The 71,199-nt window shown below is 44.4% G+C and overlaps 3 protein-coding genes across 3 annotated transcripts in view; 2 read left to right on the top strand and 1 right to left on the bottom strand.

Annotated features, from left to right (window-relative positions):
- Nucleotides 1-30,409: 30,409 nt before the first annotated feature.
- On the top strand, nucleotides 30,410-39,638 carry WFDC1 (WAP four-disulfide core domain 1; the record flags this gene model as incomplete). The annotated part of the gene is made up of 6 exons (XM_079541551.1): nucleotides 30,410-30,556; nucleotides 36,006-36,201; nucleotides 36,668-36,751; nucleotides 38,564-38,704; nucleotides 39,088-39,129; nucleotides 39,580-39,638. The coding sequence occupies 6 exons, from the start codon at nucleotides 30,410-30,412 to the stop codon at nucleotides 39,636-39,638; spliced, it is 669 nt and encodes a 222-aa protein (XP_079397677.1).
- A 7,537-nt stretch (nucleotides 39,639-47,175) lies between these two features.
- Nucleotides 47,176-68,469, top strand: ATP2C2 (ATPase secretory pathway Ca2+ transporting 2; the record flags this gene model as incomplete). Its single annotated transcript, XM_079541677.1, has 27 exons — nucleotides 47,176-47,274; nucleotides 50,544-50,651; nucleotides 51,139-51,255; nucleotides 52,887-52,976; nucleotides 53,052-53,087; nucleotides 53,169-53,230; nucleotides 53,766-53,874; nucleotides 53,953-54,102; nucleotides 54,205-54,273; nucleotides 54,700-54,775; nucleotides 55,001-55,067; nucleotides 56,299-56,423; nucleotides 58,573-58,670; nucleotides 59,293-59,394; nucleotides 60,225-60,314; nucleotides 61,273-61,374; nucleotides 61,957-62,113; nucleotides 63,477-63,647; nucleotides 64,179-64,276; nucleotides 64,361-64,411; nucleotides 64,748-64,914; nucleotides 65,587-65,655; nucleotides 65,728-65,844; nucleotides 66,397-66,544; nucleotides 67,135-67,230; nucleotides 67,536-67,677; nucleotides 68,357-68,469. 27 exons carry the CDS (start codon nucleotides 47,176-47,178, stop codon nucleotides 68,467-68,469), a joined length of 2,829 nt encoding a protein of 942 aa, XP_079397803.1.
- A 2,714-nt stretch (nucleotides 68,470-71,183) lies between these two features.
- Nucleotides 71,184-71,199, bottom strand: part of MEAK7 (MTOR associated protein, eak-7 homolog) — a gene marked incomplete at both ends in the record, with an annotated part of 7,781 nt that continues 7,765 nt past the window's right edge. Inside the window, one exon of the mRNA XM_079541466.1 lies at nucleotides 71,184-71,199. This exon is cut by the window's right edge and continues 110 nt beyond it. Within this exon, the coding sequence (XP_079397592.1) occupies nucleotides 71,184-71,199 (16 nt within the window).

Genomic DNA, 71,199 nt, shown 5'->3' with positions numbered 1-71,199 from the left:
CATAATAATGATAAATCTGAACTTCCAGCTAGGACAACAGATGGTACGAAAAATGTCTCAGTTATCTATGGAAGGGATGAAGCACTGGTCTCAAAGATCAGAGATGGAAGGTCAGTCTCCAGTTCTGCCAATAACCTCTGTTATTATCCTATAGTCTAGAGGAGTTTTTTACTACTCAGAGTCAAAATGAAAAAAAAAATAAAATTAGTTGGAACCAAATGAAATATGGAAGAGGTATTTGAATCACTTAATGAAGTATTGTTGTGAAGAGATGTTACATTTAGAGGATTTTCAGGTTTCCTAGGAAACATATATTTGCAATCACCCATCCTGCCCATGTCCCCCTGTGGGCTGACGGAGCCCCTGCCTGAGCTGCTCACATTGCACTGCAGCTCTGGCTGGGAAGGGCACACATCAAACATCTGCAGGCTGTGTTAGGGGCTGCCATCAGAAACATGCAGGTCACGACAGAAACACTCGGTAGGACAGAATGGGAGGGAAGGAAGGTGTGAGGGAAAGGTGCTGTGTTCAAGAAATCACACATTTTTGTTTTCTGTTACAAACATTCAACCCAGATCCGTGCATTTCAGGAACGTTTTCGCTTGCGAAATCCTCTGATTTCTGGACATTTGGCTGTCTAGTGAATGGGTGTTTGAAATAAATATTTCCTTTCATATAAGCAGTAAAGAAAAGCCCTCCTCCCCCCCTTTATTTTTTAAGATTGAGATTATAGGGGGAAAAAAAAAGAAAATCCAAAGTACGGTCAAAGTGGGGACAGTTTTTGTAAGTTTTCACAAATTAAAATACCATCACACTATTTTCCTTGATTAATCAATGAGGAAATATTTAATATTTGTAAGATTTCTGGGCAGAAACGTGTGTGTACTCCATCAAATGGGTAACATGGCCATCTGCCCCCACTGCTCACACATGGCCATGGCATGGGGTCCTCCCTGCTTTGTGCTTGAAGGGACTGTTTTAATTGGAGCACCATAAGACATTCAGGTAACTGAGCCCTACAGAATCATTAATTCTGAAAGGACTGGTAATCCTGACCAAGAAATCTAATTTCTCTTCCCTGCAGATTTCCCAAGGGTGGTTGGATTGTCCTGGCACACAACAGGAAACCTTTCCAAAATCTCACAGTTCTTCAGATAACAGGAAACATCTTCCCACCCACTTCTTGTCACAACGGAGGTATTTCATGTGGCACTTGAAAAACATTGACAGATTTCTTCCCCCAGTTGAAGGAAAGCAGTGTGAGTTCCTATAAATCAAAGAAAATTGATATTCTGGCAGGTGACATTAATCTCCATGTGTGTGTATCTTTCAAAATGCAGCTGTCATCGGATGCAATGCACTACACGTCGTAACCCTAAGAGTTACAGAGGGTGTAGGCTGGGATTATTTTTAGGGCTTTTCTTTTTTTCAAAGAAAAATTGATTCTAGTGATAAGTGAGACGTGTTACTATTTGAGATTTAATTGCAACAATTACTGAAGCACAGAAGGCTTTAAATGAGAAGCCTAGTTATCTGAGTCCAGCATGCTTGCTGTGTGCATAAATGGATAAACATCAGTGTACAGCTCTTCTGGCCTGAATTTAGAAAACACTCGATTGTGGTGATAAATCAGAAAGGTCCCCTTGGTTATGTAAGAGCAAGAGGGAAGCATCTCACTGAATAATCCTGACGGATTATACGGTCCCAGTGAAAGTCCAGTATTAGCCAGCAGCCAATAGCTTCACATCTGGAGTCAGGAGCTGAAAGTCAGACAGTGGGTGGTACTCATTAAAAAATAGATCTGCTGAACAGTTAAGACGATTATTGGTCCTGATTTGCAGGATTAGACACAGGGAGCAGTCTGTCAGGCTGTTTCTTCACTTGGCTGCACAAAAGGCTTCTCAGGGGCTCGGGCAGCAAACGATTCTCTGAGCAGATTGCTCCCTAAGGAGGCAAGGGGAGATGCCTTCCCTCTGCTCGTCTGCCTTTGTGCTGCCTTGTGCCGTTGGAAGCCAGCGCTGAGCACATAATCGCTCCTGCAGAGATTTACGGGGCTTAAACACTGTAGATGTAACTTATTAACGTGATCTCCCTGCCTGATGCTGTGAAATCTTCACAGCTGGGATTTCTAATGGGTTTATTGGAACTGCAGGTGTGACAGGAGATTTGCAGGTTTGATTCTTTGGCTGCGAGGGTAACCAAGTGAGAGAACAGTCTGTGCACGTGGCACGGCCGAGAGTAGTCAGCAGGAGAACCCAAAGTAGTGGCTAAAATGCCACAGTCTGGGTGAGGATCTCTTGTTTACATGTTCCTGTTCCTTCTTTCCACACCGTTGCACAAGTGCTCGATTTTACAAGAAGATGCTTGGCAAATGTTGTTAGGGGAAGAATCTGTTTCCACTCAGGAACAGAAAATTATGCAAATGATGCATTTTATGTGTCTAAATACACAGGTTGAATAACCACAGGTGTTTATCTCTTGACAGTCTATCTTCATTTGTTAGAGCAAATGATTTACCATAATAAGCACATTAGAAAAACTACAGCATACTCTCTCTACACCATCCATCAAAGAAGTTATTGCAGGTCGTTTGTCCAGATCTTCCTCACCTCGAGTAGGCAGAAGGAAATACCTGACTCCTGCTGTACGTGTTAATTGAAAGCAAACAAATTAATATGCCATTGATTCAACCTGAAGCCTTTACAGGCAGCAGCCCTTCCTAAGCCTAATGGCTGCATTTGGAGACCATCTCACTCTGTGCTTCCCTTGTAAATAAGAAGATACAATGGATCTGTGGGAATTAAGTTCTTAGGAGGCAGTGATGTCATCTTTGCAGATTCAGGGCACTATTCACTTGCTTTCTGGAAACATTTTATAGTTATGTAATATTCCTCAATCCACATTCTGGATCAGCTTTGTTCCATCAGGCTTTTCCCATTACTCTAATAACTTCTGTCTGCAGCTTCACAAGTTTATTTGAAATATGCACATGGATTTAAAAAAAAAAAACAAAAACAAAAAGCCAGGCAAGTGGAATCTTCTAAACCATGATCATTGCTCACATGGATATAAATAATAGGGTCCGTTTAACTGAGGGCAGCTTATTTCTTATCTGCAGAAATGTTAATGCCCTGCCTGTTATCTAATTCAACATAATGTAAAGGGATTTAGTGGCGATTAAGAGAGAAAGTGGAAGAAGGTTTTCTATTCTTCTGGGCCATGTTTGTGCTCCCAGGAGTTTTGCCATCAGGAGAGGGGAGAGGTCCCAAAATGTCCCATTGCTATCTAGAAATTCCAAGTATTTGTGGAAGCTTGTGTACCATAATGCCCATTTCTACTTAGAGCATGAAATTCTGGTACAGCAATTGCTCAGCTGCTCATCAGAACGCAAAGCCTCATCTTGTTTCCTGAAAGTTGCATATTTCCAGGAGCATTTTGGAGGAGTGAAGTGAGTCCCTTCATTGCAAAATTGATAGGTACTTCCGAGGCAGAGGAAGGGTTATGCAAGGGTAACAGCTCTTCTGTGGTTTTAATCAGATTTCAGGTGATGCCAATAACAGGCTCATGTAAATTGTATAGGAGCCTGATTGCATTAAATAGCCTACACAGCAATCGAAGTTCCTTCAGCATCGCTGACAGTATCTCACGTTGCATGGATAATGCAAGATCTATTTTTTTTCCAGTGGGTGTGACATTGGTAGTTATGCACAAGCTGTACCTTGACAAGGATGAAATTATGATACCTCCAGGGCAGAATGAGGGCCTACGCTTTGCACTGGGCTACTGACAACACCTGATCTTACAGTTACGCTGAGTATCGTCGCTCCTTTTGTTGTTAAGTGACCAAGAGCAGGTTAGAAACTCGACATTTCTTCTGAGCTGCATAATGAAACAATGCCACCTTTCCACACTCCCACAGAAGCAGCAAAGGCCATTCGAAGAGCAGTCTGTGCATATCCCTGTTCATTGCAGGTGAGTTGGACTAGATGACCTTTAATGGTCCTTTCCAACTCTAAGGATTCTATGATTCAAGTGTGGGTTGCATCCGAGGAAGGCCCTTCTGTGTCCTTTGGATGTGTGTCTGTCCTTCCCATGACTGCAGCACACTTCTGGCCATAGCCTCCTGTCTCTATGATTTGTGCCCTGGGACAGCAAACATTTGCTGCCGGGAAACAGGTTGTGGCTAAAGCCATGCAGATCACCAGATTTTACAGCCCACTTTTTAATTGCTTATTATTCTGAGTGAATGAAGTAATCCTCGGGGAAGGGAGATAAAAAATGGTTGTGGATAACTACCCTGTGCATTCGTTTGCATCCATAAATGGAAACTATTGTATTTTGTGAAAGTGAAGGTTGAAGCCATTCTCTGGTCAGCTTAATCCAGACAGTGATCCCATAATCCATGTTAAAGTTACTGGCTTCCCCTTCTAATCAGGTTGGAGTCGGCGTGATTTCTTCCAAAAGGTAATGAAAGCCACTGAGCCTTTACTCAGGAAAGCAAATGGAAATGAAATTCACATTTCCAGCCACTATTGCAGCTAGTGCCTGACTTTGGTTTATGTTGCAGAATTATGCTGAGCTCAGCTTCCAGTCTTTAGTTTCATTCTGACCTGGAATGTTGAAGGAATAAGAACAAGTAAATGCTTGCTTAGGAAATCAAACAAAAAGCTTCCTATGGAATGCCAAAATATAAAACCTCCTGTTTTGCTTTCAAGAAATATGAAATTACATTCCTGATTTCCTCCTCTGGTCAGCAGCCCGTTTTCCCTACTCTCTGAACAAGGGCAACTTTCTTCTTGTGCACCTTCCATCATCATCTTTGGTACCAGCAGTGTCACCCTGTTGTAGTGTATTCCTCCCCATGTGTGGACGTCACTGCATGGATTGCAAAGCCATTGGGTGGATTCTTCCCAGAACCCATTTTCTGGAACAAGCACTGCTGGTCGCTCCGATACAACATCCAGTTCTGGGTGTTTGTACCTTCTTACTGCTGCTCAGTGTCATGAAATAAATGAAATGCTCTCCTCTATTCAGTTCCTAATTCCTGGATGTTTTCAGGGAGAGATCTGTCAGACTCAGTCATTCGGATGGGAATTAAATGTTGTAGTAGTTGAATGTAGAGCTTAACCAGGCTCACTATTAGGCATGATCAGGACTAAGGCAGCAAGGCATCACGGTGGGGCATGGCATCACGGGGCTTGTGTCACCACGTGGGCTTCTGCAGATCCTGCAGCAGAACCAAAGCCCCTTCACTTCTGGCATGCTGAAGGGTGCTCATTTCCCAGGAGCACAGCCTTGAGCTGAGGACACTGGCAAGAAAAATGCCTGTGTTCATTAACCTGATGGAGGAAAAAGGGTGTTTACTCTTTTCCTCTAACTGCCTCTTCACTTTCTTTTCCATCTGAAGGCATCTTCTGGTATGACTTGTTAATATGTAATTTGTAAAGCACCATAAGCATAACCATAAGCACCATCATTCGCAGATGACACCAAATTGGCTGGAAGCGTGGATCTGCCTGGGGGTAGCAACGCCCTACAGAGGGATCTGGACAGGCTGGAGAGCTGGGCTGGAGCCAATGGGATGAGTTTCAACAAGGCCAAATGCCGGGTCCTGCACTTCGGCCACAACAACCCCAGGCGACGCTACAGGCTTGGGGCGGTGTGGCTGGAGGACTGCGTAGAGGAAATGGACCTGGGGGTATTGAGTGATGCTCGGCTGAACATGAGCCGACAGTGTGCCCAGGTGGCCAAGAAGGCCAATGGCATCCTGGCTTGCATCAGAAACAGTGTTGCAAGCAGGAGCAGAGAGGTGATTGTTCCCCTATATTCAGCACTCGTCAGGCCGCACCTCGAGTACTGTGTCCAGTTTTGGGCCCCTCACTGCAAGAAAGATATTGAGGCCCTGGAGCGTGTTCAAAGAAGGGCAACGAAGCTGGTGAGGGGTCTGGAGCACAGGCCATATGAGGAGAGGCTGAAGGAGCTGGGAATGTTCAGCCTGGAGAAGAGGAGGCTCAGGGGAGACCTTATTGCTCTCTATAACTTCCCGAAGGGAGGTTGTAGTGAGCTGGGGGTCGGCCTCTTCTCTCGTGTCATTAGTGATAGGACCAGGGGGAATGGTTTCAAGCTACGCCAGGGGAAATTCAGGCTGGACATGAGGAAGTATTACTTTTCAGAAAGGGTGGTCAGGCACTGGAATGGACTGCCCAGGGAGGTGGTGGAATCACCGACCCTGGGGGTGTTCAAGGAAAGACTGGATGTTGCGTTGAGGGACATGGTTTAGTAGGAGCTATTGGGAATAGGTGAACGGTTGGACTGGGTGATCTTTTAGGTCTTTTCCAACCTTAGTGATTCTATGATTCTATGATTCTATAAGTAAAGTAATCAGAATTTCATCAAAACTGAAAGGAGAACCCTCAGTCAGGCCTCCACCTCCGCAGTCTGCAGCAGGTTTCTGCAGCACCCCCATCCTTTGGTCATTCCTGACTGGATTATGCATGGAGACGCTGAGTTTAATTGTGTTATTCCTGGCAAAGAAGGGGAAAAAAAGCAGAGGAAAACTAGTTCTAACAATCCAATTTGTGAATTATAACTGTACACTCTAATCACGGTTCTCTTTCACCAGATGTGGAGGATTTTAAAAGTACCTCATTACTGACCTCTAATTAAATCTAATGTGAAAGAAATGTTGGATGAAAAGCTGCCAGCATTGAGCTTTCTGGCAAAACTCCCACTGACTTCAGTGGAACTCTGGTTTTGCCTTTGGGGTTTGGGACTCTTCGGGGTACAATCAATATAATTATTTATTATCTGATAGCTCTGGGGATCTGCGGTTATTTGTACGTGGTGCTGACACTGCGGGCTGAGCAGAAGGCCCCTTGGGATGAAACAGCCAGGTGAGGTGAAGAAGCAGGGAGTAGGAGCAGAGCTGGGGACTGACAGAGTCACAATAGGGAGTAGTTAATTAGAAAACACAACACAGTGCTTTCCTTTGCCTGTGGGCAGTTGGGCTGTTCCTGGGGAGAGCCTGCCCTCTTTGAAGACAGAGGTTTTTAGGAATATGTGCTTGTGTTTAGTGAGAAGAAGGGATGTGTTGCAACCTCTGTTGCTTAGGGGAGGGAAAAGCTGACGGGACAAAGTCCCTTCATAGGGAGATGGGGAGACCCAAGTTTTAGAGGATTTCTTTCTCAGGCCTCAATGCATGTTGTAAGGGCTTTACACCCTATGAGCTGGCTGCCTTGGACATGGCTTCCCAGGCCTTGCACTGGAGTTGTCTATGTAGGTATTATCTGTGTGTGCAGATGCTACACCAGGAGTGAGGGCTCACACAAGAGTGATCTGCAGTGACATCCTTAACATACAAGAAAGGAGTAAAGGATGTGGAGCCAGGCTTGGGGCCATGCCTGTATGAATTGATGCAGGCAATATATGCCAAAATCTATGATCAGTGATATTATAACGGTATCCTGACTTGACTGCAACTTTGCTAATCTCTTCCTATGACTCATTTAAATTCTTCACCTTATTGTTTTCCTCTTCCTGCAGCACTCCTTGATCTATGTAGTTCAATTAGAAGGCAGCATGAGGGCAGTATCTGCAAGAAGTTGTTTATTTCCACACTCCATTGCGGAGCTCTCCGAACACTCAGCATATGAAAAAACTCATCATTTTCTTCTTTTTATTTCTCTCTCCGCAAAGCTGCTAAAACTTCTCTTCCAAAGTGCACTGTGGATCAAAGATGTGTGCCTCAATAAATGCCTGCCTGCTACAAAAGGAGTTTTCCGCGAGTGACGTGTCAGGCTGACATGGCAGATACAGGTGTTGGATTTGGTTTGTTTCTTTTCCACTTTGCTCATTGTAGCTCTGCAGCAATGGAGATTTTTCTAGCTGTGTTTTGCCTTTTGCTCCATCAGCACTTCTGGACTAGACTTCTTGTTTTGTCTGTGAGGTTAATTGAAGATGAACAAAGGTTATAATCAGGTGCTTTTCGTAGCACCGCAGTGTGATTGGCATTTGTGTTTGTTTTGGTTTGGTTTGGTTTTTATGTGTTGCTTTTATTTTTTGTATAAAGGTTTGAATATATCCCTACCAGCTGTTCCCACGTTGTGTTTGGAGGGCAGGTCTCCTAGCTAGCTGTGTAGGGCAGTGAGGGAGCCTGAGGAAACCAAAGAGGAGGTGTCTGCAAAGCAGATTTGCTGGGCTAGGATGAACTTTAAGAATATTCTTGGGAAGCCCCCACCATTTCCAACAAGCTTGTAAGAGGGTATTTCCTTGGTGATGGTGGAGGTCTCACAGTAGTAGGTCTGCCTGAGACTCAGCAAATATTTTGTTCCATATGAGATCTGCTGAAATGCCTCCCCTGTGCTTAGTGTACTTTTTTTCTTTGAAGTCATGATTTTAATATAGCTGAGTGCTTTTTCACATCATCATGTAAAGGGATATGTGTGCCCTTATCCTGTAGAGCTTAGTATGGCTAATGACAAACATGTTCAGTAACTTCCTTCCATTTTTGCCTACTTTTTTCACCTAGGAAGAAAGATTGCCTTACATGACAGTGTCTGAAGTGCTCAACTATGGAACATCTCTGCATGAACATCAGAGGAACAGTTCCCTCATTTCAGCTGCAGTCTGACAGCTTTGAGGACAGGTAATGGCTGCTGTAGAAATTTATCCTAAGAACTTTTTCATGTTATTGTGTTAATGCAGTAGCAGCATCTGCTACAGCTGTACTGTTTCTAGCTGTCAATGAAACATGGATAGAGTTTCTTTTAAGGTAGGAGAGGCCATGCAAGTTTCTGGGAGAAAGTCCTTCATCTTAAGCAGTTCAGCCAATGTTAAGAGGCCTTTTAGTATCTGTGTAGTGTCTTCTATTCTCAGATGGATATTTAGTGGAGAAAAAAGGCAGTACATCAGTGTCAGGTTATCCATGTAGAAGAATAAATGTGGGATAAAGATTTTAAAATCCCACAGCCTTTATTCTATGCCATTTTCTTGTGTAGAACATGTGGTTTATGCCTCTGGAGACAAATCTGAATCAGAAATTGTCAATGGAATGTGAAAGTGAGTGGAAAGTCTTTAGCTGACATTAATCATCAATGCTGTAAAAGGTAGAAAAATAGGTGGTATCCCAGGCAACTCATAATACCTACACTAGCAAGCAGTATAGCAAACCAGGAACCAGCTAGACACCCAGATGCTGCTGAGGTCCCAGTCTCCATTTCGTGGGAGTTCTGTATCAATCATCACTTGCCCTCCTGAACCTCAGCCTGCATATGCAGATGTTTTCATGAGTCATTACATGGGCAGCAAAGTCTAGGCATCTTCTTCCTGCTGTTAAGAAAGCATTATATGCATGAACACTGCAGTGTCTTCATTTTAGAAAAAGAAAACAACTCTTTTTTTTTTTTTTTAATCTGAACAATTGGATTCTTAAGAAATTACTAAAACATTCTTAATTATGTAGCCCAAAGCATCTCCCAGTGATACTGTAACATGGCTCCAAATCCCCAGGCTAATCTCAGTTTGCTGCACCAAGCCACGCTTTTAAAAGCGTGGAGGATCCTTGTATTCTAGAGCAAGGCTGTTTCTATTGTGACATCTTCTGTGCAATAAAAACACTCATCCTTTCAAGTTAGATCAACAGTTGTAGCAAAATGGCTATAAGAATTGCAGTCAGATTCTCAATTGGCTTTTAAAGAAGAGAAAATGGTATGACATTTGAAGATGACAATAGCAGCATCACTAAAATAAATTAAATGAATCTTATCTATTTTTCTGAGTGGCTTTTAGAGTTTTTAGAATGTTTTTGGATTGTTACTGCTGAGTACTATTAACAAAGTATTTCTGTGTAACTCTTCTTTCACAATATTTGATATGACTGAAGTAATGGAAGAATCAATTGTATCTGGAAATGGAAGAAATGAAGCATCAGAAAAGGCAAGATGCTATCAAATAGGAAAGTAAACATCTTCCTGAAATTAGAAAATGTGTGTCTGCAGTTTTCAATATCAAACAAGCAGTAATGCTGTTTGGGTTTACAGCAGGTTTATCCATAGCTGCTAAGCTGCAAAGAGCTTATGCAAATAGATTTAATTTCCAAACACAATCAGACCTCACTCAGAAATAGTGCTTGTCTCTATATTCACCCCAAGTGGCAGATATCTCCAGAAAGTTTCAGCTCTGACTTCTCAATCGCCACTGCAGAAGTTTCCACACAACGTGCCATGCAGAGTTAAAGACCTGCAAGCCAGGGGCAGTGCAGAAACAGCTGGCTGTTCTGGGGCAGAGCCTGGCCCCACTGTGATGCTGCCATCCAACGCAGTGTGTCTCACCATGTAGTAAAGTGCGTGGATCTGTCACTTGGGAAGCCTGGAGCAGTAATCAGTAATGTAAGAGAAACATCTAAATATTTAAATCCTGATGTCTTCTAAGATTAAGATGCCATGGGCCTGGCTGGAGGCTTGGTTCAAATGGCTGCCACTAGAAGAAAAAGGCATGAAACTAAAACATTGTCCATTTGAAAGATATAGTAAGTTTGTATTCCTCCCCCCCTTCCTTATATCTTGCTAAGTAATTGCAAAACCTGTCAGCACAGATGATGTTTACAGAGCAGCTAGAAGCAGAGACTGTGGCCAGCTGTACATACTTGCACTAGCATAGGGGTGAATTAAGTGTCCCAGAAAAGCACATCTATGAGAACTGTCCTACAAACCTACATCACAGTGTTTGTGGCATGAGGTCACCTCCCTCCGTTTTCCCTGAATTAAGTCCTACTGAAGGACAAATTCCAGCCCTTACGGCCAAGGCACAAGAGCCCCAAAGAGAGCCTGTCTGTGGAATGGCTGCATTTCCCTGAGCTCAGTTTGATCTTTCCATGAGGAATTACAGGACCTTATTTGCTGCATCTGTCAAAATAATTACACCTCTCAGTGATTTTTATCTCTTTATTCCTTGTTCTAAGTACATTCATTAATTAAATGGCTATGTTTATTTCAACATGGCCCTGAACTGATATGAGCAGTACATCATACTTGTTATCCTCTGACCATATTGCTCTGAACTCACACAAATTAAAAGGCTTTCTGTGTGCTCATCCTCTATCCTTGTGCCTTTTTTACTTCTCTCCTTGTTATGGAGAAAATCTGTTGTCCGAAAGGTCAGATGTTGCCTGTTGAGCTGTAGGTGACAGGAAAACAGATGCACACCAGAGATCCAGGTTTTGCATGGCTTCAGTTTCCCTTTTTAATCCAAGGGGCTCTGATTCCTGATCCTTCTCTTCTTGGCTAGTACTGACCACAGGTGAGGCACCAAAAGCAGTGGTAGGATTGGTTAGTGGATGGGTCAGCAATGATTTGGGTGGCGTGCCAGTTTCCAGTTTTCCTTCCCAAACTGTGGTGGTGGAACCACGAAACCAGGAGCCCTGTTGATCTGCTCAGAGCTTTGCTTGCACTGTGTGCATGCACACCCTGCCTATGGGAGTAGGCAGATTAATAAAACTGAAATCATGTGCGAAGAAGCACTAATTGAAGGATATTTCAGTGCAGTGGTTTTAATGGTTTCCCATTTCCTGCTTGGGAAATGTGTAACTAATTAAGTCTGTTACGTTCATTTAACTCAAACAATAAAAAGTGCTTCATGTCATCAGAGCTATTTACTAAACACATGTTTTCCTGGTAGAGGGAGTGGAGAGTCTGTAAAGGAAACATCCACAATGTCTTAAATGAGGGTTCAAGACAAAATTACAGCAACAAAACCTCTGCAAATCTCAGCATAAGCCATCTCAACTGGTACTCTGAAAATTACAGCGGATTTGAGGATGAAATGGGGATTGTCCTATTAAACACTCAGAGCAGAAATGTCTTACACAGCTCTGTAAAGCAGCCTTGGCTGTGGGTGCACCACCCCTCCCTGAGATAAGCACTGCTTTGAAGCCTTTCTGCAGTCAGAACAGATCTCAGAATAAATCTTAGCTGTGCCAGGGAGCATCCAAGTCTTAGATCTCATTTTGTTTTGGACAAACAAATGCTTCTGTGCCCCTTGTTGCCTTTTAGTACCACAGATAATGCCAGTATCTCACTGCCATGAGGAAACTGTTGTGACTTCGCAGAAAGAGGCAGCTGTTTTCCTTGTTTTCCTTTCAGCGGAAAGCCAGCATTTGCCCTTAAGACAGCCCCTGCCTTTGTACTACACTGAGGAATTTGCCTGTTGTCTCCTCGCATTGCACAGCAAGTGTGCCGAGGGCTTGACACCTGCATTGCTCTGCTGGCCCACATCACATACCTCCCAGCAAATCTTGTCATGGCTAGTCATGCAAAGCAGGGCGACCCGAGCAAGGGCTGTGCTCAGCCTGCCCATTCAGCTTCGGTGCTGATTTCTGTCTGGTTTCCCAGCACAATCTGTTGTGTCTAATTGGAGATTATTCCAAGTGTCACAACAGAGACCAAATCTGACAGTTCAGCTGAGCACCGAAGTAATGAGTTAAATAATGCACCTTGGAAAAGTTAATCCTTAGCAGTAGATTAGACATCTCTTGTTTTCCAGGTCAAAGCAGAACTACATGTAAACTTTTAGAGGTTTTCAAGAATTTGGGGGGTGGGGACAGGCAGCAGACAGAGCAGTTATTTGTTGAAGTGATGCAACCTCGTGGCGTATGATAGATTTGCTCCTACTGTGGAAGATGCAACAAAAATTGGATTTTATTTCCCTTCTCCCAGGTCTTGTCCCAGTAGATGACAGCCAGACAGAGAAATAAAACAAAGTACCGTATTGAGGGGATATTAAATCCTGCTGCCAACAGTTCACTTCATTTTTCTCGTTATTGATTGCTGTCAGGGACCTGTCTGGGGAAGAATACAGATTCCTGGTTTATGACAGCTCACAAAAATACCAAATCCTCAGATTCTTGCTCTGAACACATTTCTGTCCTGCCACTTACATTCTCCCGCAGACGCTATTACTTTATTTCCCAGACCCAGCAATCCAGGCAGGCACAAGGCTATCTCCTGTCTCCTCTGGGACAAGAGGGCAGGCTGATGGAAGGGTCTGGCTGATTGGGCTGTGCTGTCCCAGTTTACACTACTGAGAGGACACCTCTGGGACTCCTTCATGCAAGGGGCCATGCAGTATGCCACATGCCTACATGCAGAGATAATCCAAACAAACCACAGGCTTCAAAGCCAGCTCTTTTCCTTACTCTTTGATTTCAGCAGTGACCTCAGAGAGCTATACAACTTGTCACCTAGTTCCCTAAGCGAATGCCATATGTGCCATACAGATGATATGAAGACAAAAGCCACCCTCTTCCATCTGGAATCACTTCTTCATAACCACTTCTCCCAGGAGGCTGAAGGAATCCATTTTTCCAAGGAGGTTAAAGAAGTAGGCAGCAAATGCTCATGGCAGGAGTTACAGCAGCTCTCTGTGGGCAGTGTGAGGCAGTCACAAGACAGCAACAAAATTCCTGCACTCCCCACTCCTTGCTGCTAGCCAGCAGCCAAGCCTTTCTACAAAAGGTAGGCAATCTTGTGGAGATTGAGATCCCAATCCTTGTTTTGTTGCATTTGTTCCATTTTTCTCCTGTTTCACATGTGGAAGTACTCTCTAGCCCAGTGTACATAACTCTTTCTTTGATCTGTGCACCAGAAAATCTGTATCAAGTCAGCTGCACATTTCTAAGGAGATTAAATTGGCCCTTGTGTTCATCTGAAGCCTGGCAGATTTACTTTCTGTGTTTTGTGGTCCAGGATCTCAAACCAGGAGCACCCTACAGTCCTGTAATTTTAAGCACATGGGCAATTTTTAGTGGCAGCCCTCTTTCCGTGAGATTTACCCACTTGAGGTTAAGTGTGTGCCTGAAGCCTTCTGCAAACACTGCTCTGCTTTTACACATGTAAGCAAACGTCACCTGTAAGCAAACGTCACCTGAAGATTGCTGAAACACTCAGTGCACATAGTTTGATTTTTTCCTTTGGGTTGCTCTCAAAATGTGGGAAATATGTGTAGCACTTCACAGGAACAGGTGGTGGCCCTCTGGTGTTTGTGTGTGATGGAGATGCAAGGACCTAAGACAGGACGTTGGTTCAAAAGGCAAAGAAAGAACAGAGCTAAGAGGTCTTGAGAATGTTGTAACACTTACTTTGTGGCAGAGTATTTGCCCGTGTAGCAAGGGAAAGGACTGCTGAGACCGTATCACATTATTGTCCAGTGGTCAGCACGTAAGAATGTGATAGTTAGTCCAAAGTTTTTCATGACTGCAAAACAAATCTGTCACGCCAGGTTAAACTGATGCCTTGATAGTTTTGTGAAAACTCTGGGTTGCTATATTTAGGCAAATATGTGCTGCAAACCCTGCTCAAGTGTCATTCACAGCTGATGTCAGTAGCCAGACACAGAAGGGAAGAAAGGTATTCTTCTGGATTGTGCCTGTCCTCTCTCATTGGTGGAAATGTGCCCATTTGGGTGCAGATGGTAAATGTCAAGGTAGGATAGGAGAATGGAGTAGATAGAATTATGAAAGGAGTGGGAACAAGAGGAACCTGTCAACTTTTCCCCTCCTTTTAGTCTGCTTTATAGCTTTTAGGGGACATGAAACTTGTTTTCAATATGTATTTCTGTCAATAGCTTGTGTAGTTATTTATGGTTTCTGATGAGAATCTAAGTCACTGATAGCTTTGATTTGCATATGTATTAATTTTTTGAAGGAAAAAAAGAGAGTAATTTCTTGTGTGAATCTGAAATCTATTGCAAGTGCCCCAGTTCTGGAGTCGGAGGTGTTTGGTGGAAGATTTTATCTGAAAATATGAATTATTCCTTCTAGTGTTTTTAACCTGGCAGAAAGGGGAGGGAAAGGGCAAAATGAAATGAAAAGCAACAACTGTCTGGATTCGAATAGGACTGAGGAAAATCAAAACTGATGGGGAAGAGTGGCTGATTGGTGTCTGGGGGATCTGCAGCCTGGGAAATCAGAGGGTGAACCTGAAGGGGGCATCTTCAATTGTGTCCCAAGACTGAGGGGATATAGGAATCTCTTTACTAACATAAAGCGAGGAATGAGCAGGAATTTTATATCATTTTGATGATACTGATAAAGCCATTTTGACTTCTTGCACCAGTGGCTTTAATTGCTAAATTCAGCCCAGAGGGCCTAAATAGTCCAGTGCCTTCAGCATCGATCTCCAAAACCCAGGTCTCACCTCCCCTTCATCTCCTGTGTCTGCCCTTCCATATTTATTCACTGCATAGAAGCAAACAGCACTGTGGAGCTGAGGAATTCAGGAGATTTGTGCTTGCTGCCGCCAAGACTGCCTTTGGTATTTAATCTTCAGCCCATAAAAGTTGCAAACTATGCTGCTAAAATATGCTCACAGAAGCTGAACTGATTGAGCCACTGCTGCTGTGCCGAGCTGGGAAGGAAGAGAGGCAAGTTACCATGGCTTGTCAGCCCTTCCTCACCACCAGCCTTTGCTTTGATGTTTCAGATGGCCTTACCATAAATCAACAGTTACAGCCCTCAGTCGTTTATTCAGTGAGCTGATGCTTGTAAATAAAGAGGAGATTTTAATCCACCCTAGCAAAAGGCCAGTTTGAAAAGAAGGAATTGATTTACACTTGATCCTGCCTCTGTTCTTGCACATTTGGGCAGCTCTTGGGCTGCTCTGCTCAGCAAATCGGCATTCTGACTTTGCTGTCCAAGAGGAACGACGCCAGTGCTGGCTGCTGAGCCCATGTTAAAAAAATAACCATCATTTTAAGCAGTGGTTATTCCATTACTGCAGTAAAAGAGATTGTGGCCACTTAAAGGCCCATGATAGAGTCTGTAATATAACTAGATGATCCTGAAAAAGCAATTCTGGAATTCAATCACTCGGAGCAATGCACACGCGCTTCCTGAAGGCAATCCATCCCTGTGTCATGGGAAGCCCATTGTTCTCCAGCCCCCAGGGTCTCTTCTCCTGCAGCCTACAAAGGGCTCTGTTGTCAGGACCAACAAATCCATTTCCCCGGTTTAGCTGAAGATACAAAAACAATGCCTGGGCTGTCCAAACAATTTGTCCTTTCTGATGCGCTTTGCTTTTCTCTTTCTAGGTTTCCTTGTTTCCCTATTTTGGAGGTGGCTGACATACAGCTGATAGCATTTTGTGGTTAGGCTCTGCTGGCCTTTAACCCGTGTAAAGCTGTAGGTCAGGCGGAGTCGTTCTGTGCTGGGAAAGGGGAACTGAAGGGCAGTGCTCAGATCCTTTGCTCCATGTCTCATATAGCATTGATAAAAAGCTTTAAAAACATGCCAGCCAGCATCTAAGACCTGCCTTCGGTGGCCCTAATGTAGAATTTGGCACTTTGTTGCCCTGTGTGTTACAGAATACTGTACACATATGTATGCCATGAGATTTAGTTTGTAAACACTGGTCCAGGAGTCAGCACTCATTCCTTATTTCTACCAAGGATGTCCTGTTTTGTAACCAGAAAATTGAATTACCACCTCTGCTTAGCTTTAGTACTTTCCACCTTCTGGCTGGGAAATTTAATTATCCAGGTTGGTTTTCTTTTTCTACTGTGTGATAATACACAAGTAATCTGTGTTACAATATAGATGCTGTCTTTCCACCACATAAAATTCCACCTGATTCTTGCCTGTCTGACCCTAGAGTTGGAGTTACCAAAAGTGAACTGAAGCCAATATCTGTTTTCTGGGGAAAGGCTCCAGGGCTCAGACAACCTGAGGGAAGCAAAATGAAGCATCTGACTCAAAGAAGCTGCTGTTACCTAATGATTCTCGAGTGCTTCGATGCACTCTTTCTGAAGGAAAAGCTTTCCTTGGGAATTGCACCTCCCTGCAGCAGTGCAGACCCCAGCAGGTGCCCTCCACCAACATGCACGGCCGCAGCGGTCAGGAGAGATTAACAGCATTTCCCCACAGCTGCCCAGTGGAATCAATGCTTGCTAATCTTTAGAAAATTACACTAACAAGCTCCAGGCCTGAGCTGTAGGAGCTCGGCGCACCAGTCTCTGAAATCACACACAGGCCATTAATGCATCAAGGCTTTAATGAAGCAGAAAATCTCTCCTAAGCAGAGGCCAGAAGGATGTTTTAAGGTTCCTGCCTCTCCTGAGCCGGCTTTAGGACACAAGGTCAAATAAAAAGGCAAAAATGGTACTCCTGGGACTGATCTCGTCTGGGAAGCAGCCCCTAGTCCTGAGGTGTTTCAGCTTTGACGTGTTCAAGGAGATGCTCAGCAGCTCTTCAGAGGTGCTGAACTAGAAACCCTCATTTGGCAGCTCAGGGGCGGCTGCTGATGGCTGTGCAGTGGGCGCTGGGTGTAAATCTCTGTTCTTTCAAACCACCAGGCAGAACTAGAATCACAGAATCATAGAATGGCCTGGGTGGAAAGGACCTCAAAGATCATCTAGTTTCAACTCCCCTGCCATGGCAGGGTCGCCAACCACCAGACCAGGCTGCCCAGAGCCACGTCCAGCCTTGAAGGTGAGCTGGCCAGAAAAAAAATACTGGAGGCTAGAAATTTTGAAAATAAATGAAATCCAGCTATAGTCTACGATTAATTAAAAAACAACAACAAAAACAAAAAAAAAGAACAAAACTTTATATATTTTGTTCCTAAAAGTCATAAAATCTACTTATTTCCTGAGCAATGTTCTAATGTGCTTTATGCTAGATATGCTAAGATACATTGCCTGTTTTCCTATTAGGCAGTTTGCAAGATTCCCTAATCTCTAAAAGGAACAAATATCTGTTTCTTATGTGGTCCGTGTCTGATTTAAGGTAATTATATCCCTATTATACTCCTACACAACATATCTGAGAGAAAATAACACCGATTTCTTTTTTTCTCGGAAGATATTTCAACTTGTATCCAAGAGGAATGCACACTGGCTCTTTCTTTAAATGGAACAGCCTGTGAATGCCTGTCCCCGACCTGGAGAAGAGCTGGAGGAGCTCTTTGCAGCAGACCAGGTGCCAACATCTCTGCAGGATCAGCACCAAGGGGCTCCTGCCTTTGGAGCTCCATCCATCTGCACCTACCAGCAATCAGAGCAGCGCAGGGCTGTGAAGGTAGAAATAAGGAAGCTGTTTTCTCTAGGGAGAGGAGAGAAGAATGCAGAGACACAGTCTTGAATATAATGGCTTCACCCTTTAGAGGCAGGGGAGGTGTTTTCTCTCACTCCCACATGTTGCCAAACACTTTTTTTCCAGTCCTCAGCATCTGTCGGCACTGACACTGAGTGGCCTGTCAGATTTTTGCAGAGCATCAATAGGCAGACTACTGTGTTTCCTCATCGAGAAAGCCATGAGAATCTGCATCTTTATTTGTCGTCCTTACATCTGCAATGATTTGAAATAATAATATCAGATCTCCCAGTTTGGTTGCTGTTGTTGTTGTTGTTGTTTGAGTGACATATTTGACTTTGGGATCCCTAGGGAGCAGCTCCTCCCACCAAAAGACAGGCAGAATCTCCACTGCCCAGGGAGGGAATCTCAGTTCCCTTTCTCTTCTCAGATGTAGGGCTTTTCTTCATATCTGTCAGCAACCATTGTTTCCATTCTGTGAACCCCATCACTAAAAGGGCTCAAACAAAGCAACTTTCCAAATCAGACATGAACCAGACGTGCATCCTCAGGATTCCTGTTTTCCAAAGCTTCTTAACCTCTGACCTCACCTCTCTGAATTTAATAAGGAACCCTTTGCCATTTTTATTTCATATTGCTGGTACTGACATGAGGAAAGAGTAAGTCTTAACTGAAATCTGCTGCAGAACCAGCATTTTTTTTTAATGAAGCCTTTGAGCTATTGGAATGTTTCCTTGCATAAAAACCTCAATGAAGACTGTGTCTGAAGCCAATATTTGCTCCCCTGCAGAGTGTGAAACCCACAGATTTCAGCACAGATGCTGGAAACTCCAAGCCATGAAAATCAATAGCAGTTTCATTTGTGTTGGGAACAAAATACGTCCTAAAATACAGTGGTAACAGAGCAGTTTGCCCAGCTGAGGATCTGCCACTAATTGGGAAAATTAAATCAGAAAGGACATAACTTGAAACCTTGACACTTGAAAAAATGAATTAGAAACAGTTTTAGATTTTTCTCTCATTGTTGTCAGTTTTCTAACTTCACTCTCCCCCATTCCTATTTTACAGGGCTGGGGTTTCTCTCCTATTTGCTGTTTTCTGTAGCATGTATCCAAACAGCAGGGAAAGTTGATCATAAATGAGAATCAATCCCAAAATATTCCCCGTGCACGAAGTTGAAGGCCAAGCACAGAGAGCTGAATGTGGAGCCCTCGGATAATCTTTGGAGTCTGTGAAGTAGAATTTGATTCCTATTGCACTGCAAACCCTTACTCCTATCCTGGGTGGGAAGGGAGTGGGATTGTATTACGTTTCAGTGCCCTGAACCGAAGAAGCCCTAAGAGTCTGTAAACAAAACCTTTTGCTCATCCCTACATCTTGGAAACACTCATCTGCTGTCAACACTGGTCTCCTGTCAACCGTCACCGCTCCTCTAGGCTTCCAGTGTTTCCTTTCTACCAGCCCTTCTTCCCAAAGGGGGTCAAAACTTACAGCCTGGGGAACAGAGATTCCAAGATTAATTCCAAGCTTTTGGGTGGGGACCATCCTTTTGTTGATTCAATACAGTAGCTGGAGGAAAAAAGCCTTGCTCTGCAGTGAGACCTCCCAGTATTACCCTCCTACTTGCAATGTCAGCGGATGAAACTTTCTCAAACAAACAAGTTTTGGGGTGCACCTTGGCACTGCCATCCAGCAGTTCTCCAGGGACAGGCTGACTATAACTCAAAGACCATCTGCTTTGGTTTGAACTGCTTACATGGGTGTTTTTCTTTGCCTCTTTCTGGACCTAGTCATAAAACCCTCTCAGTTTCTCTCCTTTCCTTAAATAGGAGTTCTGTCCCTTGCAAGGAATTGCTGCAGACTCCAGGGTTTGCCCTCATCTCCTGACCTTGGGCTCCTTCTGAGTCCCTGCAGTGGGAGGGAGGCAGTGAGCACCATAGAAGGACAAACAACAGCAACCCTGGGGCCAATCTCTCCCCACTTCACCCATGGAGAGGCTCCAGCTGGCTCCAGTGGGAGCTGGATCCATCCCATAGCGGGCAGGGTAACGGTCTAGCCATTTAGCCTGGCATTTGTTAGACCAGAGTAACGGCAGAAGTGCAGACATTACTCATGCCCCAAGATATGCAGGGCTATGGCCAAGATTTCTTATGGATCTGCAGCTCGGTGAGGCTTGCTGGAACCCTTTCCTTGTCTCATTGGTTTTGCCAGTAACCCCTCAGCTTCAGGGCTCTGCCTCGGCTCTGAGCAGCAAGTCCTGCTTTGCAGAGTGGCCACAGGCAGCTAGTTTTCAGAGCCATGATTCAAAAATACACTGCTCACGTTTCAAAGAATCCAGAATTTATTTTATACTTCTGTTCTCCACTGAGCATGGAAATTTAAACTACTTGAGGCTAGTATTTAACAAAGAGAAGGTGAAACTGTCTCTTGAAACTGGTCAGCAAACTCAACCTCTCAATGGCAGTAGGGCTGGAATTCAATAATCTTTATGGTCCTTTCCAACCTAAGCCATTTTATGATTCTGCAATTCTGTGATTATTTGAAATTCCCAGTCCAAGTGAAGAGAACTGGAGTTGACAGGATTCTTTTTGTTATTTTTTTATTTTTCCTGAAAACTAGAAAACTGATGAAATATGTTGGCATTCAGGTCTGTGATGTGCAGAGTGAGGATTGCTATCTAAAGTACACATTTTCAAGTGGCCAATTTGTAAGGAGTGACAACTCTGTGATTCTGTGAACTTAAAATAATTATTTTCCTTTTTTGGAGTGGTAAAGCTATTATCTATTCCTGTGTTGAACATGCTTTCTCCATGTTTCCAGAGGCTGCTTTCTTTAATGAATCATTGCTCCAATGGATGCATTGTGCCTAATGTGTTTACTTATGCATTCCTGAGACTTTGCATTTGTCCCAGCAGCCAGCTTGGAAATTGCTGGCTGAGACTCTCACCAATCTTGCAAAAATTCACTTGAAGGAAGTTGTTTGTATTCCCAGTTAGTATCTGTTGTAATCTCTTAGGAGATAATCGCTTTCAGATCAATCAGGATAACAGCATGTTACAAGTAACCATAAACCTATGTATAGAGGAGGGAGAGCAGCATGTTTTCTTCCAAACAGGGGAAGACTGCAGGAGCTTGGCTGCTGTGCCAGGTCATGTGTGACCTGTGTGGAAGTTATGGCATTTCTGACCCAAATTCCAATGTTTTCTCATGAGTGTAATGGTGCCACTCTACAGCATAGACTGCAGGAGTGGATAATTAGTCTTCACTCTCTCTTAATTTGAATAACTTCCTTCTATTGATTCAGAGTTTCAATCTGTTTTCATTAATAGACCTTTGAAGACGGTGAGTGCTTTGTAATAATTCACAGTTATTGTATATGAGCTGATTATTGAGGTATTTAGGTTAATAACAGCAGTATAAAAAACTGCCTGTATGGGAATTCAAGACCACAGCTCCAAATGAGACCTATTCTCAAGCAACAAATCCTAGGCTGCTAGATGGGAAGATCCAGCTCGAGGCACATTTTAGAGTTTGCTTTGTCAGTGTTGACGCAGAGATGACTGCAGAGAAGGGAAGATGATATTTAAGGTCCCTTCCAACCCAAACCATTATGTGATTCTGTGTTTTAGAGAGTCAGAGACCTTCTGTGGAGTTTGTAGGAGCAGGACTAACCACTCATCCAGCTGGTAACTATCCAATAAAGAGCCATGCAGAGGATGCAAATTGCTTCACAGAATAATAGAGTGTCCTAAATTGGAAGAGACCCGTGAGGATCCTTGGGTCCATCCCATGGACTCCACCCTTGGAGCCTTATGTTCAAATGCTTCAATTTGCAAAGGCTGCTTTGGACTCTGACCCAGCCAGGAAAAGAGCTAAAGGAATGAGAACCTAGATGAAGTTAGACAGGATTTCTACAAAGCTAATTTGGTAACTGCAATTTCATCCCTCGAGACAAAGAGAGGAGGCTTCAAATTTGAGGGAGATGTATCCGGAGATGAGGAGACACAACCAACACTTCCGCTATTACATTTCAATAAAGAGTCTGGAAAAGTTCAACTGTAAATGCCATCACTTTTCAGTCACAGTCTGAAACAGCTGGTTAAGTCTGCACAGAACAGTAAATCTGCCCTGCTGCAAACAGCATGTCCTGGCTTTCTTTGGCAGAAGCACTGAGTTAATTGAGACAGAAAGTTTGTAATCACTGTAGGTTCTGCTGAACTGAGGCCCCAGATGAAACACACTGTACAGCATTTATCTCCATTACCTGTCATGAGAAGGATCTTTGCTCTACATACACATGCATACACATAAAACTTGAATATAGGGCTTGCAAGATTCATTGCTCCCCAAAATCTCTGGGCAACTCATTGCTCCTGCACTGACTTTTGACAGTGCTGTGCATCCTCCTTGCAAAATATCTATAGCTGCTCCTGGAGCTATGGGAGGTGGCCTTCAGCCATCAGCTGAAGACTGAAGGACTTTGTGGGATAAGGAAAGCTTTAAATTTTCTTCTCCAAGCTACTGAGTCTTCACCTACTCTCAATGCATAAACTTCAGTTTGCATCAACTCCTTTGACATAAAGAGGAAAAAACAGTACGGTGGAAGCGGCTTTCACTCTAGGTAGGAAAGATGAAGTTCAGAGCACCAGAATGTATGTGGACAGTAAAGGAGTTGGGATTTAACCACGCTAGAAGTGATGATTAAATTAATCCGGCATTCTCCTTTTCTCAGCTCTTTAAGGGATTTATATCAGGAAAGTAACAAAGGAATGCCACAGTCTGCCAATAATGTAATTAAGGAGGCAAGTCTCATCTGAGCTTTCTCATGCCAAAGAACTCGTTGGATGTAAGTTGGGAAAAAAGTTCAAGTCTTCAAAGACAAGATAGAGAGATACTGTGAAAAAGTTATTGAATTTTTAACTGCTTGCTTCCTCCAATCTCCATAACACTCTCAGACCAAAGAAAATGCAAATGATGAAATAATGGAGCTTGTTTGAGAAGACTGAGCAAAACAAAAAGTAATTTAACGGGGCTGGTTACACTCAAGAACAGCTTAATGGCTTTGGAAGACAGGTACACTTGGAAGGGGATCTGGAGCTCATTTCCAGTCAACTGCAAATATTTGTCCCATGCTATGGAAAGGTGCTAAAAGAATGGTCCAGATAAACCAGATGTTCTTTGGTTTGTGCCCTTCTGGAGTTGTCCTGATGATAATTTGGAGAGTCTTGTCTTTTCCTCTCTTTTGCCTGAGGTACAGCATTTTCCCTTGCTCCCTGTTTCAAGGCCTGACACTGGAAACTTCAGCTAAAAAGAGAGATCAGTGAGAAACCTTGACCTTTGTAATGCCTGAACGGTGCTGGGGCTCCAGTGACCCCAAGTGAAGACGAGTCTCACAGCCTAATGCAGGGGCAGCCCCTCACTTTGACACTTGTGTCACACCATTCAGTGTAGACTGGTAAAACATTTGTGATTCCACAGACAAAATCCACCAAAGTCACAGAGTCACCAAAGCACACAGTCCACCAAGGCACTTACGTGCTTAATGGTCTCTAAGATACCTGGAGCACATTCTCCTTCTCCTCCTAATTAGATGCCTATTCACAGAGGGCTTAAGCTGCCATGTCTGGAGCTAGCCTGGATAAAAAATATGATGACTTGCTTGGTAGAAATTATTTCCATTGGAACACGTCCAGAACTGCTGCAGATTGGAAATCTCTGAAAAATGAACCCTAAGGAAGCCAAAACTGTGCTGAGGGGGAAAAACATGAGTTTAAATCTAAACTCAAACTCTGGCAAGCTGCATACCTGCTTTGCAAATATGAAGTAGCCTGCAGCAGAAGGATCTATCATGTACCAAGAGACTGTAGATAAATAGATGTGATGATGTTGTTGCATTACTTTGGGGGAGTGGAGGAGAGCAGACTGGGAGTTATGAGCAAACCAAAAACATGTTGGAGATGGAATTCTATTTTTAAATTTATGTATAATTCCATTATTATATAGCACATGTAATTATATAACATATAACATCTAACTAGAACATTGAGCGAAAACTGAACAAAACATTTCCAGCATATTGAATTCACGTGGTGGATGGCTACAGCAGCTGTCTTGTGAGAGCTGGGAGTGAACTCTCATGGGAGTTAGAGATGTGGCCATCCTCACGCCTTCCAAGTAATGACAGAACCCAGGTCTCTACAGTCAGGTTGTTAGCACTGCTTCTATTCTCTGCCTGGTGCTAATTGGGTGTTTAGAGTTTTTTGCTTTGTGCTTAGCTAACAATTTCCAGATTGTTTTGCTACAGAAATAGAGACACCCACTGCCAAAGTATCCGTGCAATATTCGAAACATTGACTTTGTAAGCGAGATGTCACCATTTCTCATGCTGCTGCTCTCCTTAGTATAAACACCACTCATCTTTCTCTGCTCTCTGTCTCTGCCCTGCCCAAATAGTTTACTGCAGCTGCACTAGAGCAGAGCCTGGAAGCACAGTGAGTGCACGGCACCGGCTGACTGCAGCCGAGGCACAGTGTATCTTCATGTTCCCCCTTTATGTCAGGAATGGGAAACACCATAATAGGCAACATCTGTGGAAAATGCAAGTTGCTGTCATCCTAAAAATGAGCGGCTCACTGGAGGACAATGACTTTCTCATTAAAGAGATTCTATTCAGATGGAAAGTTTTGTGCTGAGATAAAAGATGGAAAATCTGGTCTCTCTCCCCATCTGCTGAGCTATTCGGAAGGAATTCAGCTGGAATACTAAACCTTTCTGTTCAGGTCCATCACTCAGAGACCTCACACAGAGACCAGAGGGGAAGAAACCCCTTCTATTATACTTCTTCCCACACCTTCAAAAAATTAAGCTATCTGACTGCTAAAAAAGTGCCTTGCTTTGCAAGGAAATGATATAAGCCAAGATGCAAGCTATGAGATACCTCCTGTTAATTAGAGGCACGTAGATCAAAACAAGGACACTCTCTGATGTTTCCTGGGTTTTTCCTGCCACACCAAAGCTTGTAGGAGCTTCCTGACTGCCCAGAAGGCTTTTGGAGAAGGCTGATCCCCAGGCATTTGAGGGCATGTATGGGTGGCAGAGAGCAGTTCGTGGAACTTTCTCACAGGAAGGTTTTGCTTTGCAGTGCTAGTTTTTTGTCACTCGATTTCTGACTTTGGGATGGCACCTAATTTTATTCACAGCCCAAGCCAAGAGAGGATTCAAAACATTGCCTATGGAGAGCACAGGGATGGGATGCAGAGTCTGATCTCTGTCCAGGCATCAGGAGCTGGTAGTGAATGAGATCCAGCCCACTTAGCACAGCTGTTGGCCAGGAGAAAGCCTGCAAGTGCCCTCAGACCAGGTGGATGATGGAAACATGTGTGCTGCATTCCAGGCAATCTGCTGAAGGACATGAAAGGGAATGCTCCCAGATAAGTTCAGTCTGCAGTGGTTCAAAACACAGTTGTTCATCTTCAGCCAGCTTTAGATAAGGCCTTTATCAGGAGGTCAAAGGCAAGTGGGATTTTCTATAACTTATTTAACCCTTCTCCTTGGAAGAGAAGATAAGAAAAACTGTCTGCCTTCTCATAGCAAACTCCTTAAGAGCAACGGAATAATACATCAAATGTGACTCTCAGACTCCCAAATCCCTGGATCTCATGTAAGAAATTTGAAAGCAATGTTACCAGCTTCAAGTCTTAGTGTCCCTGTATGGCTGTAGAGCTGCAGCAATGCTCCCTGAGCACAGAGGTTGTGGGGTGATGGAAGCACAGCCTGAGGTGCATGCCACCATTAGCTATTCTGGAGAGATTTGGTGCACCCCCAGAGCTGACATAATAAGACAGAGTTTTTTCAGAGCTCTCGAGTCACTTGCATTGTGGTTGGACATGGAAAATCATTTGCTGCCTTTGTTAAAGTGCTCATTCCCTCTGAGCAGCCACAGTAGGGTACAAGGGAGTTCACCTATGATGGTGTATGGGAAGCTGAGGTTAAAGATTTCCTCTGCAAGCACCACAATGATGTATAAATGACATCTGCCTGGTTCAGTGTTTGCAGGTGCCACTGACAAGCACGCTGTGTATTAAGTTGCTATTTCTGGATGTAGGCAGGGCACTTTTGTAATGGGAAACTATCTGTCTCAGGGTTACAAGCAGGCAAATTTCAGACTTGCAGAGATGCAGCCCCCAAACCAAACTGTCTGGCCTGAGCAAGCCATCAGGGGTCAGTGCAGGGAATCAGACACCTCCAGCCATCAAATAACCCCTGCTTCAGTGTCTCGTGTAAGATCCCTGTTTTCCCAATGGTGCATGTCTCTTAGCTGGGTTTATGTGTGCTCCCCACAATTGCATGGTCCCTGGCTCTGACTTACGCCTTACCGTGGTCCAAGCAAGATATCATGTCCCCCATGGTCTTCCTGATTTGAATCCCTAGAGTGCAGATCTGATGTTTTAAGCAGCCAGGGTTCAGCCTTTCTGCTCCTGGGGACCCCAGCCTAGCTGCTACACAGAGCACAGCACAGGGCTGTGAATTCGTTGTCAAATCCATCCAAACCCACAGAGAGACATTAATGCTCCACATCTTTCATTTCAGGATGCAATCTGTCCTCCTGGAGCATTTTGCTGAGATTTCCAGTCTGTGACTCAGCTGCTGTGGACTAGAACTATGGTTCAGAGTGCTACCCAGGGGGAACTCTTCGGACTCAGCAGAGCTTTCCCCTGGCACACAGCTTTCAGCACACTGCACTGCAGAGGCTGGCAGCCTTCTCCCAGCAAGGTACCTTTCCCCTTCATAATGAATGCCATGTTTGGATTATATGTTTTAAGACTTCCTGCTAATTTAGTTAGTGGGACGTAGTATTCAGGAGAGAGCTTCTCTAATAGCATTCATCTGCTTAATTTATATCTCATACGCAATAAAACTAGTTAAAAGCAGAAACACTTTTTATTGTTCCTTATAGGCCTTTCCAAATGGACTGAGGCCACATAACATTGACCTTTTTGTGAGGACTTTAGGCAAGATGCTTAAGGAGAATCACCTGCCTGTGTTCTGTGTTGCTTTGATCTTGTATTTCATCCTGTGAATTCCTGTGGGACCTCACTGGTAGCACACATCTGGCACAGACACAATGGCCAGCTCTTCCTGCTCACAGAAGGAGCAAAGCCACACTGAAAACCCAGATTTGGTGTTTTCCTGTAGAGCTGGCCCTAAAATAACCCTCTGGATGAGGGGCAGCAGCATCTCCAGTGTTACCTCTCAGGGACATTGTAATCTTCTCACAGCTATGCCCATCCAAACACTTGGGTGTGCACCTGCAGGGGTCTGCAGTCTGGTTTTGAAGGGCATGGGGAGAGGCAGAGCATGCTGAGCTTCCCTTTGCGCAGGACCTGTTAATATCAACAGCCTCGAGCCTGATTAACCGCTAGGAGAGCATTGCCCTGTGCTTTTGGCAGCAGGACTGGTGCAAGGATGGTGAGGAAGCAGCAGGCCTGTAAAATCCACAGATAAAGAACTGCAGCAGCGCCTGGCATGAAGGTATGGTGATTGTGTCATGCTGAAATGAGTCACCCTGTGCTGCCGGAGCTGTGTGCTTTGAGGAAACTCTCTTTGACATAATTGTTCCTTAAAAGTCAGATCTTTCTTCTGGGAAAGGGGAAGTCTCGGCTTGGGCTGACCTGCCTTGCTTTTTGGCTGGACAAAGGCATTTTTCCTGGCTGCACAAACACCCCGTGACTTTTCAGAACCTCCCAGAGAACATTTTTAAAAACCATTATTAATTCATTCCAATCAGGCAGCAGAAGTGATTCCAGAAGAGCCTTTATCCTCCGAGCTGGATAAAACACCAGCCCTTCAACACGCATTCATCTCCCTCAGCTCCTCCTTGCTGTAACATATGATGCTGAAGGTTTCTCAGGTCCTGGGGAGACGCTCAAGTCTTAGTGATGAATGAGGCTATCTCATTTAACATCCTTGGAGACAGCGGGAATTCTGTGTGAGGAACTACACCACAAATCTTGAAGCAGAGATAACTTGGCAATGTATGTGTGTTCCCTGGACAGGTATAAGAATAAATGGTTTTATGATAAATAGCACAGCTGGGCACTCTGGAAACTTGCACTAGTACAAAATGTGCTTTCCGCTGGGCTCACACCCAAGTTTGCACCTTGTCAGTCAGGCTGGTTGGGAGCATAGATTTTCATTTTAACACCTTCACTGAGCTAATTGCTCAGCACTAATATACTACCAAAGCACTGATATACTACCCTATTCACCTTTATACTTATCTCCTTTATTCCAGCTGACAGGACTTGGGAAGAAAGCCTTGCCAGGGACCACCAAGGAGAAAAATTTCCAAAAGCCAAGAAATATATTCTGTCCAACTTTTCCAGCTAAAGCAGTTTTTCTTAATGTTATAAAAAACTGAAATCCCTTGCCCATTTTCCAAGACAGGATGGGGGTAGAAATGTGTGAGGAGTGGAAATGGGGGTGTGAAGAATTCTCTATCAGATGTGAGGGTTGAACATTGAAGCACAAGGCTTCAGCTCAGCCTGCACTGTTTGTAACCCTTGGGATTCTGGCCACAAAGATAGGAAGTTTATTTTCAGCCGATCCTTTACCTATGCCTCAGTTTCCCCAGCTGGTAGTTGAAATAATCCAATCCAGGCATTGTGTGTGGTGCCTTGGGAGGTAAAGATGAAAAGTGTGATGTGTGGAAGACATACATACCACAACACCAGCTTTGATTTTATATGAAGATCATGACTATCTGCTGGAATATGTTCTTTCAAGGAAAATCCACACTTCTTCAGCATACATACATACTGTAATTGACAGACAGTACTTTCTCCTGCCTGAATGGCAAAACTTCATATCAGCCAAAATTAGGGCCAGTAAATGTTGTCTGTAGTAGCTATTAATCTTTAGAATTAGTTGTTCCAAGTCCAGATTGCAAGTCTATGAAATGAACAACAATGAAATTAGGGAGATTTATAGTGAGGAGTTATTTCACACTGGTTTAGGTTTCAGCAAGAGATCAGACAAGTGAAATAGCACAAAGACTAAAATTAAGTAGCAATACTATAAGAAAAAGCCTTGTTTATTCTTCTGACCTAGCTATGTCATTTGTCTCTTCACAACTTGGCAGTCAGAATGCTGGTGGGAGCTCCTGGTTGTGCTCGAAAGGTGCTTTGTCAAGCTGCAGATATTAACATTGCAGGGAACAAGGGAGATTTGTTTTTAAGAAGAATTGGTGGCATCCTGTTGCATGAGACAAAGCCCTCTGAGCGATAACAAATAAAGCCACAAATAGAAGACTGATGGTGCCGATATATTCCTCTGTGGATATACTGAGCATGCCTTTCAGTAACTCAGCACAACTCCTGATTTCAGCTGACGTTTATGTATGTGCTTCTATCTATGCACCAGGTACCCTGCTCTCCTGCTCTTTGGCACCTACCTTTGTCCCTGCCCCGTGCGTGATGCATTCAGCCTGATCCCTTAGGGTTGTCCCTTTGGACACCCAGGCACCTCAGTGTCCATATACGTGTCTCACACCACACAACCAGGCTGGCTGTCCCTCCCATGGTCAGGCATGGGCTGACTCATGGCCCCTTCCTCACTTTCCATGCGGTCATTTCTGAAGCGCCTTCCTTCCCAGTTCCCCACCCGTGCACATGGATTTATTTTTACCCATTGACCGCATCTTCCTCTTCTTCAAAATCATTTGCAGAAAGCTAACGTCAACTTGGTTTAATTAAAGCCTCTGCATGTTTATCATGTCTTTAAGTCATTTCCTTCAAGCAGTCTTCATACGGAGTTCTCACTTTGTCAAAACACGATCCAAAACCACAGCTTGGGGCACAGTGGGAAGCGCACAAAGGGAGAGCTGAGTAGTGGGGAAGTTTGGGTGAGCTGTTTGCTGTGAGCCCACCCCTCCAAGACCTTTATTTCCCCCTGCGGCAGCTGTCATCTGATCCCACGCTTTGGCTTTGAATGGGACTCTCTGAGGATGCCAGATGTTGGGAACAAAGGTCTAAAAATAATCTTTCCAAGTAATCTTCCCATCTATCATTCAAGGAGAGCGTGTGCTTTGTGTGAACATGTGAGCCGAGAACCTGATCTAACTTTGTGGAAAGAAGTTCAACAGCAGCTCCTGGCTTCTGCTTGCAGGCTCCTTTTTTTTCCCCCCTTTCCCTTCCCAGAAGCCGTGCAGCACAGAGCTCTCCAGCCAGCAGCCCTCACGCTCCCTCCCTCTCCTCTCCCTCCCTCCTTGCCAGCACTGAATCGCCCGGATCCTGGGAAGCCGAGCTCCCTACTTGATCTCTCATTGGGAAAATGGATTCCAGGATGCTGTCAGACCTGCATTTCTGCAAAAAGATCTTCGCTGTGGCTTTTTGTGTCTTAGTTCTGCTGGCAGACTCAGGCTGTGCAAGGAATCTCTGGAAACGAGCTCTGCATCTGAAAATGACAGAGAAATACGATGTGAGTAGGCTGCGGTGGGGCGGTTTGGGGGGCTGGGTGTGCTCACCGTGAGATGGAATTTTGCTTTACGTATGTGTTTTAGAATAAGGAGAGTTTGAATCCACACCCCAACTCTTTTATAAAAGGGCTGCATGAAGTTTCCCAAGCTGTACGAAACTTTTGCCACCTAGCTGCTGTGATAGGAAACTTGTGCAGCGTGCCGAAAACACATCGGTGCTGCAGTCACTGCTGCTTTTCCTAGAAACATCATAGGGCAGCAAGGGAAGGAATGGGGAATGCAAAATCGATGTGTTTGGGAACAGATTTAGTGCAAAAAGGATAACGTCATTATCTCCAGAAGGGTTCCCTGCCCTGTTCTTCCACTGCTTTTTGGGGTAACTCTGGGGAAATATCTTCAACTGGAGCACTTCAGTGACTGCCCAGTGTGTCAGAGGAGAGCAAGAGCCCTGTGTTATTCACCAGTGGGGGACTGAGCACAACCACCTCTTCCAAATGTGCCATGGAGTGATAGCACTGGAATTGAAACTGGAGCAGCAACAAGTTACTGAGAATAGAGGAGAAAAGTGTGCTGAGTGTCACTGTGCTGTGACTGGGCCAAACAACTGCGAGAGATGGCCATGGAGGAAAGGAGAAAAGAAATAAGATGATTTGCTATCTGACTTTCAGGACCTGTTGCTTAAAAAGGAAAAAAAAAAAGAAAAGAAAAAGTAATTTGAAAATCCAACTTACTCCCTTAAAAGCCAACGCTGACCCAAAGCTCCTGCTACTCGAATGGCATGGGGACATGTCTCAGGCTGTCTGTGTTCTCTCAGTTAATTGCATTTTACAGCCATTGCATGTGCATAAACGGCTCCTTGTGTCACGGGAGGTTCCTCCACCTGCCTTCTGCAGCCACACACAGCAGCTTTGTGTTTTGAGTGGATGTTTTTTGGCCCATTTCATCTGGAGCGATATATCTGGGAATAAGTACCGTTAGTCTGTGTGACTGCTGCCTCAGAAGTGTGACGTACATCATCTGCCCACATTGGGTGACATGAAATATGGCCCTTTCCTCAAAATTTTACAGGAAAATTGTGCTAATGTTTTAAAAGGTACCCCATTATTTTCCAGGCAGAACTTTGTTTCGCTGCAGCCTCCCTTGGGATGGAGTGTCTGCTCTGCAGTTTATTTGGAAAATGATGAAGTGAAAAGCTGCGTTTCATCCAAAATTGCTCATTGGAAAGCATATTTATTGTACGTTCCTCTGTCGTATTTCAACGTGAAGCTCAAATTCAGTAGGATCACAATGTCAGTGACCCAGAGAAACAGGACAGGAGCAGAACATGTATTTACATGTTGATCTTCAGATAATGTGCTGTGCAGAGGCACACAGCCCGCTCCCCTGAGGATATATCCTCCTCTTGCAATCCGTGCTTCTTCAAAGGGCTGTTTTTTCTGGCAGCCATGAATCCAGGTGCTACTGATCTGGCAAGCTTGCTAGAATGGCTCATATTGACAAAAACGTTTTATCTAGGGAAAACAGCAAATGCCTTTCTGTTTCCTTCTCCTCTTTTGTAAGGAGGAAGGCTGCCCTCCCTCCATCCTTCTCTTTGCAAGAGGCTTTTTTGGCAGCCCCCGTGCATCAGAGAGAGGCTTTCTTTTCTACCAAATGCTCTCTGTTCCCTACAGTTAGGACAGCAGAGGCTGCGGGTGAAACAGCTGATAGTGAGTCAGTGTAGGGGAATAACAAATGGAGACACCCAGAGGGAGATGGGCAAGGGCTGAAAGGGAGAAAGGGGGAGGTGAGAGGAAGTGGTGTTTGAATCCACATGGTTTAGAGGGCATGGTGGTGATGGGTTAGTAGTTGAGCTTGATGACCTTAGTTGTTTTTTCCAACCTTAATAATTCTGATTCCATGAAAACATCCAAGTCCACAGCAGAAGGAATGTGTTCACTGAACCAGTGGCTGCAGAACAACGAGCAGGTGTTGTGGTCAGGAACTGCCTTGGAGTTGTTTGTTGTGGGCTCTGAGGAAGGGTTTACTTGGTGACAAGGAGTTGGGTGGGAATGGAGACAGGGGAAAGAGAGGGAATGCAGTGAGAAGGAAAAATGGCAGTCAGAGTGCGATGGAGGAGTTGGGCTTCCAGCTTTTAGCAAACTTGTCTATTTTACAGCCAGAGAGACCTCACTAAGCACAGTGATTTGCAGCTGGGGTTCTGCAACTCCCTGCACAGTCGGGGGAATGCTCCTGGAAGGCAGAGAAGGGAACTAGCTGGGAATGGGCTTTACTTTGTTATCAAGACACCCACATGTCTATTGGGAAAACCTGGGACAGTCTTGAATTTATTCCAGTGTCAGCTACATCAAACATTTTAGGAAAAAATCCCCCTTTACAAGCCTTCTTGTACAGATTTCCAGTAATGAAAGATTCCTTGCAGCTGCTGTAACGTTCCTCCAGCAATTTACTTTCCCTCCAGCTAGCCATCATACATCTGCATGGAGATAGGCTCTTTGTCTACCAGCTTAGCTTACTTATCATGTGCCTAGGAGTAACGTGTGAGCAGAGAACTTGGCTTTGACACAAGCCCAGCACCGAGTTTCAGGTGCACATAACAGAAGAGATGTGGGATTTTTTGGAGGCAGGCTGCATCTCACAGTCACTATTAAAAATACAGGTTGAAAGTGAGTGGTTGCATTCAGATTTTTCCTGATCGTGTATGCTGACTTCCAGCATTCTTAGCTGAACCCTGAACTTTCATCCTTACCTTCTGTCTGTACAGCTCTAATGCAGATCTTCCCATAAAAATGATTTAATGGGAAGCATTAATGGGGAACACCATAGGAAACAATTTGCCTCCTGAATGGAAAAATATTCCTTAAGGGAGAAATTTTGACAGTTGTCACAATCTGTAAAAATGATAAATCCAAGCTGTGCTCCAAGCAAACCCAAGGTCTTAGGAGAGCTTTTAAAAGAGACCTTGCAGCCCCTACCTGGAGCCTTCTGCAGCCAGCTGTTTTGTGAATGAGGGAATCCTGTTTCCCACTGAGAGTTCAGCAGGCATAAACTGATGGCAATAGTTTCATTAGACCAAGTCCACAAAAATAATTTATTGGCCATGAGTTTTAGAAAGAGAGGGATTAAGAGCAGTAGCACATCAGAGGAAATGGGCAACAAGGTCAGAAGTGCGGAGGAATTTGGCTGAAACTTTTGCATTGTTCCTCAATGGAAATCTCATTCATTAAGCTGACTATTCATTGTGATTTTGGCTTCTTGGTTTCTGAATCATTTGTAAAGCCACTGCCATAACGCTGGGTTTTTTCCTTCCGTGTATCCATTATTTACCAGTTTTATTTCGATAGCTGCCTCTGAGCCTGCAGCTGACATTTCAGTAATAGAGTGGTAAGCTGTGACCTTTTGGGATGCATGCTCCCTCAGACAAGGAGATCTATGAAATGTTTGGAACTGCATAGATTTACTGTTAAATGCTATCTTAATATCCTTTGGGGGCAATTTCTTGTTCACTGTGTGTAAGCAATGAAGGCAGAAACAGAAGGAAAAAAATGTATTGGCAATGGGAGCTGGCTGATAGTGGGCACGGGGCAGGAGGCTGTGGTTTATGGAAACATAAATAGCAGTTATGTCTCTCACGTGCAGACTCGCACACATAACCAGGTATAGATGTAACCAGGATATGGATTTTCCTTCTGTACACCTTCTTCCATAAATTAAAACTTTTGTTCGTCCTGACTGCTCTGTACTTGTGCATTTCCTGCCTCAGTCACTGCAAAGCAGGCAGCTGAGAAATGTGCTGCTCTCCATTTCTCCCTAGCTGTCACTCAAAGAAATGGGATCAGCTCTGATGGAAAAGCAACCACGTTAGTGATGCCATTATGTCCTACATACGATACGTGGCAGAGCACGGCAGTAAAACTTCTCCCATTGTTAGCAGAAATAATATGCGTTGTTAGTTCTTTTGGTGCTCAGCTGGGCCAGCAGTCTGTCCCTGGGGCAGTGGCCCCCTTTAGAGATCCATCAGGGAATGCAGAAGTTTTGCAAGCAATCCTATGAGATGTGAGAGATGTGAATGACAGTCGATGTTTATTCCTCCGAGCTCTACGCCATACTGGATGTATTCAACCTACCAAGGGAGTGTTCAGCCTGTGGATGTGGGATGAGTGCAGGCTGCCTCCTGGGGCCTCTCCCAGGACATATTTTTGGGCAGTACATGTGGTGACATGCTGTTTTGCAGAGACACACATGCTCCACAGAAGCCGTGTGGAGCTTTTGGCAGTTGGAATGCAGAATAGCTAAAGGAAGATATTAGTCTCATCAGATGTATCCACAGCCTGGTGTTGAAATTTTCTGGAGACTCCCTCGAGGACAGTTGCACCACATCGTTTCTTGGAATAACAGCCCCAATGGTTTGTCACTGATTTTGAAACACAAGGGTGGTGGGGCCCAGTACTTACAGAGCTCTTCACCCAGTGAGCAGGTGGCAGCTCTGCGTTCTTCCTTTTGCTCTGTTAAAAGGGCAAATCCAGAACTTGTCTTTTGATTTGACTAGAGCTTGTTAATGTGTGTTAATAGATCTGATTTTTGCCCTTTATGAGCACTGTGTGATGCTCTGGAGAGCTAAGCTCAAGCTCAGCAGTTTAACCAAGGGTGAGAAAGGAACAGGCTTGGCTGATTCAGCTCTGAAAGGGGAGCTGGCTTCTTGCTGAATGCCACCGGCACGGATAATATCTGAATGCTGCCTCTTACAAATGTTCCTGGTAAAATCCTGTGCCTGTTAATCCTCTTTACATCTCCCTGTCCTTTCTGTGTGCAGTGAGCAGTGGGGCTCCTCTCTGCTGTAGCTCAGCACAGCCTCATTTGCTTTGTGATGAACTGCCATCGCCCCCACAGATCTCACCCACATCACCTCTGGTTTTAAGAATGGTTTCCAATTTACCAACTCGAGACCCCACAGAGGACAGGCCTGAAAGGCTTTGAACCTCTCCCTTCCATGTTCTGGTCCAGAAGGATGGGATCAGGGGAAAAGGAGCCTATCTGGGAGACAGGCACTACCTGACCATTAGCTCCAGGTCACTCTGGGGATGTAATCTCATAACGAGGCATAACAATGTCATCATTTCAACTGCTTTACCAGAGGAGCATTTTGGGATGCTTGTCACGATGATATGCCCACTTTTAAGGATTTTTACCTCCTCGTTGCCATTGCAGTCACCTTAGTTACTAATGAACTCCACACAGCAGTCTGATGGCTTGGTGTTTCCAAAGAAATGTGCTAATGTGGTCACATATGTCTGTTTCCAGCTCACTGAAGTCAGGACTGGGGAAACAGAACAGTTACTTTTCCTGCCTAGAAAGTACCTGAGACCAACACTGAAAATCCTTCTGTTTCAACTGATGGGATGTTTGGTATCCGCCTTATGCCAAACCTTTGTTTCCTTTTCTTTTCTTTGCAAGGATTATGAGTACCCTCTTCATTCTCACAGTGCCCACTACCAGAAGAACGACCGCTGCCCACCGCCTCCCCAGACCTTGCCAGACAGAGCCTGCGAGGTGCCCAGCTGCCGCTCCGACTCCGAGTGCGAGAGGCACAAGCGCTGCTGCTACAACGGCTGCATCTACGCCTGCCTGGAGTCTGTGCAGCCCCCACCAGGTACTGACAGTCAGGTGTGGTAGAGAGAAACGTGTACAAATTCTGGTGGGCATCCCCAAGCGTCACAGGTTGCCGGTTTGAAGCATCCTTTGAGTGGGAGTCAAGGATAAAACTTCGGTTCCGCACTTCTGATTTCTTGGAGGTGAATTTGAGGTGACTGTTGAATCCAAAATGAGCTAAGATCAACCAGCTGATGCTGCACAATGTCCACCAGTGCAAATGAAGCCGGTTATTTTCCTGGGATTATATATTCAAAAATTTTTAAAAGTACAATCTCAACCTGAGTTAGTGCTCACAGGAGCCAGGCAACCAACTCGTCTGTTCCACGCAGTGGGGATGGAGGATCCATTCAGATCTGTCCTTCAGGATACCAGCAGCTTCATCACTGCCAGTTGTAGAATATCTGTGATTTTTTTCCATAGCAGTGTGCCTGCCTCAACATTGTGGTTTCTTGTTTCTTTTACAGTTTTGGACTGGTTGGTTCAGCCCAAACCTCGCTGGCTGGGAGGAAACGGGTGGCTTTTGGATGGCCCAGAGGAAGTCTTACAAGGTACAGTACATTTCACTGTCTTCTCCGTGAGATGAGTGATTATGCAAAAGGCAGTAAATAATGTATTTGTCATACAGCTTGCCAGTGTTGTTGACATGGTGGGGCTGCTGATATTTGTCTAGGGTTTCTGTTCATATAACACTGTGTTGTGCAGGGAAATAGTTTCTTGTGTAGTAAATCAGTTGCTTTTTATGGGTTTGGCCGGAAATCCTGTGCTAGGAGAGCCTGATCAGATCTGCCCTTCCAAAACCAAGTGCAGCACACAGGGGAGACCTTGGAGGCAGCAGAGCACTAGGTGTACTCCTGGGAATGGGATTTTTATCCATTCTTGAAATAAGTAGAATTATATATATCCTTTTTTTTTTAGAAAAAGCTTTTTTGGTATACACAGTATTTTCCACCAGCTGCCTGATGAACTGTGGGCAGACATAGGTTAGGAGATGCCATAGCCTGCAGTGGCCTCCTCACACTGCTGCCCTGGGATGGGTGCTCAACCCCAGCTCTTGTGTCAAGGGAATGCATTAAATAAGAGCCTTGGCAAAGTGCTGCAGAGCTGAGTGAGGCTGACATTGCTGGGAGCATCAATGCTTGGGGACTGCTAATGAGATTGGGCTTCTCAGTTAGTTCCATAGAGAAAGGACTTCTTTTAATTACGCTTTTCAAATATGAAACATATTTCAAAAGGAAGCAATGAGACAGTACGGAGGCAGGAAATTTACTTCCGTGAAGCATCTTGAAATGTATTGGATGCCTGAAGTTCTCAATTTCATGATGGAAAGTCTGTTCCAGCTTTTGATCAGCTTTAGTCAGACTTGGGTAGTGCCAGTAAATTACCCTCTTTGGTCCTACACAGATGCTATCAGACTCACTGAACCTTGATTCTCATCCATTATGGAAACACCCAGTTCTTCAAGAGAAAGTTCTGCCTCCAGCTGGTTGGAGTTGCACTTCTAGAAATAAGATTAAATGGGTCCCTCCTCATCCATCCCTGTCACGCTTGCATTATTTATTCTTATTTTGTCACCTTATCTCAGCTTACTCCCTTACAAGGGAGTAATTGGTGAAGTAAGACCCATCAGTCATGGCATGGGAATTACAGCAGAGGTTCTTAAAATTAAAACTCTTGTCAAATGAAAGGGTGGAGTGTCCTGGCATAGCCTGTACACTTCATGTATGCAGATACAGCCTGTGAGACCTGCTTTACTTTCTTATTCTGCTCCACACTTGCTGGATATCCAGAGTCAAGGTGCTGGAGGCCTCTGTAGGCAACAAGGGGTGGTGCTGCTGTACTCTACAATGAGTCACATCTGAGGTTCAGATTCTTCAGTACCGTACTGGGTGTGGAGCAAAGAACAAAGCAGCAAACTGCCAGCTTCCTGCTTGTATTTCCCCAAATTCCTCACCCAGCCCAAAACACTGGAACAGAGGTATGGCTGCTTGGAGGCAAGAGCAGCATGGTGAGAGCACCCACGAGAGACCACCAGTAGTGGTTTATTTCCACTGCTGTCCAGCACAGAGCCCACACAACAGGCTGTGGGTAGGGTGGTGTTACCAACAGTTGGGCTGGTCTGCACTCCCCATGTTGAGTTGGACACATCAAGTTTTGTGTAAGGTGTGAACTTGATCTTCCACTGTGCCAGATGTCTTTGGAGGTGTTAGATCTGTGGTAGCCTTGCTTGGGAAGTAGTCTGAAGCAGTCTGGGGAAGCATCCTGTCTGGGAGGAGGCACAGAAGAAAGTGGCTGTGCTGTCCTGTTTTGTTTACCTGTGGGTGATAAAGCCACAGTTTATGACCTTCAGGCTTCTTTTGCAGCCGAGGCCTGCAGCACCACTGAGGATGGCGATGAGCCTCTGCATTGCCCCACGGGGTATGAGTGCCATATCATCAACCCTGGCAACACAGCTGAAGGAATCCCTAACAGGGGCCAGTGCATCAAGCTCCGTGGAAATCCAGGTCAGTTGACTGGAAACCTTCCTTCCTTTCTTCTTCTGTCAAGCAGACACCAGTAAGATGTGGGGTTTGGGCTTTGGTTTTATTATTTCATATCTTTTCCTGTATTAACCTCCCTAATATAATATATAGCTGTGCGGTTCTTAAACATTGGCTACTTCTAGGAGATTAAATAACAATATAAATGGTAAACAAAGAAAAGTCATCTGGAACTTGAACTTCGTAGATCACCAATAGCCAGTTTGAAATTTAAGCAGATTTTCTTTTATTTGTGGAAAGCTGTGATTCCTTGACTCATAGCTGCTGAAAAGGACAGAACGTTACAGTAGCCCACTCAGAGGATGAAGGCTGGCTGGTGTGTTGTCATTATGTACTTTCTTTTTCAGATGGACGCAACCTGAGGCATAAGTATTACAAGGAGTATTTTGGTAAGCAATTGGCATGAAAGCCTCATAGTTATTGCATTGTTTATGGTGAATTTGCTGCTTATGAAATGAAGGTCTGCAAATAGCAAAAAGATATTCTTTAATCTTAAGGCTCCGTGCCTTGGCCAAGAAGGTTTTGTTTTCAGATCTGCATTGCCTTGACTGTGGGACTCTTGGGAACCAGTATTGCCAGCTGTGACACACTGTGGAATAATACAGCCTTCTGCTAGGGGTTCCCACCTAAGGGCTGAGAAACACCCAACCCTACAACCTTTTGTTATCTGAAAGTATATTTTTGGAGCTTTGGTCATGGCTCTGGATTCATTGCAGATAGATACAGAACTCAGTCAAAAACAGTCTTTTTTCCCAAGCAAGTTAGCTTTTTATTTTTAATCTTTATTTTTTTGCTGCAGACTAATCTGCAATCTGACCTTACAGAGTTTTGTTTTACAGGCAGCAATTCCAACAATGTGGTCGGCTATGTGAAAAACCAGCAGAAGCATTTGGGTTAATCAAAAGTATGCCTGGGTAAGTGTGTGTGAGAAAAGGGAGAGCTGGGTGGAAATCGTTGGTGCTTAGTAAGCACTTATTTAAAGAAAAAGTTGCCTGAGGCTGAAATTACCTTTCATCAAAACATCACTGTAAGGACAACACCTTCATCTTTTGCACAGATGCATACCTCAGGCTCTAAGAACAGAGCTGAAACACTTCTGCAGACAAACAGATGGTGCTGTAGAATTATCCCGAGAACCTGAGGCACTGTGGGGAGAGCTCTGCAAAATGTTTGTGGAGAAGTTGATGTCTTTCCCAACTTCTACTCTCCTCCTCTCACTTTTTCTTCTAATTTCACAAGGTGAACCTGATTTTCTTGAGAACCCCTTGCTTTCAAGGCATTTAGAGGATGGGGTGATCTTCAGGGTGAAAAGTGCTGCAAAAATTTGTGAGGCTTAAGACTTCAAACTTTTTATTTAGAGGCTTCTTTTAACATAGGTATGAGTGATACTGCAAGTAAAAGCTTTATTCCAGGTGGATTGTAAGTAAAGTAAGTCTTGCTTATGCAGGTGGATGACTTAAAGGAGTAACTTTATGTGCATGAACAGTTGTCCTCAACAGTGTGACCAGTTCAGGCAAATGAACTCGTGTCTGAACAGACCAAAGCTGGCTGAAAGTGCTCCATTGCGTTTTATCAGCCTTTGAATTGGGCAAGACTGAAAATATTTATTATAGCAAAGATTCTGTTCCAGGTTGGTATTCTTAACACTGTTAGCTTCACTTTAAAACTAAGTTAAGTTTAATGGCAGTTATGAAAACAAAGCAGCTAATTGTGTCTTTCTTGTACCTACGTCAGGATGACTATTAAGATTCCTTGGCTACGTAAGGACAAGTTCTATACAAACACCCTCATAAGGATAAATATTTTAATTCCTTTATTGTTGTTTGAATTTTCACCCAGCTGGACCACTCTATTAAGCAGCTTTCAAGGAATGATTTACTCAACAGTTACGTTTTGGAAGAATTCTAGTCCCAAATCTCCATGAGGCCATCTCCAGCATTACCCTGATCCCCACCCATCAATGATAAAGACTTTGAATTTTCAAGAAACAGGATGAGTCCGGATTTTAAGCCTGTCAGCATGGGGAGGAATGTGATCCCTGAAAGAAACCACACCGTTTATGAGCTGCCTTTCCACTGAAGAAATGTAAATACCACAGAGGGAACACCTGCAAACCACAGTGCCCTTGTCAGGCTGCTGTCACACAGCCTGCTCTCTATGTGTGTCTTAGGTGAACAATTCGGATTTCACTGTCAACACAACTGAATAGAATAAAAATATTAAGTAACATGACAAAGTCAAGATGAAGACTAAAGGAGCTCTCTACATCAGCTCCAATCCCTGCCTATCTCAGACAACTACTTTACGTGAGTCTTCTCACAAGCATCAAGAAACCAGATTTCCTCTTAAATCTTAAGGATGTGGGGAGGCAGGAGAAAAACAGGTTTTTAAAATATTTTTTTTAACTGACTTTCCTTAAGCTTCTCAGTCTGGTGAATTGTAGGCTGTGAGCTAATGAATAGATTTCTTTCTGCAATATCTAAGCTGTTAGAGACACGTGCCAACCTTTTAAAGTTGTTTTAGCCACCTGAGTTAATACTCCCAAATAACGTGTCTGTCCTTTTGTACCTGCAAAACCTCAGCAGTGGGGCTGAAGTCTGGATTATTTGTGCACATCTTAGAAAAGCAAAATCAGGATAAATACGTGCATTCAGAAGGATTGTCTGGCAGATGGGCTGCTGCTCTCTGGATGTCCTGTACCTTTAGTCAAATCCATGAGTCCTTAGGGTCATGTTATTTGTGTTTTGGCCTTACAGCTTTTTATAGCTGTTTAGCACTGTGAAGTGGAAAACACATTTTCTGTGAATGTTTTCCATTTCTACTATACTCCTAAAGGGATCATAGCATTTAATTCTGACAAATCAGTCAAAATTGCTAGGCAAAGGAAGGTATTTTGGCTCCCTTGCTTAGTACACGTCCCCATCTGCATGCATAAAATTAGCATTTGGGTATGCAGAATAGTAGCAGTGTTTATAAATACCCAATTCACAAATACAAAGTGCTTGCTTCCTCCCACAAACTGTGAGATTTTTTCCATTCACAGAATGGCTTAAGCTAAAGCTCAGATGCTCATAAAACACTTGGTACTCTGCATATGACATTTGCAGCTGGAGAGATGAAAGTTTCCAAACTGCTCTCCGTTTCCTTTTGTAAACAGACGTGTTCCTCAGGTTTTTTTGGAGCAAAAGAACAGATGAAAGGCTCCACACTTTCCTAAATCTTTTCATTTGTTGAATTGCTTTCCACTCTCCATTCCTTTGCTCCAAGCTCTAGCTATTAAATGCAACGCCACATTGAGACAGATCTACTTCTATAATTTGATCCAAGAATACACTTGATTTTAGTGGATGCATTCACTGCAATGGCTGTTATTTTGTAGCAGGAGAAAGCGGATACCTGACAACTTTGCTGGATGAGTTGGTAAAGATATTTTTCCAATTGCAAAGTGTTCCTGATGAATTTCTGTTTACTGGATGTTATCAAAGACGTCTCCCTTCCTCGTGGTGCTATTGTGTTTGCTTCTTCAAGTTAATTCTTTTTAAGTTATCAGCTATCAGACCTGGCAACAGAAGCTCCAGAAGCAGCTTGTATAAATGCTGTGTTTTCGACAGCGCTGTCCATCGAGTTGGAAGGGAAGCACACACCAAATGATTGTCTTCATCTACTCTTCTCTCCAAAGACAAATGGCTTAGCAGCAGTTTCACGAAGCTCAGTAGGAAATAGCGAATGTAGGTTGTTTTCCTTGTCCCCATGTACACCTTGAAGCATGTTTGGTGCTATGATCAACTTCACAAGTATCACTGCAGGCAATGCCTGCAGTCCGTTGGATCCTCACGCATCACTGCTGCCATTGCTGGAGCTGCTCTGCCCCGTGGGAGCTGAGGACCAGCAGCAGAGCCGGGTGGACCCTTCCCCATACATGCGTCCTATGCTTGATGGGTGCAGGTTCTGCCACTTCGGTGCTCAATAAAAACGTGACCAGGATATTTTCCAGCTCTGCCTAGTTTTGGTTCTGTGTTCTTGACAGGTGCTTTGCTTTAAATTCTGAAAAGAAAGAACAAAGTTTAAGGAAGCTGAGGAAACACAGGAAGACAGTTTTCTCCAAGGGAAGGGATGTGTCAGATCCAAAAATACATCCACCACCACCAGTGTCCTCTTCTGGAGGGACCACCTCTGTGGGGCAGAAGTTCCTAGAATCTTCTTCTGCTCAGGCTGGTGGAAAGTGCTATGAGGAGAGCAGGGCTGATGAGGCAGATAAAAGGTGACCTTTTCAATGGGCTGGGCATTTATCCCAGTGACATCTGTGTCAATTCTGAGATGTCATTCACTGCCAGATGGCCTTGAGCTGTCAGCTCAGGTGCTTTGCACTGCACAGGCAGCTGCTCAGGCAGCTTTGTGGGAGGCCAAGGCTTCCTCTAAGAGTGGAAAAGCAAACGAAATGAGAGGCTGATGCTGGGCTCTGAATGACATTGAAGTGCTAGCAGCACATCCAAAAGCCCAGCAGCTGGAGCCCACAGAAGGATGAACATTGCAACAGATATCTAGCAAGTCAGAGATCTGCAGTAAAACTGCAGAGTGCATCACTAGGTCAATAGTCTGCAGAAGTTGTAAATATGAGAATAACTACAACAAAAATGTTGTGATTTTTACGTGCCTAGTTCAGAATACCATTAAGGATGATGGTGCAGAAGGGGCTTGGCTACTTTCAGGAAGCTGTTCCACAGTTCCATGCAATGTGAAGAAGTCTATAAGGTTGAGACAACATACGGAAGAGTCTTTGGAGCCTTGGCACACATAGCAGGACTTGCTCATGGGGGTTGTTTGCTCTACCATCTCACACTGTGTACTCAAGCTGGACTTTTCTCTGGAGGTGGTGTCAGGTGAGCATCGATTGCCTCTGGCAAACTGTGCAAGAACGAAAGAGGTCGCATACCCCTGCCTTTCATTTCCCTAATGGCAGAGAGTCCTGACAATATGGTTGTGAAGCACTTTGTGTTTTAAAAGTTACTCCATTTTTTTCTAATCACAGAGGAGAGCTCTTTGCTGGACTCACAGGGTACAGCAGGGAAAACCTAAAAGGATTTCAGCATTGTTTAAAGCCCGTTTAAAGACACCTTCTCTTGATGAGTCTACAGAGGTTAAGCCCTATTTCTTCCCATCATTTTCTCCTTGTTGTTAGCTTGTGCAGACAGAGTATCAAGAACCTTATGGGAAAAGCTGTGCAGAAGGAACAAGGCCTTTTGGCATTTTCCGTGCTGGAGGCAGGAATGATGGGGCTCACTGCACCTGGCCAGGGCCACCCCACCAGACAGGTCTCCCAGCTTAAGCAGCAGAGGCTGTGCGAGCAGAAACCAAGAGATTTTAGAAAAATTCCCCTTTCCAGTGACAAAACGAGGGGCAGATCTTGAGTAATAATGAAGCCAGGTTATTATCTGCCCTGCGTCAACAGCATTGGAAAACATGGAAAGGAACCATTGCCTATATCTTAATTTCTTGCTGTTATAACAGGTTGCGAGCTTTCAAGTCAAAAACCCCTCTTCTCTGCCACCCCTCGCTGTGCACAATAGGCTGCACAACACACTGCTCTCTTTTTCTCATCAAAAGAGATTTTTCATTTGAAGGATGTGCCAAGAAGGACCCATGTGGGCAGGTCGTTGTTCCCACAGGCAGCAGTGGTTATTCTGCACAGGGGCATGGGAAAAACTCGACCTGAAAGCAGGATATTTGGACACCTGAGCAGCAGCAAACTCCATCATCCCATGCAGCAGAGTTTCTTTCCCTCAAGGTGGCAGAAGAGGAGCAAAAGTGTGACCAGCCCAGAATATGGAGAGGGAAGCAGGTGAAGGAGACTGAGCCACCCCCATGCTGCAGAGATCCTGCACCCATCCGTAGGGCCTCTGTGAAGGAAGCAGCCCTCTGTGGTACCTAGCCAGCTTTCTGCCTATGCTGCTTTGCTGACAAATCTTCCTCTGGATCAAGCCTCCATGCTGCCAGGCTGGGGTGGGATAGATTTGTTCTCCACAGAGGGACTCACAAGGGGACTGTGCTTGTCTCACACAAGCCAGAGCCCAAAACGCTCCGTTTTGGACAGAAAGCAGCACCCAGAGGTAACTTTTCGAGCTCGCACATAGAATCATAGAATCATAGAATGGCTTGGGTTGGAAGGGATCCTCCAGTTTCCATGGGCAAAGGTTGCCATCAGGTAGTCCAGGGCCCCACCTCCAGGGATGGGGCATCCACAGCTTCTCTAGTAACCTGTGCCTGTGCCTCCCCACCCTCTGAGCGAAACATTTCCTCCTCACAGTAATAAGAAATAATAGGAAAATAGGAAATAATAGAAAAAACTGTAATTGCTATGGTAGTTTTTTTTTCTGTAGTGTGAAAAATGTGTTAGTCCAGAATGAAGAAAAACAGCTTGTATCAGTATTGCTTTCTTTTCATTATAGTCTTGATTCAGTTTAGTCCTGGCCAGCAGTTGGACTCCATGATCCTTGGGGTCCCCTCCAGCATGGGATATTCTACAGTCCTGTGTCACCTGTCTGCCTGACTTCAGTGCTTAGCACCCAGTGGGTGCCCCAGTGTTCACTGGGCTGAGGCATGTTGGCCTCTGTACCCTACATACACTCAGGATTTTGTTCTTCTCTGGGTTGTTTATTCAGTACTGAGCTACGTGTGTCTCCACAAGCAGCAGCTCTGTGCCAAGAGGAGGAAGTTATAGGAGGAAACCAGCAACAAGAGCCTGTTGCTCAATTAGCTGCGTTGTCAGCAGCGCTTGGCTTACAAAAGCCGCACTTGGGATTGTACAACCCACACACATTGCACAAAGCTGGCCTCAGGAGGAGCTGAGGTTTTGCCTATTGGTTGCTCCTCTGCCACGTGCTGGCTGTATAGGTGGTGGGAGAGGTCTGGGGGTCAGAAAAGCAAGGACAAGCTCAGGCGAATCTTTCCTCCAAGCACAGACAGGGAGGAAATGTTTTTCACGTTTTTTCTATCAGGACATGAGGGATGATTCAACAGGACCCCAAGGCTGTGCCCGTGACAAACATGCTTAGATGACCAGAGGGATGCATTTTCTTGTGAGGTAGTGCCTTCTCTTTTTATCAGGACCGTGGTAGAGCTAGCTGGATGCACTTCTGCTCTCTGCAAAAGCTACAGAAGGATAGAAAATAGTCAAATGCATGTGGAATGCTGGGATAATTTGCCACCTCATTCCTATAGATTTTGCTAAGTTTTGAACCTTCCCAGTGCCTCTGAGAGCCCTGGCTGCCTTCGAGCCCTGACTAAGGCCCTGAAGACCTGGATGTGAACTGCCTGAAAACCAGTGCCCAGCATGATCCTGGCTGTTTTCCCATGGGAAGGAACATTGTTGCAGTGATGCAGGAACTTCCTTCATCTGCCTGACGCATCCGCTTCGGGTCATTAAGAAAGCATTTCTCAATCGAGAGCTGAGAGAAGTAGGAAGTCCCAGCCTTGTTTTACAAGAGACTGGCTGTTTGCAGTGTTTCCCAATCATTTTGCTCTTCCCTCAGCCTTTGGAAAGGAATCCTCAATCCAGGCTGCTGCAGTGGAGCATGGCGTGTTGGAAACAAGTGTTCCCTGCATCTTACAGCATCATGTGGGGTGTCCCTAGGGCTCCTCCATTTTTGCTGGAGCTGGGACCTGGAAGATGCAAGTAAGGCTGCACTGAAAGGCTCAGTGGTTGGAAGTTGGCCAGGCTTTGGGCACCACAGGCAGATTGGGGTGCTGGCAGAAAACAGTTCTTCTGCAGATAATGGCACCATTTTTTTTCCTTTAATTGGGAATGACCTTTGTTCCCTAACCACAGCTTTCCCTGGAGAGGTAGGATTTAATCCCACAGTTTGCCTACCCCAGAGGGACAGTTTAAGCCTCATGAGCCCTGCAGTCACACTGCCTGGGGGAGTGTGTAGGTTTCCCGGTGCAGACCCAAGCATGATGCTCCCTGACAGGCAGCTGTAAATCTCCCAAAGTACACAGCTGGTTAACCTCATCCATATGTTGAGATCCACCAAGAAAACACTCCCCTCTGGCAGATGAACGACCGCGCTATTTAATAAATCAGCATCGCAAACTCACAGTGGGTTCACCTGAGCAGGGTGGGGGCTCACCTTACACACACGCCATGCATCGGTGCCCAAGCAGAAGAAAATCCAAGCTGCTAAGCTCTCAGTGTGATCTCCAGGTGCTGTGCACACACACACCACGCTCTCGTATCGCCACAACCTCTCTTAAACATAGACAGGCTTCCTCTGGCTTTGTGGGCGAAGGGTGTGCAGCCTCCCTCCGGCACCTGCAGCCGAAGGCGTGACTTGGCAGCAGGTGACACTGCCTCTCCCTGCCTGTAACCACAGCCCTGTGCTTGCAGGGCAATCCAAGCAGTGCCCGTGGCACCGGGTGCTCCCACCGCCCCGGCAAAGATGGTGGAAGGAGTGCTCGCCAAGCTCTTCCCCAAACGGCCATCTGCTCGCTTCGTGCAGAAATATCAGCCCCTTGGGAGCACCGAGCCAGAAGAGGAGGTGAGGATTTCCCAAAGCCCTTGCTGGGACCTGCCGAAATACTTTTTGTGCTTGGGGTTCAGTCTGTCGCCTCTGCCTGCCGATCTGCTCTGTGCCGTGGGAGTGTGTGATGGGGCTGTGGCTGTGAGCTGGGATGGGGGTAACGATGTCTGCCAGGCAGCAGGGTGAGGAGGGGGCTTGTTTCTGTGGGCTGCATGCAGTGCACACCGCTCAGGGTCTGCGGGTTGCTGGGCAGTGCACCCACCGTGGGTTCCCTGTGCTGCTCCTGGGCATTGCTGCACTGAGCTGGGCTGCAGGGCTCAGCTTGAGGAGCCTGCTTCACAGTGCTCGCTTTTCCTGAAAGATGCTGATGTACAAATGCTGGTTTTTACCACCTCTTATCACTACTGTCACCGATGGGTCAAAGCACAGTGGTTCAGCTGTCACATTTGTTGCTACTGTTGGTTTTTCTCCACTAAAAGTTGCAGGCTGGGATTCTTTTGTTGCCACACTTGCTCAGCACAGGGATTTCCATTGCTCAAGACACACTTTTCTCCCACACATCAGAGTGATGCGGTGCTCTCCCACATGAACCCGATCCTCAGCATGCAGGGTTTGCCCTTAGTCCATTCTCAACAAAACCATCCATACGTTTCCAGATCCTCAGGTTCTTTCCTGCGATCATCTGACTGAGGCCTGTTCTCAGATATCACTTCTGCTAATCCTCTGAGCCTTTCAGAGCCTTGTCTTTCCAGCAGAGGGGCTGATCAGCGTGACAGAGAGAAGAAAGCAAGGCATTGAGCTCTTCCTCATAGCAGCACGGTGTGTGGTGCTGCTCCGTGCTCCTCAAGCACAGCCCCAGACCCCAAGGAGAGGGCGATGCGGCTGAGGCTGTGAGTGTCTGCAGTCTTGTTTCAATGGGAGGCTGAGGTTTCTAACACTGTGCAGTCACAGTGCCTCCAGCAATTAGGCTGGCTTGTTCTGCTGCTGTGCCAAAATAAACAGTGATACATATTTACTGTGAGATGTACGCCCTGCTTGAATTATAGCTCTGGTCCTGCAGAGTGTGACACGCTCATAGTATGGTAGGATGACCAGTTTCTGCTGTGGGCATGGCAAGTAGGCAGAGATGTGAAAGCCCAGTGGCTTCAGGCAGGTCCTTGGTGGTGAACACAAGGCAGACTGTTGCAGCACAGCTCTGCAGGGGCTGGAGGATGTCAGGAGGGATCTCATTCCAGAGCCTTCATAGATGTTATTTTGGGGCACACCAGGAAAGCTTCTAATAATGCTGTCACAAATAGAAACCGCTTCAAGGTCTGTGGGGTCACTGCTGGTCTGTGCGGTGGAGTAATCAGTAGCACAGTTATTACACCCTCAAAAAGAAAATTTCCAAGCTGTTCTATTTAAGTTCACCCAACAATTCTTTGTATTTTGTAAGCATCCCAGTAACCGCCATGGCTTGAACAACTTGGTGTATCAGGAGCATATTCCCAGGCTGTGATTTAGCCTGGTAAATGACTCACATTTCCCTGACACCCCATGCACATTGCATCTGCAGAACCCTTTCTGTCCTTTCCCTTGTGGCACTGAATCCAGCCGAGTCTCAGGAGCCAAAGACTTGAGCACAGACACTACCCAGCCCTGTCCTCCATTCAGGGTTGAGGTGAGCTTATTTCATTCCATAAGCATGAAGAATACACAAGAAGGCTTCTGCTTAAGGCTTTAAAGGACCTCTTGTTAGACTAAACAACTTAGCCCACTTATGACCAGATTACAACATACAGACTGGTCCAGGAGCCCCATGCTTTTCCCCTTGCTGCATAACAATTGATGGCTTGTTTTGGGGTCAGGGATGGAGGTGGCAGGGCAGGCAGCTGCACAGCTCTGCCACAGAGTTCTCCTGTCCCCCAGCATCCCCTGAGCTTGCAAAATAACGGGTAAATTCTGATTTTGGTTTTGTTGTGTCTTGTTGCCCAGCTGTATGATGTCACTCTGTTGTGCTTCAGTTACGTATAAGGGATAAAGGGCTGAAAATGTGAATTGTTAATATTGATAGCCCACATCTGGTTTAAAACATAGATAGAAAACGATGCCAAACATACTCCCAACTTGTACATCACTGGAGCTGTCCTGGAAGTAAAAGCCACACCATGCTGATAGGCAGTCATGGCCAGGCACAGGCTGATCACTATGGATTAGCTCACAGCAGTAAAAGCACTCATTCACAGCAGCCATGGTGCTCAGACATCCACACATGTGCTTCCGTCATTCCTCTTCTCCACACCTTCCTGAAGGTAAATACCAGTGATAGAGCTGGCAGACCTGGCTGCTCCACCAGCAGTGTAAAACTGTAGGCACATTGCCTCGTGCCTGTGCCGCTTCCCATCCTCCATCACCTTTCATCAATCCATAAGATCCGTAAGATGAGGCTGGTTTCTCCCACTTGGAGGCGATGGAGGCAGGGTCTGCTTCCTCCTGTTGGGGCAGAGATCGTCCTAGCTCACCATTACCATTCTTTTTTCCCTCTGACAGGTTGGTTTTGTTTTTAACAAGGAGAACCAGGCTTTCCTTTCTCTGAGCACAGAACACAGAGGGAAACACTGGTAACTCTGGCACGTCAAAATGCTTATCTCGGGCGGGATCCCTGCAAACAACAGGGCCCCTCATGCTTTCCTGCCCACAGCACTGCCACATTTGTCTTTTGGCAATTCAGCTCCTAATCGTGTTGCTTTCTGCCAGCTGATAACAACCCTAAAGAAGGTTCAGACAGCCTTTCAACCCAGGCAGCACCTCAGTCATTGTGAGAGTTTGATAGAAAACCACTCAGCTGGTCCCAGTCCCTGCCTGCCCCTCTCTGCCAAGCAGCTGGAGAGGATTGCAATGATGAGCTGACCATTGGATGTACACAGGGGTGAGCAAATTTAGCCTAATAACCAAACAGAATTGAGTGTAATAATGTTGGTCATTCTGACAGCACAGCAAATGTCCTGCTCTCCCACCCCCACAGGAAGGATCTCCTGCCTGCAGGGACAGAGCCAACATTCCTAGCAACCTTGGGGTGAACGCTGGGGCTGTAGAGCAATGAGGTGCACCTGACTTTGGGGCTGAGGATTAATTAGGGAGTGTTATAAAGTGCTGCAGTGGGGATGTGGTTTTGTTACCTATGGGACCACAGGGCTGGTAGGATAAGAGAATGGGGTTGAGGAAGGAGTAGAGAAATGCTAAATGGTTTCTGCTGATGGGGCCCTCATCTAACAAGTGCTTTATCTCCTTTTATCTCCTTTCTGCAGAGCCAGGAGTGTGAGCTGAAAGTCATTGAACAGGAGAAGGAAGTGACAGTTCTGCTACCAAAAGATGCTTGTAAATGCCATAAAGAAGACTTGGCTAAAGCCTTAAACGTAAGGGATTTTAGCTACATTCAGAAACATAACACTGTAGGCTGTGCAGCTATTGACCCAAATCACCAGCAGCTCCTTAAAAATCATCATGCGAGTGCACACAAAATATTTCAAACTTGCTTTTTAGAGCAAGTTTAATTTCAGAGACAAAATTCCTGGTTTTATCGCTCTCAGCTGACTTCACAGCCTGGCCTCATGCTCCAGCTCTGCCTCATCCCCTGCTCACAGCATTGCTGCTGCTGAATGGGGTTGTTGGTCCCCAGCAGGGATGTTGACCCTGGCAGGGCTGGGTGCAATGCCTGGCATTGTGACTGCTGCTTATGGCCAGTGAGATGGATGGAGAGGTACTGAGGCATAAGAGGGAGGTTCTCAGTCTCTCTTGCTTTGCTCCTGGGTGAAGTGAGAGTCTGATGTTTAGACTTGCTTTTGTAGTTTTCTGTGAGTATCCTACACCACGTAATGTTGTTTTACTTTGATGTCCTGCTAGGTTGATTTACAGACTGGGCTCTCTGAGTTTTCTGTGCTGCAGCGAAGGTTAAAACATGGCTGGAATGAATTTTCAGTAGATGCCACAGAGCCTATATGGAAGAAATACCTGGACCAGGTAAGTATTTTTGGCATGGATTCCTGGTTCCTGCTGACAGCTCCTAACTGGGGTGGCTTGGGCAAGTCTCTGTATTGAAACATTCCATCAATTCAGCCCTGGGACAGGATGTGCCCCAGATCCAGAAACTGTTCCCACAGTAAAGCCATTGTGAGGTGCAGATGCGGCTTCATTTAACCTGGAGATAACATCTGAAAATAAAAATAAACCTTTTTATCTCCATGCAGCCCACAAATCAAAAGTTATAGCTCAGTGAACTGGTTTCTGAGCGCATCTGTTCTCTTTAAGGTGATAAAATCAGGCAAGGTTTGGGAAAGCCAGCTGTACCCAAGGAATCAGGCAGAAGGTGGATTTGCTGTCTTTGTTTTCCCCAGCCAGCTTATCTTGAATGTTCTTAAATACTCTCATATACATTGAAAGCATCTTTCACCTCTCCAAGGAATTTTTGTTAATTTTTGTTCTCTGAAAGATCACTTCCTCTGCCCAGGGGGTGGTGGAATCACCATCCCTGGAGGTGGTCAAGAAAGGTTTAGGAGTGGTACTAAGGGACGTGGTGTAGTGGGGCAGTGTTGGCAGTAGATGGATGTTGGGCTGGATGATCTTGGAGATCTTTTTCAACCGTGGTGATTCTGTGATTCTTTGAGGTTTTTAACCAAATAGGAAGAGTGGTTTTATTTACCTATTTGTTTTCAGCTAGCAATTTGACTGTTTGGCTATTTTTTAATTTTTATTATTGTTACTTTGCTCCCTTTGGTGTTGTCTTAGCTGGGTAATGAAGATTCTCTTTGTTTTGGAAGGCTTGCTTTTTATTTCAAGGATTATCCTTTTTTTCCTGTGTGATCAATGCACTTTTACTGCTTTGATGTAAGCATCACTCAATCTCTTCAAGGATTCTTTTATTTTCAATAAAAAAAATGAGATGCTGCGTTGTTTGGTTTGGTTGTTCGGTTTTTGTTTTGTTTTGTTTTTTGACTCTTCCTTGACTGCCTTAACAAATTATTTCTCCTGTGAGGACATGAAACAAATTATTCAGTGCCATTTAATTCTACCAGTTCCTATGCTAGCTAAATGGAGTGGTGATTTTTGCATATGGGAGCAGGGCCCTTAAAATCCTTGCCACAAGTGAAGGAGAAAGTGACAGTACTCTCCCATAGTGTGTGGCTTCCCCATTCTGCTGCTGATTTTGGTGATGTTTCCCATTTTGGGGGGGTGGGGGTTGCAACACTGACAGTGCTGGCTCCTGTGACCAGGGCAGAGCTTGGCAGATTAATGAGGAGAAAAGGGGAGGGTGGGGGGAAAAAAGATAGGAGTTCTAGTATCAAATTCTAAAAGACAATAAAAGGCTTTGTCCGTGCCTGTCATGCCTCTAAGGAGATTTCAGTGCTAGCCCTGCCCTAGGTGTCTGAAAAGGCAAACCTTGCCTGTGTAGGGTGGGGGAAAGTGGGGACATCGATGTGTGTTGGTGTGAGCCTCAGCGCTGTCCTCGCGGACCCCAATCTGACTACAAACACTGCACCCACTCCATACAGGAAGGTTCTTGCAGCCAGACAGCATCTCCAGCCCTTTCTGAACAGCTCTGAGACCAGCTCAGACCATGTTTATGTTCTGATTCGTTTTGTTTCCTTTTCCAGTTTAAAAATCCCCTCATTCTCTTGTTGCTGGCTTCCGCTTTGGTAAGCGTCATCACTAAGGAGTACGAGGATGCTGCGAGCATCACCATGGTAGGTGCACATCTCCTGTTCCCCAGCCCTTTGCTTCCCAAAGCCAAAGTGCCTGTAACACCTCTCTGTCCTCAGGCTGTGCTCATCGTGGTCACCGTGGCCTTCATCCAGGTACGTGAAGCAGGGCTCAGCCCCACTGCCCCCAGCAGGTTGCTCACCTAACGTGGTTTCTTTTCCTTTCTGATTTAAAAGGAGTATCGTTCTGAAAAGTCTCTGGAAGAGCTGAACAAGTTGGTTCCTCCTGAGTGCAACTGGTGAGGCGCAGCTGGCTGGTAGGGTGTGAGTCCTATGGGTTATGGGGCAGGACTGGCTGGCAAGGAGTATGACTGCAGGTCGTTGCTGGTGTAATGAGAAAGCAGTGTCTGGAAGATGAAGATGGGCTGAGAGTGCTGGGGTTGTTCAGCCTGGAGAAGAGAAAGCTCTGGGGAGACAGCACTGCAGCGTAACTAATTGGGACCTCATGTCATTTATTGGTGACATGTAAATGTTCTGTGATGTACCCTTCTGTTCACTAATTTAAACTGAGCAAGAGGGAAGGAACTCTCTCTTCTCATGGTCTAATGGGAGCTGTCCTTGCCCATACAGGGGGGTTGGAAAAAGATAATTTCTAAGGTCTTTTCCAACACAAAGCATTCTATGATTCTATGTTTAGTGCAGATTTTGTTATTTACACTGCAGGATCCTTGGGGCAGAGCTCTTGCTTTCCTGCCTGTCATTCCTGAGCCTGCAGAAAGAATAATGAGCTCACAGCCTGGTTTCTTCTCTTCTTTTTCCATTTGTCTAATCTAGCCTGAGGGAAGGAAAACTGCAGCATCTTCTAGCAAGAGAGCTTGTGCCTGGGGATATCATATATCTTTCTGTTGGTGATAGGGTACCTGCAGACCTCAGGCTAATAGAGGTAAATGCAGCTCCGTGGAGAAGGGCCAGCTTTGAAAGGGTGTGTTACCAGTGCAAGAAATTGCATGTTTTTATTTAGGTTACAGATCTGCTGGTGGATGAATCCAGTTTTACAGGAGAAGCTGAGCCTTGCAACAAGACTGATGGTGTGTTACTAGAAGCTGGAGATATAACCACTCTGAGCAATGTTGTTTTCATGGGGACCCTGGTGCGATATGGGAAGGGAAAAGTGAGTCCTCTCACCCCCAGTCTCTTCCCTGATGTTAGTCACAGAATCTTATCTAAAAGATTTTTCATCTGTTTTCCTTTTTTCTTTTTTTCCTCTTTTCAGGGTGTAGTTATCGGGACAGGTGAAAATTCACAGTTTGGAGAGGTGTTCAAAATGATGCAAGCCGAAGAGGTAAAGTCTCTGGGTCACTCTGGAAATGGTGAATCATGAGGGGGAGCACTGCTGGGGGTTAATGCATTAGATCTGTCTCTGCTGTTGAATGCCTGCATGACTGAGAGATGCCTGAACCACGTGACTTCTTGGTTGGTTGGTTTTCTTTCTTTATTTTCCTCCACTTCCTCTAGTATATCAATTTTTAGTTGTACACATGCCATGCTTTCACTGGCTGCATCTCTGAACCAAACACAGATGAGGTGTTAGAAACTAATCAACTGTTGATCTCAGGTTTGGAGTGGGTAAGCACTGGGCAGCATGGGGCAGTTGTAAGGACCACAGTAATAATGACTATGTCTGTGTGGGGCTATCATTCTGCCCTACCTTCATCTTCTCATCTTTCATAATGCACAAAGAAAAACAGCTGTTCTCTCATGTTTCCAGACTCCCAAAACACCTCTCCAAAAAAGCATGGACAGACTGGGGAAGCAACTCACCCTTTTCTCCTTTGGCATAATTGGTGAGTTAAACACAATGCTCACAGTTGTGTGTGGAGCTGGGAGAGCCTTCTGTGATCCAGGGCTGCTGCTTTTAAAAGTACTTGGTGGGAATTACTGAGATTTTGGGAGGTGGAAGCAGAGATCTGGGGGCTTCGCTGCATAATTCGTTCTTCAACAGCAGCTAAAGCAGATTGGAGACGTATACTTTTCTCAGTGTTTTTAATTTGATGTTTTTCCCCCGCCAGGTTTAATAATGCTCATTGGCTGGTTACAAGGAAAGCATCTTCTCAGCATGTTCACCATTGGAGTTAGGTAAGGATTTGAAAGCTCCTTTTCTCTTTGATTTGTACTGAAATACATTCCAGGGAGTTTTCTGTTCAAAACAATGGGCACTTCACAGAAGAGAGCTTGCATAAGATCCTTCTGAAGTACATGCTGATCTTGCACCTGGTGTGATTAACGTTGGCTTTATAATTGAGTTTAACAGAAAAAGAAGCATGGATGTCTTTGGAAATCAATTACATTCAAATATATTCTTCCTTATTTTCTCTGAACCAAGTATTTTGAAAATCTTCACTGGCACTTCCCAGCTCATCTTGCCATGAGTGTCCTTTCCTGTCTGTGCTATGAATTCAGTGGGAGTGTAACAACAGCAAATATTAACCTTTGCTGTACTTTCTAGATTTACACATAATGACAGGAATGTGTATTTTATGGACCTGAAATGCATGTGCAAGCTCTTAATCAAACATAATAAACCATGTGTTTTTAGTAGCGCCCATAAAATCTATTGTTTGATGTTGTCATGACTCTCAAATGAGTCCTTTAGAAAAGCTTTCCGTGGAAATAAATAAATATAAACAATACTACAGATGGGGGGACAACAGAGCAACAGGGAATGAGGTGTGGTGGCAAAGAAAAGCAGTTAAGTCTGAATGCAGGGGAGCAGCCTGTGGCTGAAAGTCCTCCTTGGTTACACTTTGGAGACATGTGGAAGTGCTCAATTACCCAAGGAAATAAGTGAAGGAGAGATATGGCCAGCGTCTGAGTTTTCCTAGCATGCCAGCTGTTGTGGGCTTTAATGTTGGCCCCCTTCAGTGTGCACAGCATAGAGATATCTGGGCAGCTCATGCTCTCCTGACGTAGTTTGTACCCACATGTAGGAGATGTGGGGCTGTGTATGGACGGGAGTCAGTAGCTGTCGGATGAGATGTGATGTCAGGGAGAGTTTACGTTCCATCCAAGTGAACGAAATCCAGCCTCTAAATCCCTGCTGAACCAGAAGTTAATGCTCTTCAACCACGTGAAAAAGAAAAGTGAACGCTTTGTCAAAATTACCCAGGAAAATGTTGAAGGGCTGGATAGATATCTTGCTTTTTATTTTTTTTCTCAGCAGTCCCAGTGGTTAGCAGTGCCCACTTCCACTCAGATGTGCCCATGTAGGCAGGAAGACTCACCCCACAGAGATGTCCCTTTGCAGTGGTTGGCCAGCACTTGCAGTCTGACCAGTACATTGAAACCATTTTCTCTCTGTTGCCCCCAGCCTGGCAGTGGCTGCCATCCCAGAGGGCCTTCCCATCGTGGTCACTGTGACACTGGTGCTGGGTGTTCTTCGTATGGCCAAGAAAAGAGTGATTGTGAAGAAGCTGCCCATCGTAGAAACCTTAGGTGAGTTTGCAGAGGAGCCAGAGGTTTTGGTCATTCGTACAAACTCAGCTGAGGCCAAGTGAGCCTCAGTTTGATTTTTATTCTATCATTTTATTACTTTATTTAATTGCTTTATTACTTATTATTTTAATATGAAAATATGTGTATTCTATCTTGGAATATGCTTACTGGGCCTGAGCAACCCCCTCAAACTTAAATGCTACTTCATGTTCCTCACCTTTTTCCCTTACTTTAGTGACAGTAATGTGATCAGGTGCTGTCATCTTTTAGGAGTGATGCAGAGAGAAATCAATTGTGACATCTTCCTCCTGCTGCAACCCATCCCACGGCAGCGGCCCATGGGGAGCAGTACTCCTCTGCAGCCTTGCCTGTTCTGTTTGAGTTGAAAGGCTGGGTTTCTCCTTTTCCCCCATTCCATGGGACCATCCTGCAGGTCCCTGCCATCCACTTCTCTGCTGTCTGGCTAAAAAGCCTTGCAGCCCCTCAAGTTGAGCCTGATGGCATAGACAAAACTATCTGGTTTCCTGTAGTCTGTGTAGCCATCTCCCTCGTGTTCAAAGAGCTGTGGAAAATAGGGATAAGAGAGGATGTTGAGATCCAGCTCACTCTCGCAGCACGGGGCAGAATAAACTCTTTTGAAAGTATTCCTTATCTTCAAACTGGCCCTCATCTCCAGGTCACTGTATTCCAGGCTTTGCTATTCTGACCTTGGTCACTATGGCAATCATATGAAGGGGCAAACGTGTTGTGCATTTAGGACCACTCATAAAATGTGCACCAAGTGCCAAGCCTGGCCCAGGTAGTTCAAGATATCTGCTGTGCAGCTGGATCTTCAGCTAAGATTTGTCTGCCTTTGAAATGCTGCTATTGTTTGAACTGCCCTTGTTTGTTCTGCAGTTAAGGAATCTTATCACTCTGATTTTATTGTACCTGCCCTGACCCAGACATCTGAGACTGCCTTATCTCATTAAGAATTTTGTTCTGGAAGGGTTATGCCCAAATAGACATACTGGAAGATGTCAGGTACTCTGCCAGGTGACCTAGAAGTGGAAAAAACTGTACTCTCCGTACATAAATTGTACAGCATCTGGTAAACGTCTCAAAGGGAGAAAAATAATCATAGAATCACCAAGGTTGGAAAAGACCTCCAAGATCATCCAGTCCAACCATCCACTTACCACCAATATTTCCATACTAGATCATGTCCCTCAATACAACATCTAAATGTTCCTCGAGCACCTCCAGTGGTGATTCCACCACTCCCTGGGCAGTCCATTCCAGTGCCTGATCACTCTTTCAGAGAATAATTTTTTCCTAGTGTCCAACCTGAATCTCCCCTGGTGCAACTTGAGGCCATGATCCTCCAGCTTTACTTGGTTTAGAGGTGATAGCACAGAAAAGCTAGTCAAGTCAAAACTGCAGTTAATTTACTCACAGCCCAATCTATTTTATTCTCTCCAGGCTCTTACCTAGAAATCATCATGTTGGTGAGTCTTTGCTAAACTGTACAATCACCTCCGGAGCCAGGGAAGATATTCAGACTTCAAACGGAGCTGAAGTCTGATTCTCTTTTGTGCTAAAGTCATCTTTTTTCCCTTTCTGAGAATGGAAAATAGAATGGTGTTAACTATTCTCATTCCCTTGTTTGCTGTATTCTGCTGTAAATGGGCCCTGGCATAAACATGCTTTATTGTCACAAAGCAAAGCATGAGTGGGGCAGCTCCCACTCGTAGCTGGATTTTAAAGTGCTTTTTGCAGCAGTTTTCAACACTTCTAGCATCACAACCCTCTGGGAAGGTGGGAAAGTGCTGTTCCTGACTTAGAGATAGGGAAGCAAAGGCTAATTAAATGGCCTATCTGAGGAAGCATGTGGTGGAGTGAGAATTTGATACTTCTTCTTGGAACATAGTAATAATAGCCATTCTGTTGGCATGCAGTGCCTGGATATGCTGGTCACCTCCTGGAGATGATGGTCTTCTTTGGCTGCTCGTGACCCGATGCTCGGACAATGCAGACATCTTCAGATGTCCCCTACTGCATCTCACAACCAAATTACTTGCACAATACCATGAAGCATAATCAAATTCTTTTCCTGTCATCCTTTCCTTACAACTTAATGAGTTCTGATTTAAAAACTTCCTTGCATCAGGCTGCTGCAATGTCATCTGCTCAGACAAGACGGGCACTCTGACTGCCAATGAGATGACAGTGACTCGACTTGTGACCTCAGATGGCTTCCAGGCAGAGGTATGGAGGTGGTGATGTGATATGGGCTTTCCTATTCAAGCTCAGTGGGGCTGACTTGCTTTTAGTTCTGTGAAGCCCAAATACGGAGTGTTGAGTCAGTCCCAAAAAAGCATTTCATTGCTGGTTTGGTCAAAGAGAAGGGACTTCTGCAGTGCTGGAGAGGCATGCAGCCCCAGCTCTGCCTGTACAAAAGCCACTCAGATAACATAAACAAATTGACTTCATCTGCTGTTCTCTGCAATTGTAAACACTGAAATCTGCTGTTGAGCCTTGTGGATCTATCTGTTATAGGAATATTTATTATGAGTGCATTAATATTTGGCTCATTTACCTGCTTGCAGAGTTGATAAATGCAGGCTTTAACAATACCAGTGAACCCACTGCAACCGAAGAACAAGATCTCTTGATTGAGCTGCACAGCACTTCCACAGAACTTGAGCTCAGAAGACGAGCTGATTCTTTTTGTCCTTATGTTTTCTTAATATGCATTCGTTACCAGCAGCGTTGCCTTGAGCTAGAAAGAAAAATCCCTTCAAAATCAGAAATTTTCTGAAGTGTGTGGAGACGTGGCGTAGTGTCGTCTGGCACTGAGAAAGTTGTTCTCCCTCCCTCCTTTCCTCAGGTCAGTGGGGTGGGCTACAATGGAGAAGGAAATGTTTTTCTTCTGCCATCAAAGGAAATACTTAAAGAATTTTCCAACGTCTCAGTTGGGAAACTGGTGGAGGTGAGTATAAGTTATGAATCAGCTTGTCCTATTTGCATTCAGTTTTAATTAGCATAGATTGTTTTGGGTAAAGAGTGCGAAACTATCTCTTTTGTAACTTCAACAAGCTGCCTGGTGAGTGCAGTCAGGGAGAAATTCTCCAAGTAGTCATGATGTGAAACGTGAAGCTAATTGGTGAAAGGCAGCAATCAAGATGTGTAAGGAAAGGCCAGAGTCATCAAGTTGAGTGTCACTGATGTTTTGGAACAAACTAGGATTCTGGCAGAGGACAGGGCAATTAATGTTACCATGTTCAGGTTTTTAATGTAGACAGACCCTAGGCTTGAGCCAGCTGTGCAATCAATATGTAAATGCACTGCCACAGCCTCTGGATTTCATGTTGGCATTGAATATAATCTTGGGCATTTGAGTGTAGGCTGAGGTGGAGTGTTTGAACAGTGAAACGATCTGAGCTGGAGCCTCAAATGGAGGTTAGGCTTTACTGTACCCATACTGCACATTAGCAGCAATGGTAGGAAGGTCTGAGTTTTCATGACTTCTGAAGTTAGTTTGATATACAGAGAGAGAGAGAGAGAGAGAGAGAGTTTTGCTTCAGGTTTATTTGTCCAAAATGTAAAATTTACCCAAAAAAAGGGTACATTCTGCGGATTAAGCAGGTTTAGAAAGCACAAGAACTTATCTCAGGAGATGCAGTTATAGGGAGTAGTACATCTTTTGGGATGTGGTTGCTTTCATTCTGCAATCTCTCTCTATTTCATTGAAAGAGATGGAAAAAGCTATTAATTTAGTGCTAGAAGAAATGAGCCATGTGAGTACTTCCCTTTTTCTAGGCTGGCTGCGTGGTCAATAATGCCATTATCAGGAAAAACAGTGTGATAGGACAGCCCACGGAAGGAGCTCTCCTTGCTCTCGCAATGAAGGTAAGATTGCTGAGATTGAAAATATTCCAGAATTTAAAAAATAGTAATAAAAAAAGAAAAGCTGGACCTGTTAAGTCTGACAGCAGTGGTCAGACTTCTTTAAAGCCTGCAGACTGCTTTTATCCTTTCTTTCCTTTTCTCTTCTCCCAGGGTTGTAGATGTACACCTCTCCCATGTAAGTCTCTTGTCATGGACAAACACCTTTCCTGAGCTTCTGTGCTAACAGCAGTAATTGTTTGCTTGGTTAATTAGTGCAGCTATTCTGCATAGATTTCTTCTGAGCTCAAACCAAAATGTCTGTTTACATTTCCTCTGGATTCAAGTTAAGAGTTCAGGAGGAAGATGAGTGTGAAAAACAAGCAAGAGCTGGCCATGCCGGAAAGCATAGCATAGGGCCACCCTGGGTTTGGATCATTTGATAGCTGTTTACATTGTTCTGAACATGATTATGTAAAATAAGAATTTTGAATGAATGTTGTACTCATGCTCAGAGACAGAAGGCCATAAGCACCTCAAGGAATCATCAGATCAACCCTGCAGAACTTGTGGCCCTCTGAGCTCAGGTGGGCTGTAAGTCACAGCAGGTGGCTGATGAAGCAATGCAGACATCTGGTTTAGCTCCTCATGTTAAAGCCTGTAACTCTAACAAAGTTGATCCAAAGCCCCACTGAGGGCCTGGACAGCAGTGTAGCTCCATGGTTAGTGCTCTCACGGAGCCCAGTGCTTCTTGCAAAAGCTTCAAACTGTGGGTTAGTTTATCCCATATCAGGCACCAAGGGGAAAGATCTTTTTGAAATAGAGATTCTACTCTTCCCAATGCTTTCTCTTGTGCTCTATAAAACACAACTGCCTTTGAAGTACATGGTCAGTTCCTGACATATGCTGTGCCATAAAAAGTAAAGACAAGCTTTGGCATTGTTCAGCATTACAGTGCTCTTCTTATTTTACTGTACTTCAGATGGAATTAGCTGACATAAAAGATATTTATGCAAGAAAGAAGGAAATTCCATTTAGCTCCGAACAAAAGTGGATGGCTGTGAAATGCACACTGAAAAATCAGGTAAAGCAAGCAGTCCTGTGGGCTGGTTTCGTGTTTCTAATTGTGCACTTCAACAATGGGCATGAAATGGTATCTCTTCAGCAAACAGTGCTTTCAGAAGTTAAGTGTATCAGGAGGAGAAACTGAGCAAACCTCAGAATTCCTGACTTGGGTGTAATTTTAGTTGGTAGTGCTGTGCTCGAATAGGAGAATTCTTTTTGTGGAGTGGTTTGATCAGGAAAACAGAAGCTGTTGGTGAAAACTGGCAGGAGAAGGGAGATGTGATGTTTGGAAGAAAATGTTGGCTGTTCTTCCCTCCCTGCTTAATAAGGAGCTTGTTTTAGCTGATGATGTTCTCTGGGTGAACAACTCATACCCTTTCATCAGGCTGTGTCTGCAGTGGCTGAGCATGAAAAATGGCCAAGCAAAGCCATTGCATCCTATAAATAACACTTGCAGGTGGGCATGTTATGAAACGGGCAAAAGAGCAAGGAAAGGACTTTGTCTGTATCAGATGAAAAGCTTTATGCATTGCCAGTATTTTATAATGTCCTCTTTCTTTTTTTTTCCTTTGATAAAATACATTATCTTCTCCCTCTAAAGGATCAGGAAGATATTTACTTCATGAAAGGAGCATTTGAAGAAGTGATTCGACATTGCACTATGTATAACAGCAGTGGCATCTCATTAATGCTCACACCTCAGCAGAAAGCCTCCTACCAGCAGGAAGAGAAAAGAATGGGCTCCTCAGGTCTACGAGGTCAGTCCTTGCTGCCTGTGTCCCTTGTTGTGCCCCAATACCTTCCTGCTCAGTTTTGGTTAGGATGGGCAGAGGCTTAACCCTTAGCATCCCTTGCACGATCTCTCCATAGTACGTGTCAGAGTCTAGCAAGGGTTTTAGTCTGCTGGATGTTGGTTACCATTAATCTTTTTTTTCTCCCTATTTTTTTTTTTTCCCCTTCCTGCTGGATTTAACTTAGTGAGCTTGAAAGGAGCTGAAAATAAGCACTGGTACCAGTGAATGTTTCTCTTCCCTGAAGCACTGTGATCATCTGAATTACAGAGTGAAAGTTGCATTGAGAGCTTCACCTGATCCAGTCAGTGCTCTGCCAAGTTTTGCTTTGAAGAGCTGTTTTAAGAGCAACAAAAAGCAACTGTGAAGGGGGATCAGAGCATGGATTTGGGCCCTGACATTTTCATTTGATGTTTATTTCAATTCTTTATTAGGACCAAACGCAACGATTTCCTTTTGATCCTGACTTCATGTCAGTGCACAAAGTGGAGAATTTGTTACAAATGTGGCATTTCCTTCATTGCTGAAAGATCACATCAGAAACATCTTAGACTTTCACACAGTAACAGGGACATTTCATCTCCTTCACGTGTTCTCAGGATGTAAGTAAATGAGAACATGTCTTGGCAGCGAGGTCTGGAAGATGTAGTTAACGTATGTGTTCTCCAGTCCTGCATCTTCTGGTTAGTAACTGGTGTACAGAGCTTGCTTGGCAATATCTAAATCTGGCTTGTGAATGGCAAATCACCTTCCAAAAGAAAAGCAATTAGCTGAGGCAGTTGCTGTGAGCTTGTGATTCAGTCATCAGAGCAATGCTGCCCTGAACACCTGGCAGAATATCCCGGAGTTATTCAGGACCAATTGGACAATATGGGTTGGGCAGTGAGAACAGAAGCAGAGTGCTCAGAGCCTTGCTTCACATGATGAAAGTTTCACTAGTTTAACCAGATTTATTTCTCAAATCGTAGATTAAAATAAAGCCTCAAACACTTCTGTTTTCACAGGGGCACTATTGTTTTACACAGCACTTAAATAGTGTCTGCTCTAATGTTGCACTGTCTCAATCTGCCTGCTTTTAGGGAAGACTTAGTAGGTATTTAAATTGGATAGGAATAAACTGTAAGGGAAATGTAGGAAACAGAAATGCTGTTCAAGCAGAGCAATTTTTTGAGCCTCCTATATAAAAAGATCTGAATATGTGGCTTGAATGACTTTTTCAGTTGGAAAACTGAAAAGTTAAGATCTCCCCTAAGCGTTCATTTTAATGTACGGAAATGAATTATAAGTAATTTTGCTTTGTTGTCTTTTTTTTCCCCTCCTCTGTTTCCAGTACTCGCTTTGGCTTCAGGTTCAGAACTTGGCAAACTGACCTTTTTGGGCCTGGTTGGAATAATTGATCCCCCCAGGGCTGGAGTGAAAGAAGCTGTGCAGGTCCTTGTTGAGTCTGGTGTCTCAGTAAAGATGATAACTGGAGATGCCCTGGAAACTGCTGTGGCTATAGGTAATGAACCTGGTTTCCTTCCTACTCTGTCAGATCAGTCCAGTGTTGTTACATTACCTATCAATGATTATCTGTATCATTCTTTGTGTAATAGAGGCTCTAAATATCACTGACTTCCTGCCTTTTCCACTGAAACAAATATTAAATGCAGTAATAAAACAGCTGTGCACCATGGGCCAAATTCCTGTAGATTTGTGCTATTTTAGAGCAAGAAATGGCAAAATCTCAGCCTTTATGTCCTTAAATGAGATAAATGGCCTTGCTGGGATTATGGACTCTGCTAATGTTCCAAGTGTGAGCATCTGTGCTTCCCATTTTTGCCTTCTGCCTTTAGAAGTACGCTGTGCAAGCAGCGGAGAGGAGAGGGCTGGACACAGTACCAGCTCCAGTCCTGAGTGTTGCATTGCTTCCACACTGCCAGGGTGACTGCCTTCATCAGCTCTTAAATTGCTGCCCCTGCTCCTCAAGTCAGGAAATGTTGCCTTTTTCCAGAGCTGATGAGCGGATCTTATTCTGGGTTTCTCTTTGCAGGGCAGAATATTGGTCTCTGCAATGGAAAACTGAAAGCCATGTCCGGGGAAGAGCTGGATCAAGTGGCAGAGTCAGAGCTCTCATCCACTGTCAAAAATGTAATGGTTTTGAACACAGTATCAAGGCCTTGTTCCATCTCCACTAGCATCCATCTCATACCATCATGTGTTTTTGTTTTTCAGATTTCCATTTTCTTTAGAACAAGTCCAAAGCACAAGCTAAAAATCATAAAGGTACTGAAAGTTTCTCAAATTCATCGTAAACCTGGCAAAAGTAAGGCACAGGGTGGGCCTCAGGAGTTGTGTCAATGACCTGGTCTCCCAGGACAAGATCAGCTCAAACTTAGATGACCAGAAAACCAAAGCTAAAGCACTGCTTACAACAACATCGTTAGTGCTTCTGCTGCACACCTCTCCTGGGTCATTTGGGAGATGCAAGTAATATTATGCTTGGTGTTAACAAGCAGTCTGCATTCAAAACTGTGCAGCAGTTCTGTTCAGTGCCCTGCAATTGCCAGCAGGACTTCTCTTCTCCTGGCTTCAGAGTCCCTCCTCTCTTCTCCCCCACAGGCTCTGCAGAGAGCTGGTGCCGTTGTGTCAATGACAGGAGATGGTGTTAACGATGCTGTGGCTCTGAAATCTGCCGATATTGGGATTGCCATGGGGCAGGCGGGTACAGATGTCAGCAAAGAGGCTGCCAACATGATCCTTGTGGATGATGACTTCTCAACAGTAATGTAGGTTCAGAGACTTCCTTTGTACCTGACCCTTTCTTACTTCAGGTGCTTTCTGGCTATCCATTGCAATGAGGCTGTTATGTGACTAGCCCTGGGAAAATCACAAGAGGCAGGACGTGTAAGTGGAGATGAATTCCTCAGCGGGACCTGGCTCACTTTCAGTAGCATGTACTGCAATAACTTTTTTGTTTCAGGTGGTGGTGACAAACCTAGCTTTCACTTGAAAGCCCTGGCTTCTTGTTGCTGTAGCTATAGAGGTTCCTCAGTTACTGTAGCTACCTGGAGATTTATAAGTGCCTACAGGTCTGGGTAATCTTAACTTGTTCCCTCTGCCTTGTGCAAGAAGTTCAGAGGAAAGATGCATAATTTGCAACACTCCGTTGGTTTGTAACAACAGGCACTGAAGGTAGAGTAGAGCGAGGATATAATAGGTCACGTGTTTGCTTTATGAACCAAGACCTGGCCACGTGAACCACAGTTTTCAGATTGATTAGTCCTGATAAAATCATTCTGACTGAGAAGATACATTGTTCTCCTCTTTCTAAGCTGAGGCCTTTATTTCAGCTGAGATAAGAGCGAGAGAAGGTAACTTGTCTTCTAGTGTGGTAGGAAGAGCTCGGTGTGAAACACTGTTAATGTTAGTTATTAAATGCATTCTCCCTTCCCTTCCAGGAACGCAATAGAAGAGGGAAAAGGAATATTTTACAACATAAAAAACTTTGTCCGGTTCCAGCTGAGCACGTGAGTTCTTGTTTGCTTTAACTGCAGTGGAAGCAAGGCCACGCAGACTAAACCTCCTTTTGTGCTTTGCAGGAGCATTTCAGCTTTGAGCTTAATTACTCTGTCAACAGTGCTCAACCTACCTAATCCACTCAATGCCATGCAGATCTTATGGATCAACATCATCATGGATGGGCCCCCAGCCCAAAGGTATAAAAGAGACAAATGAGCAACGTAACAGCTTTGTGTTGGCTTAGGAGCACAAGCTGTTATGATTTCTTATCAGTGTGCCAATCACTTGATGGCTAAATAAGACAAGCTGTCCTTGTATTCCCTTCTGGTCCCTCCTGAAGCTATTTACTTGCTTCTTACTTGAGGCTTGACATCTTCCTGTTTTGGGGTGGAACCAAAATCACAAGATACAAGAACCTCATTGAACTGCTAATTACAGCATCTTCATTATGGGAGGGATGTTGGCTGAAATCTTACCCCTAGCTTTCTCTCTATGATGATGTATGGGTACGATGCACTATGATAGCTTAATATTATGTCATTGTAGCAGTTTGCTTTGCAAAACAAAAAAGGGCCTTTATCTTGCTCTCACAGATAATACAGCCTTATGTAACATTGCCAGAACACTGGCATCTCTCATGCTTTATTTAAAAGAATTTAATCTTCCAGATCCATCTTCTCTTACCAGCAGTATCATCTCAGGACAACCTGTGTTAACTAAATGCAGCATTCCTCTTCTATTTGAGGCAGCTTGGGAGTTGAACCTGTTGATAAGGATACAATCAAACAGCCACCCCGATGTATTACGGACACTATACTCAGCAAATCACTGATCCTGAAAATCTTCATGTCAGCTCTGATTATCATTAGCGGAACCCTCTTTGTCTTCTGGAAGGAGGTGAGGAAAATCTGCAATCGTATCTTGTTTTCATCAGGGTGCAGAACGAAGTGAAGGGCAATTTCTGAAGGCAGTACACGTTAACTCCCTGAAATACATCCAGTGGGAAAGGATTAGTAAGGGCAGAGTGTTAGGAAGCCAGAGTCCTTGCTCTGTTTCTGCCTTCCTGTTTTGTCTCTTATTTGACCCTTCCTATCTAGAATGAGAAAACTATGACTTGAAACGATTCCAACACTCCAAGGTAGCTTTTGCCTCTAGAGTTCTGTAGATGTAGAGGATATCAAGCATGTAAGTACTACACATTTTGGGTAGTTCAAATTATTAGTGCTGTAACGGTGTAGATAACTCAGTTTAGAATATGCTTCATTCAAAATCTGCATCAGTTAAAAATAGGGTTGATAAGATCATAAACCCAGCAATTAGCAGGGAGAAGTCAATGCTGCCTGTACTAACTAGAAGTAGATTTATTCCTTTACTTAACTATACTTTGAACTGCCTGGGACCATTACAGGGAATATTTAGTTCACCTATTGCATGGACTTACTGTTGCAAGGCTTAACTAACCCCTGGAACTGTGTGTGTGCTTTCAGAATCCTAAAGGTGGCATAACCCCCCGGACCACAACCATGACTTTCACGTGTTTCGTGTTTTTTGACCTCTTCAATGCTCTGACGTGTCGTTCTCAGGTGAGATCGTCGTATCAGCAACAATTTCTGGTCTGAAGAAAACCCACTAGAATGCAAACGTTTTGCATGGGAAGGCTTTTTTTAACAGTCCTTCAGAGCAGTGTGATTTTTATCATCTTTGCTACCCATCGTTGTTCAACTGTGATGCTTTCAGCTGTCCAGCTCTTGCCCGAGTTAGCATTCATGTAACTTCAGTACTCCCAATAGTGGCAGAGTTTCTGTGCAAAGACACGGCCTGACGTTCAAATACTGACAGGAGATTGGGAAATGCTGTGTTTCCTTTTATTTTTTTCCCTCTTTTCTAGACAAAGCTGATACTGGAAATAGGCTTTTTTCGAAACCGCATGTTCTTGTATTCTGTGCTCGGGTCATTTCTGGGACAGCTGGCTGTTATATACGTCCCTCCATTACAGAAGATCTTCCAGACAGAGAACTTAGGAGTGCTAGGTAAGTTACAAAATACACATCTATCTTCTTCTCAGCTACTTCAGAAAGCAGGTGGAATTGCAGAGTTGCTACGTGACAGCTCCCGTGAGATTGCTGGTGGGAGCAATCAGGCAGTGGCACGTATACCTAAATACAGAGAAGCAGTTACACAAAAATGCGTGTAGTTAATGATATTCCAGGTTTTCAATTTTGATTTACTGTACATAAATGCAGGCAGATTGACATTTTCCATGAGCTCTGTCTGATGATTTTTCATTAAATGAATCTATCCAGGATCATTATGCAGACGCTTCATTTTGCAAAAAGCTCGGTAAATGTTGCTGAGTTGAAATGCAGTGCATATTTTACCATCTGAATCAGACTGAGCAAACTCTACTGTGTTAAATTATATCGTATTTACATTAGGAACTTTGTAGGAAGTGGGGTTCAGTGATTCTAAATGATCAATGATGTTCAGCCATCACGTAGGCTGTACCAGCTGTGACTGCGTGTCTACTGTGGACAAGAATAGACAAGACAGTAGACAAGTCTATTCCAATTCAACAACTACCATGAGCATAGCTAGGCTGTACCTCTGTGCTGATGCACCAGAACAGGTATGTACTGAAGGATGACCCTCAGCCCAACACGAAATCCAGCTGCCCACTGTGTTTGCCCATGCTCTGTTTCCTCTCTACAGACTTGCTCTTTCTTACTGGACTGGCTTCCTCAGTTTTCATCGTGTCTGAGTTGGTCAAACTCTGTGAAAAACACTGCTGCCGCCAGAAGCACACCAAGGAATGCAGTAACTGATACAAAAGAGATGCCCAGAGCAGAGCTGTGATGCTGGGGAACTCAATGCATTGGTCTAACAATAGCATCTTTTCCGAAGACACCCCAGTGAATCTGTACCAAACATTTCTTCCCACTCCAGTCTGTTCCTTTTGTGCACTGTACATAAGCTACGTGAGCTGTCTACAGACATCTCTGGAATGACTCCTGTTTTAAAGCAAGATCGGGTATATTTTTATAACATTGATCTTTGTGTTGAGAATGCTGGTAGCCCCCAAACAGAGTAACGCAGTTTCACACCTGTACAGAAAAATCTATTGTGCATAAATTGAAGTTTTATTTATTTAAATCACAGTGATTTTTATTAATAAAATTCTATGTTTCAAAATGATGCACAGAAGTATCTGAAGAAGATTCTTGATTTAGACCCATCTTTTTATTTTAAATTAGCTGGAAAGAACTGCCTTTGTGAGCACTTCTATCACCAATCCATAGCGTTTCCAGATCCCGTGATCCCTAGCTTTGATCCAACAAGACTCCAAAGGAATCTGGGGTGAGTTTTCAAACAAAGAGTTGAAAGTTAAAGTGCAGCACTCCTGTCAGCCTCTGCTGAACACTGCAGTGGTTCTTTTGTCCCTGTGTAACTAGAAGGAGCAAAGTGGTTGGCTGAGCTGGTGAGCAGTGGTGGGTGGGTTCAATGGGGAAGAGGCTTACTCTCACAAGAGCACAGGATGTTGAGCTTTGAAGTTGGATCAACAGCTGCATGGAAGTGAGAGTTGTTTAGATCAAGCCCGCTGCTGAGAACAGGCACATCTTCTGGACGTTTACTGATGTGTTAAACACAGATTGCTCAATCCAAAAAAAGAAAGTTGAGATTATTCCATGCCCATCTTGAACAATCCCAACTGCTTGGGTTGGGTAAGTAGTGTTTCACTGACATCTGCTGCAAGTGCCATGGTATCAGTCTTCTCCACTTAACACTATAAAGTGAAGAGTCTCAGGCTTAAACTTGTCATACAACAGAATTTTGGAGCTCAAAATGCTATGCCAATCTCCACAAGCTGATACTTAAACAGGATTACACCTTCAATTCATAGCCTAGAAAGAACCAGCTCAACTGACACAGTTTAATTTGAAGAAAACTCAGCAATTGTAATAATTTTTGGTGAAGAACAGCTTTGTGCAACTCACCCTCCCTGCCTGCTGTTTTAAAAATATCCTTACAAGTGGTTTTTGTCTTCAAGAAAAAGTCTCTGCCTCACTATGGGGGGGGCTCTCTATGCCCTCTCTTATGGCTCTCTCTTATGGGCTCTCTATGCCCTCACTTATGGCGGGGGCAAAGGTAAGTTGAGTAGTTTACTTACTGTGTAACTGCAGAAATTCAGCTGTGTCTGCCTGCTCTCTGCTTTGGCAATATTTAGTAAGTGCAGATGGGGTCTGAGCAAAGAATACTTCTATTTGGTGGGAGTTTGACAATAAAACAGAAGTCAGCACTGCCACGCTTACAGAAAGCATCATGTAATGAGCTGCTGTCTGCACAGCATTTTCTATTGTACACCACTTAAAAGTGGCACTGAATGCACAGCTGAATTGCAGGATATATGGCTGGAGTGATTTCTTGTGCTGTCCTCTCAAAGACAAATGCTTATATACCTTAATTAAAAGAAGTGGGATCTACATTAAGACACAATTGCAGATTACCTGGAATTTCAAATCTGGTTCTCTATAAAAAGCATCAGAAGGAGGAAAAGACCACATAGAAGAAAACAAATGAATGCCCCACGATCAGAATCCCAACCTGCAAGTGACGTTTCATGCTTTTGTCATCTGTTTTGTGATACAGCAATGCTGATTAAGTATGTGGGAATAAAATGTGTGGTAGTCTTCTTTACAGGAGTTAAAGGCATAAGCCTGACTTCCATTCATTTATTTATCTACAGCTATGTGCAGCTATTATTCACAATTACCTGTGGATGTTTCTTGCTTAATCCATTTCACAGTTCCATCTTTTACACCACTTGAGGCCACTGCAGAAGGCACCTTCTTCCCTAGGGAATTTCTGCTGAGGTATGTTTGTTCCAGGAGCCCAGGGTTTGCTCATTCTTAGGATAAATATGACTGACTGACTCATTGGCTTCATTTTACTATGTTTAAAAACAACAGATTTCTGCAGAATCATATTTAGTGAAATTCATCCAAGTGCAGTGTGTTACCATCAAACTGGATTCTGTATTCTTAAGAGTTCTGCCCCTCTTACAGCCCCTAGAGTCGCTTGATTTAACTGGAGCAAAGCAAATTAATAACATTCTTCATATGGAATCATGAGACTTTTCTGTGCTTAGCAACATAAGCTATAATAAAATTTGCACTAATTTGATTGCATACAAATAAATACATGTAGATGAGGTACAAGTGCCTTAATTGATGTCTTGTCTACACGTTTTCATGTAACTACACATCAGTTCTTCCCCAAGTCAGTATGCAGTACTGTCAGTAACTTTTGTTTTTAAATTCAGATCTACTAGGAATGCTCTTCATAGTCAGCTGGCACTTAATTATAGGTATCTCTGAAGTATGTAGTTAATTTTTCTGTCCTCCTCAGGTAAAACCCTTCAGGCAGAAATATTGCACTGAACCCTAAATGTGTAAGTGTGAGGCTTAAGGGTAGCTCTAGATATTTAAGGAAGTATAAGGGGGAAAAAAAGAGGAATATTAACATGGAGGAGCAAATCCTTTCAGTTATCATCATCT

Source organism: Tetrao urogallus, assembly GCF_951394365.1.
Source record: "Tetrao urogallus genome assembly, chromosome: 12".
NCBI lineage: Eukaryota > Metazoa > Chordata > Aves > Galliformes > Phasianidae > Tetrao > Tetrao urogallus.
The sequence above is the reverse complement of the archived record's forward strand: the minus strand, read 5'-3'. Positions and strand labels throughout refer to the sequence as shown.